Source organism: Lissotriton helveticus, chromosome 3_1 (assembly GCF_964261635.1).
Source record: "Lissotriton helveticus chromosome 3_1, aLisHel1.1, whole genome shotgun sequence".
Lineage (NCBI taxonomy): Eukaryota > Metazoa > Chordata > Amphibia > Caudata > Salamandridae > Lissotriton > Lissotriton helveticus.
Window position 1 is genome coordinate 1774511971 of NC_136061.1, and position 72089 is coordinate 1774584059.

Genomic DNA, 72089 nt, shown 5'->3' on the forward strand with positions numbered 1-72089 from the left:
TGCACTCTATGCCAATGCACTCTACTCTGTGCCAATGCACTCTACTTTGCATCACTGCACTCTATGCCACTGCACTCTACTATGCACCACTCTAATCCATGCCACAGCATTTTACGATGCTGCATTGTATGCCACTGAATTCTATGCCGCTGCACTCCACATGGATGTATGACATTACAACGCATGCTTTTACCACGCATGCTTTTACATCGCAAGTTTTACAACGCAAGCCTTTACAATGCATAGCGCTTTGGGGTGCTGGATAGTGAATAGTTTAATTTACTATTCGAACTCCAGTCCCCGTGGATAGTAGGGAAGGTGTTGGATAGTAAATTAAATCTATTCCCTATCCTAGAGCGCCCCCCAGCGCAATGCGTTGTAATGGTTTGCGTTGTAAAAGTTGCGATGTAAAAGCATTGCGTGGTAAAAGTTGCGTTGTAAAGGATGTTTCCCACTCCACATAGCTACACCATACTCTACAACACTCTATGCCAATGCACTCTACATCAGTTAATTCTACTCTTCTCTACTATGCTACACTCTAGAGAAAGAGTAGATTTTTTATTTGTTTCAGTTACTTAAATCCTTTGCAAAAAAGATAAAAGGAGTGGTCAAACATAAACAATAGTAAAAAGGTGTCCCATTTCCGCATGTAAGATCTAGTACACTATCTTAACCAGTACTCCAATAACAAAGGGGTCAATTTTCAGGTACGAGGTCCAAGAATCCCTAAAGTGATTAGGTGCATAAACAAGTTACACAGTTCCATCACATTAATTAACTAAGTACGGTTCTTTTATGCTTGGCTCAATAATAAGATGTCACATTTCCGCTTATAAGATCAAGGGCCAGATGTAGGTAATGTGATTTTACCGATTCTTAAATACCGAATTTTACCGATTCGGTATTTAAAAATCGGTAAATGATATGTAGGTAAAAAATCGGTATATTTTACCGATTCGGTAAAAGTCGGTATTGGACGATCGGAAAATACCGATCGGTATTTACCGATCGGTATTTACCGATCGGTATTTACCGATCGGCATTACCAATGCATTCCTATGGGCCTTTTGGCCCATAGGAATGCATTGGAAATACCGATCGGTAAATACCGATCGGTATTTACAAAAACGTGCAGAAATCAAAAGTGAAACTTAACACAACAGCCAATCAGGTGCAACCACCCTCCCCCTTCCTACCAGGAAGTGCCTGCCCAGCCAGCTGCAACTCATTAGAAAGTTCTGGAGGCAGGCAGAGCTGAGCAAACAGACAGAGCAGCAGGGAGAGAGTTTTTGGAGTGAAACACAGAAAGAATGGCAAGCAGCACAGAGAGCCAGAAGGCTGAGAGAAAAAGAAAAATAAAGTTTAGCAACATGGAGTTGCAGGTACTAATTGAGGAGGTGGTGAGAGTGCACACCCAACTTTTTGGAAAGCTGTCCCTTACACTAGCAGAGTCAGCAAAACGAAAGCTCTGGCTGCACATTGTAGAAAGGGTGAATGCAGTTGGAGTCACCACCAGGAGCATGGAAGAACTGAAGAAAAGGTTCTATGACCTCAGGAGCCACACTAAGAAAAAGATGGCTGAGCTGCACAAACAGGCTGGACTCACCGGGGGAGGCAGGAATCCAGCACCCCCCCTGACTGACCTGGAGGAGTTGGTGGCGTCTACCATCGAGCCTGAGAGTGTGGTGGGACTGGGAGAAGTGGACAGCTCTGCCAGAGCCAAAGCAAAAGGTAAGAAGCATGCGCAGCACAACACCCCATACCGAGCAGCATCCCTTAACCCTTTGTGCGCAGGCCAACCCCAGTCCAGTACTGCTAGCACTATACAGGAGCAATGCATTATGGGAAATGTAGTCAGCAAATATTAGACCATGTATAACTTAACAGACATCAGCAAGGCAGTGAAAGTAATGCAGATTAATGAAAGTTAAATGTGTAAAGATTTATTTTAAGTCACTGTGACACAGTAGCACTCATTTGACATACGCTTATTTACACCTAGGGGCACCATCAGCCAGTCAAGGCACACCGACAACAGGGACAGCAGCAGCGAGGGAGGAGAGTGAGGAGGCAGGGCCAAGCCATGTCCATGCATCGCAGGATGAGGAGGATACAACTGCCATCACACAGGAAGAGGAGACAGTCCTGACCCCCGAGTGTCCACACTCCCCACACCTTTCCCAATCCCCAGCATTGCAATTCTCTCCTGAAACATCACCATCAATGCTACAGGCTGCACCTAAAACCCCACCAGCCAGGAGGCGACTCGTGGCCCCACTGACAATTATGGACACAACAGAAGCTGAGGATGAGGACACTGCACCTAGGGCTCAAGCTGCACTGCAGCCCAACACAGATCCTGACACCATGCGCAGACGTCGCCGCATGCCCAGCACTGCAGGTGGCTCTGGAGATGGCACTGTCTTCCGTGGGCTGGAGGGAAGCATGGTGCGCATCCAGCGCATGCAGGGCAAATCGCTACAGGCCTGCCACCGCCAAATCCGTGCCCTACATCAAACAATAGGAGAAATGGGTAAGAGCCTTATTGACATCGCACAGACCAACAGGGACATTGTCAAATCCAATGATAACCTAGCTGCAGGAATTACTTCTGCAATCACGCAGCTGTGCACTGAAATGAACAACATAGAGCACACAAGGCGCAGGGACGCCCGAGCAACCAATAGGGCCATTAATCGCCTCGCCACTGCCACAGCCCAGCTATGCCGCAGAGGCAATAATATGCAGGAAAGCCTGACCCAGAACACGGCCGAGGTCACCAGGGGCATGGCCAGAATAACCAGTGCCCTAGAGGCAATGATGATCTCACAAACAGCTCAAAATCCTGCCCTGGATGTGCCTGAATGAGAGGACACCAGTAGCCGCAGCAGCTTGGGAAGTGCTGTCTTGCCACCTCGTAGGAGCCGCAGGCGCCCAGCTGAGCCTGCAGGCCAGGAGGAAGGTAGTGAGGAAAATCCCAGTGGCTCTGGGAAGCGGGCGCGAAAGTGACTTTGCCAGGACATGTTGTCCCCACATTTGTTTTACTTCATTAGTTGCACTTGAGTGCTTTAAGTTTGTGGAAACATATAAATACTTTAGTTCCATACACAACCTGTCTGTGTCTCATTACTTACTCAGAAATAGTTGCTTGTTATTTCCTCACGCCTGTATCTCCCATCACTTGGTGTTGTGACTCCAGCAAGTTGTCTCTCAGGCACTGCATTGTCGTCATCATGATCCTCATAGTCAGACAATTCAACCTCTGTGCCCTTCCTCACAGCCAAGTTGTGCAACATGGCACAGGCAGCTATGATCTTGCAGCAGGTGGTGGGGGTATACTGCCTTGCGCCTCCACTCTTGTGAAGGCATCTAAATCGGCTTTTCCATATGCCAAAGGTCCGTTCTACCACATTGCGTGTACTTTTGTGGGCCCGGTTATACCTCCTTTGGCTGGGTGTGGAGGGGTTGAGGTAGGGAGTCAGGATAAATGAACGTAGGGCATATGCACTGTCTCCTAAAAGGGAAATGGGAATACATTACTCACATGCATACTTGTAATTCTCACTGCAATAGGTGTGGAAGGGGTCGCAGACTCTGTCTTACCTAGGAGGTATCCTTCGCCAAATTCCCCTGCTGACAGACGTGCATAGATGCCGCTGTTCTGAAATATATAGGAGTCATGGGTACTTCCAGGGAATTTTGCGACAAGGTCTGTGATGACATACTTTGCGTTGCAAATCACCTGGACGTTGATGGTGTGGCTTGACTTCCTATTGCGGTACATGTATTCTGTGGCAGCAGGGGGACAAATGGGGATGTGCGTGCCATCAATGCATCCGATGATATGGGGAAATCTTGCCATCTGGTAAAACTCAGATTTTGTTTGCACAAGTTCAGCATGGGTGGATGGAAAAGAAATGTAATGATCCATCCTATGCAACATGGCGTCAAGGAATCTGTGAAAAAACCTTGAGAGGCTGCTCTGGGTCACCCCTCCCGCCACAGCAACCACGCTCTGGTAGCTCCCTGACGCCATCAGGTGGAGGCTGCACAGCACCTGTACATGTGTTGGGATTGCATGTGCCCTTGGGGTGGGGTGCTCCAACAGTGGTTTGAGGTTCCTGATGAGCTCCATGATGGTGTCTGGAGCCAACCTGTACCTTTGAAGTATCTCCTCCTCTGTGAGCATGAACAGGGTCACCCTCTGCCTGTAGACCTGCTCCTGTCTCAGCCATTCCCTCTCTCCTTCCTCCCGTAGCCGTAGCCGTCTTGCTATTACGTAAAATGCCGCCATTGTGCAAACTGAATTGCATTTTGGGTCCTTTTTTATAGGCTGCACCTGGTTACCACCTGATTCGAATCCATGGTAAATACCGACTCTTAAATACCGATTTTGAGGCAAAATCGGTATTTCAGAGCCTCCCTACATCTCAAAGTTAAATTTTACCTATTCTAATTTACCGATTCGTTAAATTTACCGATCGGTAACTATACCGATCGGTAACTTTACCGATCGGTAAGTTTACCGATCGATAACTAGACCAATCGGTAAATTTACCGATCGGTAATATTACCGATCGGTACTTTTTCATAATCGGTATTTTACCGATCGGTAATTTTACCGATTCGGTAAATTTACCGATTCACCCTCTTTCCTATCACCTACATACCGAATACTCAATACCGGTCGGTAACGGCCGAAAATCGGTATTTTCGGCCGTTACCGACCGGTATTTGGCTACCTACATCTGGCCCCTAGTGTATTATCTTAACCAGCACAACCAATAACATAGTGTAGGAAGCTGGCTCTGTATACACTATACCAACATGAGGTATTGTGTTCACAGAGTCCAGTGGAACCCCAAAGGTAGGCAGAGGTAAAAGTAGATAGCACCTTACTCTCTATTTGTGGTAGTGTAGGCGAGCAGTAAGGCTTCATCAGAGGATAGTGTTAAGCATTTATTGTACGCACTCAATCAGCAAATGATGTCACACACTCAAAGACTGAACTCAGACCAATTTTGTTTGTATAAAAATATGAATAAGTTATTTTATTTCTGGAACCAAGCAAGCCTGGTAGAGGTAAGTGTAATAAATGCTTTGCAAAATCTTATACAGTGTTTTACAATTGAATGCAATTGGTTGAAATACAGGTAAGTTAAATTGTCGAAATTACTTTTCAGATTACTTTTTAAGTTACTTTTTCTACTCAGTGTGATATGCAGAGATATCACGTTGGGACTTTTCCTAGAGAAAAGGTAAGTAAAATCAGTTTTGTACAGTTGTAGCTTTTCAGGTTTTCATACAAATCAACTGCACACTTAGAACAATTTTGAAGGCAAACAGTCAATGTATTCCTATGGAGAGAAATGAAGTTATCGGTTAACAGGTAAGTACACGGTCTTCGGGATTGAGTTTCTGGGGTTAGAACAAGGGTTCCCCCAGGGTTGAGGATGCACTCTCAAAGCACCCTCAGCGGAACTAGGGCGGCCGGGTGCAGAGTGCTGAGGCCCAATGTTATCCAATGGAGGATAGGGGGCCTCCGGTTGGTGGCTGCCCACGGGCAGCCACACGGTTGTGGGAGCAAAGCTCACGACAGAGGAGAAACTGAGTTAGCACCCAAAGTACACCCACAGCAGCACAGGGGCAGCTGGGTGCAGGGTGCTGTTTTGGCGTTGGGTGCCCTGTTTATTTCAATGGGGATTCTCCGGTTTCAACAAAGACTGCAGGCTCGGGGACAAGGTGACCACCAGTTGTAGAGGTAAGTTGGGATGCCTGGGGATGCTGGGACACCATCAGTTGGGCCACCCAAGGCTGTGGGACTTCGGGTGCAGGGGTGTCTTTAGGCATCGGGCTTTCTAACCAGCTCCGGTCGCGGTTGGGAGGATCCTCCAGGAAGAGACTGCAGGCTTCGTGGAGAGGGTCGAGGCAGGTCAGAGATCACCAGATCTCAGGTCAGGATCGCCGTGGAGATGTCCTCGTGGTGTTGGTCCACTCGAACTCGGACCGTGGGCGTCGGGTGCAGACTCACAGATTTGGCCAGAGCCAGAGTCTGTGGGTGAACAAATACGGTGTTCACGGGAGACAAAGTCTTTGGGGTGGAAGGCAGTGCAGGTCCTTCAGGTTCTTGAGGCTGCTGGCTGCAGGAAAAAACGGGATTTCACTTCTGCAGTTTAGAGATGGGGACAGGCCGGTAGGGCTGGGGCCAAGTCAGTGAGAGGCCTCCTCTTCTTAGCTTTAGCATGTCTTTTTTGGTCCTTCTTCTTTTCTTCTTAGTCAGTTCTTGTCTGAGGAGGCGAGGTTCAGGGGACCCCTAAATACTAGATTTAGGGGTGTTACAGGTAGGTAAAGGTTGGGACCAATGGGTCTGTACCTTGGGATGGATACATCCCCTATTATGCCACCCTCCAGTGGGAGGGGGGCATATGCCTCACTCTGGTTGGCTGGGTCCCTCCATCTGCAAATGGTGGGGACTGAGAGTTGTGCTTCACCTCGCCTCCCCCACCTGAGGGGTGGGTTTGGCAAAGGTGGGCACACCTCTCTTCCTCACTTTTTTCCCACGCAGATTCTCCCACAAAAAGTGGGGGTCAGAACCGGTGGGGGCCAGTTGCTGGAAGCAGCAAAGGGCCTGGGGAAGTTCACAAAGGCAGCACACTTTTGAAGCTTCCCCTTCGTAGACCCTGCCCATCCTAGGGGAGGAGGCTTGGCACATCGTCCCAGGATGTGCATTGATTCAGACCCCCTAGAGCAGCAGGCTCTTGACCTAGGGGTCCAGAAACATGTCTGGTGGTGGCAGCTGGTGAGCTCCTCTCAGCCTGGACACTAGTGTTAGGTCATTTTTCAGGTGGCATCTCTAAGATGCCATCTGTGTGCATTTCTCATTAAATCCCACTCTGGCATCAGTGTGGCTTTAATGTGCTGGGAAGTTTGATACAAACTTCTCAGTTTTCAGTAAAGCCATTATGGTGCTGTGGTGTTCGTAAAGACAAGCACCCAGTACCATATACTCTTAATGGCATTACTGCACTTACAGTGTCTAAGAATTGGCTTAGAAACTGTATGGGTAGAGGGCTCATGCACCTGTACCCTCACCACTGGTATAGTGCACCCAGCTAGAGGGGTGACTGACCTATGCCAGGGCAGTGGGTTGTAGGCATGGCACACCTGGATGTGTGCCATGTTGACTCTTCAATTTGTTCTGCACCAAAACATGCAGCCTGCAGAGGCAGTGTGTGTGTGTAAAGGTACAGGGCCTCTAAGGGTGGCACAATAAGTGCTGCAGCCCTTAGAGGCTTTCCCTGGCCACAGTGCCCTTGGTATGTGTTGTACCATTTACAAGGGACTGACCTGTGCCAATTGGGTTTTGTTTTCAATGCAGTTTAGGGAACGAACATAGACCCTCGGTACCTGTTTGGCAGGAGCCCAGGGCACACTCAGTCAAAGCACATCAGCAGTTCAGCGAAAAATGGGGGCAACCATGCAAAAAGAGGGCACTTTCTTACACATAGGGATCAGTTTTCAAGTGCAAGGAGCTCTAAAGAAGCTAAGTCATGAACAAGTTACACAGTTCCATCAAATTAATGAACTAAAGTGGATTCTTATATGCTTGGCTCGAGAATGAGGATCTGTCCCTTATTTCAAAGCATTAATTGGAAGTCATAACAGTTCTGTGGATGGGGCTAGTTATGGCGTATACGTTCAGTGCTGCACCTCAAATTCAATAAATACACTTAATTTCTAAAAAAATACTGGTCATTCTAATGAAAAATGTATAGTCAGGGACAAGTTAATCATTTTTTTGACTATCTTTTGTTTAGTGCTGTTGACCACACATCTGGGGATATCTGCTTACAGAGTTTAGTCATTCAGATCCTTAATTGCTTGATGCATAAATTTCAAATAACCAGCTGACAATTGCAGGAATTTCCCAGACTGGCATGCAGTGACTGCATCTTTACAAGATCTCAGGTTTAGTTGCAGGAGGACTGGTGGAAGCCAATATCCTCTAAGTGACATTAAGGGGGCACAGATACAAATAATATGTATTACAGACTTCGACTGCACTTCACAAAGGTGACATGACTGCTCCGTCGTACCTTTGATTTGCCCAAAGTGATATTCTTTAAATGGAGTCACCCCACACCTTAGGCATAATAAGCCCTACTTCATTTACATTTCCCACTGCAAGTTCAGAAACTCACAAACTCCCGACTCATTATATCGGGAGGGTTCAATGCTGGCCTCTTCATTGCAAAGACAGCCTCAATGGCCTTTGATCTAGAAATTAATCTGGCTTGCTTAAATAAAACTCTAATCAACGCTACTGCACTATGACACTGCATTGTACGCCACTGAATTCTATGCTGCTGCACTCTATACCACTATACTCTGCAAACCTCTACACCAGTCCACTCTAGTCTATACCACTCCACTGTACAGCAATGTACGAGACTCCCTCCGTGCCACACCAATACACAACGCTCTATGTCACTCCACTCTACGACACTCTACTCCACTTTTCACCATTCCACTCTACAACACTCCACACCAATCTCCTCTACGGCACTAATGCATAGCCATGCTGGTGTACAACATGGCTACACATCTTGCTGCGTAGCCGTTACCTATTGGCTTTGCCAGTCCTTGTTGAGACCTCAGTCTCCCCAAGGCCGGAATAGAATGTGTGGTGAGTACAAGACTGGGGCTGATTAGCATAGATTCATGACTGGAGGCTGGTTGGCAGATATGTAAATCAGGAGAGTTTCGAACATGTCAGCTCTGTAAGTATGCAGGGACGGAGGTCCATGGTTATAGAAGGCAGGGCCGAGGCAGCGTTATGGGCATTGGAGGCAGCTCACCGGCACTAATGACCGTGCGAGGGCGTTAGATTGAAATGAAGACCATAAAGATGCACTGCTGCTCGGGGAGGGGACACCCAAACAGTAAAGCATCATTTTAAACGGGGCCCTGAGCATTCTTGCATCAGATGGGTGGGTGCGGCAGTGTGGACCTCAGATCCATCAGCATGGGCGATGCTGGGGCAGAATCAGCCGTAGGTCAGGTGAGCTTCTAAAAGACCTTTATGTTGGGGCAGTGTCGGTCACATACTGGGTCATCTAAACACGGACAGATTTGGGTCCCTGCCTGAAACACAGAGATTTAGGGCCAGATGTAGGAAGCATAATTCCGGTCGGTAACGGCCGAAATTACCGAATTTCGGCCGTTACCGACCGGAATTAGGCTTTTCATATGTAGGTGGCTTCATTTAAGAATTCGGTAAATTACCGATTCTTAAAAATACCGAATCGGTAAATTACAGAATCTGAAATTTAGGGAGCACTCAAATGAGTGCTTTTCCCATCTTAGGATTCATTATTTACCACCAACTAGAAGTTGGTGGTAAATAATGAAAACCTTAGAAAAAGCTTTTTTTTTTGCTTTTTCAACAGTGACGTGTTGCAGACATACATGCCCTTAGGGCATGTATGTCTGCAACATGTGCACCCATACACATTTGAGGGGTGCAACAGGGTGTCAAAGTGACACCCTGCCACCCTTCAATGTTTCCCCCATTTACCGAATCGGTATTTACCGATTCGGTATTTGACATTCATTCCTATGGGCCACCAGGCCCATAGGAATGAATGGCAATTACCGAATCGGTAAATACCGATACGGTAATTATTTAAGAAAAATTACCTACATCCCATTTACCTGTTCTTAAATACCGAATCGGTATGATTCGGTATTTAAGAATCGGTAATCTGGGATTACCTACATCGGGCCCTTAGTTCCAACAGACCCTTTACTCTTTTACTACATCGGATTCAGATCTGAAGTCAAATATAACAGAGGGATTCCTCTTTAACGTGGCATTAATCTAGTAAACAAATGAAGAGCAAAAACGAGGAATCCAAGATCTATATTAATGAATTGATCAATTATTACAGGCACGCAGGAAATCACTTTGAAAACGGCTCCTAAATTAGCTCCTATTCGCAGACCATTAGGTCAGATGTAATATCAAAGAATACAATGCAAAACAGACCCCTTCCCCAGGTTACAGAAAGAGTACACCCCAAGGCACACACAGTGTGAGGCAGACGCGGCAGACCCCACCATCTAGCATGTTGGGGTACAGGGAAGCATCAATGTCTTTTCTGACCCCCTTACCCTCCGCCACCTTTGAGCTCCATAACAAAAGTCAGACTACTTGGCTCCATTACCTACCATGGGTCCTGTCTGTAAGAGGTCTTAGTGGGTATGGTCCAGGTGGTTTTGGTGGGCTACCTCTTACCTTTCATAGTAGACTGTATTTGTTCAACCATAGAGGTGAAGTCCAAGCATTGTCCCTGTCATAAGATGTGTTATTAAGAGAACTTGCACATCAAATTAATCTGTCTTGGGCACCATTTTGTCCTGTCACGATGAAGAGGCCCGCTGACCCTAAAATGGTAGCCAGGGCCAACAAATGGCAGTGGGAGGAAACCTTGGAGTGGAAAGGCTTGTATGTCAAAACATGGAGGTCAACAATATCAACCTACACGTACATCAACTCCACAAATGACCAACAACATATCATCAATGTAAACATACATAGGGAGGACTGATTTGCTGTTCCTAACTCCACATCTAAATGATATGCCCATAATCAATTTTGCAGAGTCGATGTAAGTACGGATTGATTTTAAAAACTCAGAGATTTTGATAGAGCGTCAGGGAAAGGCCAACCATACTCATCCCAAACCTGCTCCTGCAGCTATGATCTCCAAATAAACTATTTCTAGACCTTTCCCTTTTCTATCCCTCCACTATCCTTTTCAATCCAGCTAACAAATTCACATGTTCAGCGCTCAATTTAATTTCATATTTCCCTAAACTAATTCACCACTAATCCATTTTGGATTCAGGAGTAGTGTGTTACTCGCAGAAAAACACTTTGAAGCCTCGTCAGGGGTAGTAAGTGCTATATAATTGCAATTACAATTTCAATTACAATTTTAAAATTCACTCTCCCAGCATGTAAAAACCCAGACATATGGAAGACAGAGTTACCAGCTGTGCCCTAACAGTTAGTTTTATGCATGTCTTTTGCAAAGACTGGCCCCCTGTTTTGCAAATATCTGCACATGCAAAACTGGCCTCACAGTAGTGAGCAAACAGCCAGCTCCTCTTAAGATAGTGAAGATGTTAGTCCACATTTTGCCCAAACACCAAAATGAAAACTGGGTCTCCAATATTATGTGGCAGTCATGCAGCGGTGAGTAAGGAATTCCAGTTTTGTGCCTAGGATAACTAAGGGGTCAGGATCCTGTCTACCCACTCTCACACACTCCTCATGAATAATGTGAGATCCACAAGAGAGGCCAATCATAGAAGCAGACACGTCAGAAGAATTTGTGGAGCCTGTGGTGAAATCTACCCATGAGGCCCCATCCTACTTCTCCACTAACCTCAACCAGCTGAGACTTCTCTCTGCCAACCCCATACCCATGGCGTCTGAACAGACAGGACGTTTACCACAGCCTATACCTATTTAATATTCAATAATGCGTTTTTATACCATGTTCTCAATTATTTCACCTGGTTATAGAGTAAACACTGTTGTCACCACATACCTTTCAGTTATAGATGTGTTTGCATTGCAGCCAGTCAGGCCTTGCTTGACAATTCATTTAGAGCACACGTAGACCATGACACATGTTAGTATTTTATCCCATGCTTTATATTTGGGGGGAAAGTTTAAGGTTTTGGGGGAGTCAGGTTTATGCCAGCCGTGGTGGGTGACAGCCATAATAGTGGGTGCTGAGCCTCGGCACTGCTTTCAGCCTCTGGTGGTGTTGGACTTGGCCCTTTTTCCTAAAATGTTACGCTTTTCACCCCCCTGTTTTAGGATGTCACCCCATGGTAGAAAACTGTATAGGCATGTGTGGTGTGAGACGCCATGTTTAATGTGACGCAATGGTGTGTGCACTTGTTAACCACCCATTGTAAAAATGTACCCTGGTAACATGCTGCATTTAAAATGGATGCCATGGTTGTGTGTGGTGCCACCTGCTGCAGTAGGTTAGCAGTCTAGATGTTCTGTACCCAGCCATCCCAGCCTTTGGAGGGAAAGCCTGGCACCCAGGGTGCTCTACTCCTCCCCCTGAGCCAGTTAGAGCCAGTTCCCCAGAGGCTTCTAGAAGCTTCTGGCACTGCCTGGAGGGTGGGTTGAGGGGCGTATAAGTAAGGGGGCTGTGTCACCATGTGCTCAGACAGAGCAGGGACATGAATGTGAGGGGACCTGCTGCCAGGGGGTACCGCCACTTGGGCCTGTGTGCTGGACCCTGCACCCAACTAACACCCCTCTGCTGTCCCCAGGGCTGGTGGAAGCCCCACTGCAGGAGTACAGGCTGCTGTACAGGAGGAGTGCCACGCTACAGTGGAGGATGGTGAAAGCCTACCGCCCTGTCCTGATGAGTACCCACTGACAGCTGACCTTGCCCAGTAGTGCCTACTGCTCTGCTACCTGGCCCCTGAAGAAGGAGCGCCATCCTAGGTCCCTGAGGCTGGTGGGACCTTGCGCCACCCGAGCGCTACACCTAAAAGCGCCTGGAGAAGAAGAGCGCTTACCTGACTGCCAAGGCGCACCTTGGACAGCAGCCCAAAGGAGGTGAGGAGTGAAATTATCAGAGGGCCAGTGAAGAAGAGTGCTATCTCCTGTCTCAAGCTTGCCTGCTGTCTAGCGCTTGGAGGGTGCAGCGCTATATTCCCAGCGCCCGAGGTGAGGAGCTGATTCCTGCAGAGCAATACTTGGTGGGCGCTGCACTTGGAGGGACTGTGTCCTGTCTGCGAACTGTCACTTGGGGAAGGCGGCGCTGTGTACTGTGTGACCAGGAGGAACTGTTCACCTGACAGCGCCGTGGGAGCCCACCCCACGTGATTGCCTGCGTGCAACTACAGCAGGTGCCTACCCTCGTGTGCACCACCTCTGAACGCTTTGGGAAGCCTGCCGGTGCATACCCCGCAATTTACTATTTGGCGCGGGTGCCCACCCCGCGTTATCACCACCACCGTGCGTGTTATTCTACAAAAACCCAGCAGGAGCCTACTCCGCGGGTTTATCGTCACACCAACGGGAGCCTACCCCGCGCTTTAATATGGCCGGTAATCACCGCCGCCGGCCCGGGCAGCGTGTTGTGGAAGAGCCCTGACGGCCGCCGCGCTCACCACGGTGACCCGGAAGCCCAAGCTTGGTGTGGGTGGGGCTAGTGGAGCAAGCAGGAGGAGCCCTGGGAGAGCGGGAGCCTACCCCGCCTCCCCCGGTGAGGAGGTGCCGCAAGTGAAGCCGCCCATAAGTCGACGGAGACTTCGCTCCATGGTGGGGGCTCTCCGTGAGCGGAGGAGAGCCCCAGGAAGGTGCTGCCGCTAGCGGGGCTCCCGTGTGGAAAAGGGAAGCCCCGCGCCTGCCGCCAGCTGACAGCGGAAAGGAGAGCGGCGGGCAGGGGTTGCGAGGCACATTGTCGGTGCCTTCCCTGCCCGCGAGGACGTCGGGAACCACCCTGCCTGCGTTTTCCTGTGCCTGCAGCCCTGAGAGCCCGGTGAGTGAGGCATTGGGGATCTGGTGGCAGGGAGGGGGCAGCGGGTCACATTGTCGGTACCCGTCCCGGTGGAACCTCCACAGAGGATCGGGGTGAACGCAGGGGTCTTCCCAGCTGCCCCGCTCAGCAGTGGGCAACTGCAACGTGCGGCCACCGGTACTTGAAGTCCACATGGGGGACCCAGTGTGAACTGGGACACAGGGTCCCGGGTGCTACCCAGCGGCGCCGCCGTAGCGGGCCGCTGCAACGAGAGCACCTCGTCCTATAGAGACCCAACGAGGGGGCTCCCTAGGCGAAGTGGCGCCTACAGGATAACCCACATGCTGGCGTGACCGCTAACTTGGGCATGTCCCCCTGGCTCAGGGTTAGGTCTAGGGGTTTATGCCTACTCTAATGCGTACAATGGTGGTTCTGTACAGGATGTGCTTTTATGCCTAATGTCCTACAGCGATGTTTTCATCCCAAGCCTGCGCCACTGTGTTCATGCTCAAGCAGGTCCTAGTGTTTTCATGTTACCTTTTATGCCTAATGTGCTAGGCTCAGGGTTACCGCCTTATACCCCAATATGTTATATGCGTGGGGTAGGCCCATGGTAATGTTGCTCCTTTGCTAACCTGCCGTTTTGCCTGGATGTTATGCTTATGCTAATGCTCTACCCACTGTTAAGAGGGTTCGTTCCTAATGTTTTTGTTGTATGCTGGATGCCTTGCATGATTGGAGGGCCTGGTGGTCCCAGCGAGGAGCGGCCCAAGGTACTGGTGTGGGTATAAGGTAAATTGTACTTACCTGCATAAGGTTATGCCCAATGTGTTTGACACCTCATGTTTAGGCCCCATGTTTATTGCAATGTGATATATCTAGCGACAGACTGTTGAATTTACCTTTTTCATTTGTCCTTTACCCTTCCCTTCCTCCGAACTGTACCAGTAATGGTTCTGGCAGTGGCCCGATTGGTGCGGCCCTGTAAATAGTCCCCATATAAGTCCTTACCTAGTGCCGGCTGGCGCAGGTTGTTTGAACTGTGATTACGTTCCAAGGTGTTTATTTCATAATATTAAGGAGTTTTATAAAGTGCCTGGTTACGCAAAAACGGCATGTCCCCGCGCTAGTGTAAGTGGAGGAGGCACAGCCAGAAAGCATAGGCCTAAATCAATACATCGTTATTAATATGAGAACTGATAGGTTTTGAGATCCTTCCTAAACTTCATCTCGGATGCTTCCATCCGGAAGCTAAGCGGGAGTTTATTCCAGCTCTGGGCACCCAAGAGCCGGATAGACCCACCCCCAATCTTGGCCTTCTCAACCTTTGGGACTAACAGCAGGCCAGTCCCACTTGATCTAAGAAGCAGTGCGTGCATATAGCAGGTAGGGAGGCTCCTCAGATACAAAGGACCCGTGCCCTGGATGATGCGATGGCATGTGCAGAGTGCCTTAAACATCACTCTCTTCCTAACTGGAAGCCAGTGTAGGGTGTTCAAGGCTCTTTTAGAGGCAGTCCTCCGGGGTTGCATAAGGACCAGCCATGCGGCTGCATTCTGCAAAACCTTAAGTCTGTTGAAACATTTAGCAGTGACACCCAGATAGAGTGTATTGCCATAATCTAGATGAGATGTAACAAGGGCATGCACCAGAGTCTTCTTGGCCTCTATAGGGAGGAGAGCCAAGGTTTTCCGTAAACCCTTAAGAACTCCAAAACATGTCCCCACTATACATCTAGTATGATGTTCATACGAAAGATTGGAATCCAGACATACTCCCAGGTTCTTCACCTGGGTGCAAGGCCCACGAGTGGGGCCCAGGCTCGAAGGCCACCACGCCGATGACCACACTGACGGAACACCTCCTACCACAAGCACCTCGGTTTTATTTCCCTTAAGTTTCAGGCAGTTATTAGCCATCCAGGAGGCAAGCTCCCGCATCATGCCCTGAAATTGGAGGCAGCCGAGTCAGGTGCCTGCGATAGGGAGATCACCAGTTGAGTGTCGTCGGCATATGACACGACCCTGATTCCAAAACCCTCCGCTATCTCCGCCAGAGGGGACACGTAGAGATTAAATAGGGTAGGACTCAGGGCCAATCCCGGTGGCACACCCTGTTCCAATTTGATGGCCTTGGAATAGTAGGCACCTTGTCTAACCTGAAAACTACGCTCTACCATAAAGAATTGCAGCCATTTTAGAGCCGGGCCTGACACACCTCCCTTATTCAGACACTGCAGCAAGGTGTAATGAGCCACAGTATCAAAGGCGATGCTCAGGTCTACGAGAACCAGGGCCATTGTTTGCCCAGCATCTGCTCCCTGTCTAATGGCCTCCGTGGCCAGGAGTAAAGCGGACTCTGTAGAATACAGAGCCCGGAAGCCGAATTGAGAGGGATGCAGGAGACTGGCTTCATTCACATGAACCATTAGCTGTTAGTTTACTACCTTCTCTGCCACTTTAGCCAAATACGGCAGCAGCGAGATAGGTCTTAAGTTTTCAAGTTTCTCAGGGCTGATATTCGGTTTCTTCTGTAGTGGATGAACAATTGCATTTTTCAAACTACCAGGCACCGTGTACGTTCTAAATGGTACCTCCAGGAGATGTCTTATATATGGCTCAAGGGTGGGAATACTCTCACCAAGCAGTTTAGGTGAAGCAGGATCTCTGGGCGAGCCAGACTTAATGCTCAGACAGATTCTGCTGATTAGGTCAAGGGGGGGATGGTGAAACTATCCAGCCTCATACATTCCCCAGCTCCTCCGATCTGCTCCACAAATTCTGTACCCATCGTTACAATCCCAGGAAAGGAGGAATAGTGTTGGACCCGGCCTCGTGGCGTGGTCCCCCTCCTCCCGCATGGCGGGCCCTGGACGACATGGACCCCTGTCCTCCCCCCCTGAAGCTACCCTCTCCAGCCTTCAAAGAGAGCTGCCACTCCTGGCAACCCCGGCTTTCCCCCTCAGGAACACGGCGACTCCTACTCGCCCAACTCTGCTGGTCCGGCCCTACCCCGGGCCGCCATCTCAGGCCCCGACTCCATCTTGGGCCCTCCACGTCCGGACCACGTGGCCTCGGCCCGACCTCGGCCCGACCTTGGCCGCGGCCCCAGCGAAGCCCTGACATCGAGGCACCAAGATCCGACCAGGTGGTAAAGTGGCCACTTGACGGATCAAGGAGGAGGGGAGTTTCGATGGCCCTCCAGCCGTCCCCGGACGCCTGGTTTCGATCGCCCTCCGGCCTCCCTGGGTGCTGGCTCCACCCCCCTGCTGGGTGTCTGGACACTCTCATCCCGGCCCCTACGACCCCCAGGCGCGAGGGTCCGGACATCAAAGGACTCCAGACCTATATCTGGGGCAGCTCTGGAATGGGTCGGGAGTTGTATCCTGGAGTCGAGAGCCCTGCTGATCGAATCGCGGCTGACCCTGAGAAGACCTCGTTACTCTGAACCCTGAAACCATCTGCGGAGCCCTGCTGGCGCTGCCGCGGCCCGACCTCGCTGAAACCATCTTCAGAGCCCTGCTGGCGCTGCCGCGGCCCGACCTCGCTGAAACCATCTTCGGAGCCCTGCTGGCGCTGCCGCGGCCCGACCTCGCTGAAACCATCTTCGGAGCCCTGCAGGCGCTGCCGCGGCCCGACCTCGCTGAAACCATCTTCGAAGCCCTGCTGACGACGTCGCGGCTCAACCGTGCGGAACCCCCCAGCTCGAGGATTGAGAGCTGCGCGTAGGGTATTCCGGTGCCCGGCTGGTACTAAGACTGCCCTGCTACCCTATTCCCCCATTTACTGAGACATTAAGGATCCCTCGATCCGTTGGTATATATATTGCTGAGAGAACCTGCCTTGATTGCTGATAAAGTCTTTAAGTATCCATCCTCTGGTGTGGTGTCCATTTGTAGTGGTGGGATTGCTCGGCTGTACGATTCTAGGAGAGGAGCCTCACCCAGGAGGCCTCTCGACGGCGCTCGGCCAACTCCAGAAGGAGATGTGGGTCTCGGGGTGGTCAGTCAGACATCTTCTGCCTCCCCTGGGATCGCCTTTCTAACATTGGTGGCAAGCGGTGCAATCCGAGCCGACGCAAATCGTAACTCACCCACTACTGACAGAAACACACCACAACCATGAGTATCGAAGAAACCAGACCGACCGCAGAGTTCCAGAAGGAACGGTTGGAAGAATATACCCACAAAGAATTGAAACAATTCTGCAAGGACCTGGGCATCGCTACCACTGGACTAAGCACCAAGGACGATTTCAAGCAGGCCCTACAAACCTGGGTGGAGGCAGGAGCGACACCACCCCAGACCGGAGATGACACGGTCTCAGACATACACCCGGAAAACCTCGCAACCTCAGCGGAGGAAAGACATACCAACGTAAACACGGGCCTCTCCCATGAAGACGCCCGAGAGCGGGAAAGGAGCCGACTCCACGAATTGGAGCTCGCCCAACTCCGTCTAGACGGAGAACTACAGCTGGCCGAGAAAAAAATAGCCCTTGAGCAACTACGGCTGCAAGGAGACCTGGAAGAGAAACGGAGGCAGAGGGATTTAGAGGAGAAGAAGCTCACGTTCGAGCACAAGCAGGGCTTAAAAGAGTTTGAGATCAAGGCCAAAAATGGTGAGACCAGCACCTCCGAGAACCGGAGCCCCCATCCTCCTGCGGACACGAAGGTCCACATCCCCAAGGATGTCGTCAAGGAATACTATAAAAACGACGACATCCAACAATGGTTTAAGGCCTACGAAGTAGCTATGGCCTCTCATCGAGTACCCCAAAAAGACTGGGGTGCCGACTTATGGGGGAAGTTCGTCAGCGAAGGGAGAGACGCCCTGCTAGAGCTCCCAGATGCCGAGATGACCTCTTTCGAACATATGAAAGCCGCCCTCCTTACTCGCTATGGGCTCACCCCCGAGATGTACCGGCAGCGATTCCGAGACTGTAAAAAAATCCCCGGTACTACATGGGTGGAGTACGTGAACTTCTATAGTAGAGCCCTAGAGGGGTGGATCAAAGGCAGCCAGGTCACCACCTACGAGCAGCTGTTCAACCTCATTGTATGGGAGCACCTCGCCAACAACTGTTTTGTCGAACTCAAACAGCATCTCCTTGACAGCAAGCTGACCGAGCCCTGTAAGCTCGCCGTCGAGGCCGATCGATGGGTGAGCACCCTGGTCCCCCGGAACTCGATGGGCGACTACGGCCGAGCTCCCCAGGGGTCCCACCGCCCACGAGGCGGCAGAGGGGGCCAGAACAGGAACCGAGACTTCCCAATGGTGCCACCCCGGAGTCCGCCCCGGGGGCCGCCCCCGACCCACACTTTGCCATCCCTGGCCAGAAGAGGGGCCCCCCAGCACGGCCGGGGCCCCGCGTGAAACGTTACCTGCCACAGATGCCAGCGGCCCGGTCACTATGCCAGTGACCCCCACTGCCCGATGAACCAACGACCCAGCACCACCGGTCCTCCAAACCGCCAGATCGCTGCCGCCGCCCTGGGAGAAGAGAGGGGAGAAGAAGAGAACTATGATGGAGACCAGGCCGAGTGGGAGCCCGCCGCCATGTCCCTGGTATGTCTAGGCGCAAGAGACATGGTCCCCCGGGCCCCGATTCCCGGCAACACTCAGAAATACCGCCAATGGGTCACCATTAATGGGCGCCGGGCCGAAGCCCTCCGCGACAACGGAGCCAGCGTGACGGCCGTCCATTGCCACTTGGTGACCCCGGCCCAGATCCTGCCCAATGTGCTGTGCCCAGTACGGTCGGCGGACAATTCAGAGAGCCTGTGCCAGATGGCCCGAATCCCCTTCGAATGGGGGGGAGTGTCGGGCATGCTGAAAGTGACCGTCCGGGACAATGCCCCCATAGACTGCCTCCTCGGGAACGACCTAGAAAGTTCCCTCTGGGCCGACGTCGAGCGGAGAGAGCATCTGGGGATGCTAGGCCTCCCCGAGTGGGTCTGTGCGACCACCCGATCCATGACCGCCCGGGCCACCATCCCGACTGAATCCACCCCGACCGAAGAACCGGAGTGGCCCGCGCCACCACCGCCCGCCGACCCCGAAGACGCCGACCCCGAGCCCGGTCCACTGAGGCCTAATGGTGAAGCAATTGCCGAGCTCGGCGACCTCCCGGAACTAGCCCAATGGCACCAAGAAGGTGGCCCCACACGCGAACAGTTCCGTCAAGAACAGAAAGCGTGTCCCTCCCTCGAGGGGACCCGACAGCAAGCCGCCGCTCAAGCTGCCGGAGACCCATCGGGTCCCACTGGGTCTATTGGGACAACGATCTCCTCTACAGCGAACAGAAGATTGCCGAACTGGGGGCCAGCCGGCTGCTGGTAGTCCCCCTCCGGTTCAGAGACTTCCTCCTGAACCTGGCACACGATGTGCCCCTTGCCGGGCACCTGGGGCAGGACAAAACCTACAGCCGCCTGGTGACCCATTTCTACTGGCCAAAAATGAAGAATGACGTGAACAATCACTGCCGGACTTGCCCAACCTGCCAAGCCAACGGGAAGAGCGGAGGGAAGCACAAGGCCCCCCTTCAAACCTTTCCAGTCGTCAACACCCCATTCGAGCAGGTGGGGATCGACATTGTGGGGCCTCTGGAGCCCCGAACATCTCAAGGGCACCGTTTTATTCTCGTCCTGGTGGACCATGCCACCCGCTATCCTGAAGCCATCCCTCTCCGGACCATGACGGCCCCCTGTGGTGGGCCGGGCGCTGATGGGGATCTTCTCCCGGGTGGGCTTCCCCCGAGAGGTCGTCAGTGACCGGGGTACGAACTTCATTTCCAGATACATGAAGTCCCTGTGGCAACAGTGCGGGGTCACGTACAAGTTTACGACCCCCTACCACCCCCAAGGGAATGGACTGGTGGAACGTTTCAACCGAACCCTCAAGGGGATGATCATGGGCCTGGAAGAGCCATTGCGACGCCAGTGGGACGTGTTGCTGCCCTGCCTTCTCTTCGCCTATCGGGAGGTCCCTCAGAAGTCTCTGGGGTTCAGCCCCTTCAAACTATTGTACGGGCACCCCGTCCGGGGTCCCCTCAGCCTGGTCAAAGAAGGCTGGGAGGCCGCAGTCAAAGATGCTCCCCCGACGTCTACCGGTACCTCCTGACCCTCAGAAACCAGACTCGGCGGTTCCGGGAACTTGCCAAAGACAACCTCGAGGCCAGCCAAGAGGAGATGAAACGCTGGTATGACCAAAGCGCCTCGTCCCTTGAGTTCGAGCCGGGCCAACAGGTCTGGGTCATGTTCCCGGTCGAACCATGTGCACTCCAGGACAAGTGGACTGGGCCCTTCAAAGTGGTGGAGCGCAAGAGCCCTGTCACCTACCTGGTGGACATGGAGTCCCCCAGAAACCCCTCTCCGGGTCCTCCGCACAAACAGGCTCAAGCCTCACTTTGTCCGAACAGAACTTAGCCTGCTGATGGCTACTGATGGCGGGGCCGAAGAAGACTCCGAGCCCCTCCCGGACCTCCTGAGCACCTCCAAGAAAGACGGCTCTGTAGAGGGGGTCACCCTCTCCTCCGCCCTGACCCCAGAACAGTGCCAGGACTGCCGAAAGCTGTTGGGTCAATTCACAGACTTGTTCTCTCTCACCCCCGGAGTCACCCAGTGGTGCGTCCACGATGTCGACACCGGGGACAGCCCACCTGTGCGACACCGGGCTTACCGAGTTCCCGACCGAGTTCGGACCTGCATTCAATCGGAGGTCTCCAAGATGCTGGCCCTGGGGGTAATCGAACCCTCTGACAGTCCCTGGGCCAGTCCCGTCGTCCTGGTCCCAAAAGCCACCGCCCCTGGCGCCACTCCTGAACTGAGATTTTGTGTAGACTACCGGGGGCTGAACGCCGTCACCCGGACCGATGCCCACCCCATTCCCCGGGCCGATGAACTGATCGACCGCCTGGGGGCGGCCCGCTAACTGAGTACATTCGACCTAACCTCCGGCTACTGGCAGATCGGACTCACCCCGGGCGCCCAGGAGCGCTCCGCCTTCTCAACCCCCGATGGCCATTACCACTTCAGAGTGATGCCCTTCGGGATGAAAAACGCCCCCGCAACCTTCCAGAGGCTAGTGAATAAGGTGCTGGCAAGGCTAGAAGAGTTCAGCGCCTCATATCTGGACGATATTGCGGTGTACAGCCTCCACTGGGCCGAGCACCTCAAGCACCTTTGGGAGGTCCTGACGGCCCTCCGACGGGCCGGACTGACCATCAAAGCAAGCAAATGCCAGATAGGCCAAGGTTCCGTGACCTATCTGGGACACCAAGTGGGGAGCGGCCATGTGGCTCCCCTTCAACCCAAGATCGACGCCATCATGGCATGGGAGCCCCCGGTCACCCAGACAGGCGTCAGAGCCTTCCTGGGGCTCACTGGGTATTACCGGCGCTTCATGAAGAATTATGGGAGCATTGTGGGCCCCCTCACCGAACTCACTTCCAAGAAGCAACCACAGAAGGTGCTCTGGACCCCCGAGTGTCAGGCCGCCTTCGAGACTCTGAAGACAGCGATGTGTACCGCCCCCGTGCTCCAAGCCCCCGACTACAGCCGGGAATTCGTAGTCCAAACAGACGCCTCAGAGCACAGGGTCGGGCGGTCCTTTCCCAAATCAACCCCAAAGGAGTTGATCAACTGGTGGCCTTCATCAGCCGACGTCTGCTGGCCCGAGAGCAACGCTGGAGCACCCTTGAACGAGCGGCCTTCGCCGTGGTGTGGGCCCTCAAGAAACTCCGACCCTATCTCTTTGGCACCCACTTCAGGGTGCAAACTGACCACCGGCCCTTGCGGTGGCTGATGCAGATGCGGGGAGAGAATCCAAAATTGCTGAGATGGTCCATCTCTCTACAAGGGATGGATTTCACTGTGGAACATCGCCCCGGCAACGACCACGCCAATGCAGACGGCCTGTCCCGCTTCTTCCGCCTCGGCGAGGAGAACCCCCAAGAGGATGGGTGACTCTCCCTGCCTTCAGCTGGGGGGGACGTGTGTTGGACCCGGCCTCGTGGCGTGGTCCCCCTCCTCCCGCATGGCGGGCCCTGGACGACATCGACCCCTGTCCTCCCCCCTGAAGCTACCCTCTCCAGCCTTCAACGAGAGCCGCCACTCCTGGCGACCCCCGGCTCTCCCCCTCAGAAACACGGCGACTCCTACTCGCCCCACTCTGCTGGTCCGGCCCTACCCCGGGCCGCCATCTCAGGCCCCGACTCCATCTTGGGCCCTCCACGTCCGGACCACGTGGCCTCGGCCCGACCTCGGCCCCAGCGAAGCCCCGACATCGAGGCACCAAGATCCGACCAGGTGGTAAAGCGGCCACTTGACGGATCAAGGAGGAGGGGAGTTTCGATGGCCCTCCAGCCATCCCCGGACACCTGGTTTCGATCACCCTCCGGCCTCCCTGGGCGCTGGCTCCACCCCCCTGCTGGGTGTCTGGACACTCTTATCCCGGCCCCTCCGACCCCCAGGCGCGAGGGTCCGGACATCAAAGGACTCCAGACCTATATCTGGGGCAGCTCTGGAATGGGTCGGGAGTTGTATCCTGGAGTCGAGAGCCCTGCTGATCGAATCGCGGCTGACCCTGAGAAGACCTCGTTACTCTGAACCCTGAAACCATCTGCGGAGCCCTGCTGGCGCTGCCGCGGCCCGACCTCGCTGAAACCATCTTCGGAGCACTGCTGGCGCTGCCGCGGCCCGACCTCGCTGAAACCATCTTCGGAGCCCTGCTGGCGCTGTCGCGGCTCGACCTCGCTGAAACCATCTTCGGAGCCCTGCTGGCGCTGCCGCGGCCCGACCTCGCTGAAACCATCTTCGGAGCCCTGCTGGCGCTGCCGCGGCCCGACCTCGCTGAAACCATCTTCGAAGCCCTGCTGACGATGTCGCGGTTCGACCTTGCGGAACCCCCCAGCTCGAGGATTGAGAGCTGCGCGTAGGGTATTCCGGTGCCCGGCTGGTACTAAGACTGCCCCGCTACCCTATTCTCCCAATTACCGAGACATTAAGGATCCCTCGATCCATTGGTATATATATTGCTGAGAGAACCTGCCTTGATTGCTGATAAAGTCTTTAAGTATCCATCCTCTGTTGTGGTGTCCATTTGTAGTGCTGGGATTGCTCGGCTGTATGATTCTAGGAGAGGAGCCTCACCCAGGAGGCCTCTCGACGGCGCTCGGCCAACTCCAGAAGGAGAGGTGGGTCTCGGGGTGGTCAGTCAGACATCTTCTGCCTCCTCTGGGATCGCCTTTCTAACAAATAGATTTTCTCCACTTTCTCTGAAAAAAAGTCTGCGATACGGTTGCATGACTTAACCGAGCCCTCCATTGGAGCAGCAAACGCTGCAAGGGAGGAGATCTCTTTGTAGATCTTAAATAGTTCTTTTGTGGAATTTCCTGCTGTCCCAATTCTGTCCACATAGTGCGTGGCCTTGGCCCGTTTGATGAGGCCATGATACTTCCAAGGTGTTTATTTCATAATACACTTACTGTTTTCACCTAATCTTGTGCGTCTCTTTTTGGAGTGTGACTTGTGTGTCGTCTGTGTGTACTGCGTGGATGCTTCACACATGTCCTTTGGAGTTGGGCCTGCCTGCTCTGCACCATGCTACCCCATTTCTAACATTGGTGGCAGCAGTGGGATAAGACTTGTGTTTGCGCAGTACCGCAACGGCAACAGGTTGCACTGCAAACTGAGCATTGAAAAGTAATCACAGTTTTTTCTGTGGGGATTATTGTGTTTTTCTGATTATTGTATTTCCTCCTAAAAGTGTTTTTGAAGTGTGTCCCCGTGTTGCACTGTGGGTGGTGTGTCCCGGGTGTACCTTGCCAGGATGGGGTTGGTCTACGATGAGGACTACCTCATGGACTACACCGAGCAGGAAGTGATGTACTTCTACAGAGAGAGGGGGATACCAATAGAAGGTGACTTCTGCAGGAAATTGTTCCTCTTCGAAGCTTTCAAGAGGGGGGAACCCTTAGAGCCCTGTGGGGACCTTTCTGATTACCCCTCTGCGTATTTCAAGGGTGGATTTGGTGGAGACCAGAGGGAGGGCTCCCAGTCCATAACCCTGGAGGGTGGTGACTCTGAGGAGGAGGAGGAAGAAATTGATAGGGCGGAGACACCAGTAGCTAATGAGGACACCATAGACAGGGAGTCCCATTATGGGTCCAGTCCCGGGGTACTGCCCCATCCCTTTCCCTGTCCCCACAGGAGTGGGTAGATAGGAGGGAAGAAAGGGAACATCAGCTGGTGCTAGAGAAGCTCAGGTTGGAGCATGCCAAGGAGTTAGCGCAGCTGAGGGTGGAAGAGAAAAGGCTAGAGACGGAGAAGGTCCTAGCACAGGAGAGGATGGTGGAGGCAGAGAGGTCCTTTGCCACGGAGAGACTAGCTCAGGAGGGTAGGTTGTTCCCTGAGAGTGGTTTGTGTGGTCTGGATTTACCAGTGAGGGTGGGATCCAGTGGTGACAGCGAGAGTGGTTCCAGTACAGGGACTCCCACTCCCAGAGCCCGGGAGACGGTGCCTGATTCCCCGGAAGAGGGGGACGGGTTGGAGTTTAGGGGCAGAGGAAATCTGTCCCACCAGTCCTGGGGGGAGTTTGCGGAGGTGTGTTGGACTGCATTGGAGGATTGGGTGGTGAGTAGCGCAGTGGAGGATTGGGAAGGGCTGTGCCATGTAGTTATCAAGGAGCACATACTGAGGAGTTGTTTCCCAAGGTTGCGTCACCACCTGTTGCAGTGTGGGTTCTCAGACCCCAGGGAACTTGCACGGGAGGCAAACCTTTGGGTAAGTACCAGAGAGTCTGAGAGGGCATTGGGGAGTGATCCTGAAGGGAGTGGTGCAGGGATCTTCTGACCCAGCGAGGCGGGAGGGGTGCGGAATAGCCCAGCTAGGTCCCAGGGAAGTGAGAGGGTTGTAGGGCCTCACATCCTATCTACAGGAAGGAGTGAGACGGGGAGGTGTCCCGAGGTGCCCCAACCGCAGTCTCAGGGCCTGGAGAGGTTCAGAAGGGAACCCCAGGTTGGGAGCCTAGGCTGTCCTGATGTGCCGTCCAGTGAAAGGGATCCCCTCATGTCAGGAGAACCTGGAGCATCTGTAATTGGAGCTCCAGAGGTTCGGGGGTCTGCTCAGTCGCAGGGTTTAGATCCTGGGCTGGGATGCCAGGTTCAGGGGTTGCCTGACCTGGCAGGTGGGACGTCTGTAAACAGTGTCCCCCCGGGATTGACTTCCAGGGGTACTATTCCAGGTAGGAGGGTGCAGAACTCTGGGAGGGGGTGCAGAGGGAGGGAGGACTCACCCCTGTCACCAGTTCAATCTAAGGGTTTAGACTCTAGGTTGGGGAATCAGTTGCAGGGTCAAGTCCTGGACTGGGGAGAGAGTGGTGTTCTGAGGGTGTCCTGCATAGGAGGAGAGGGCAGAACCCCAGAAGGAGAGGTAGGGGGAGCAGAGCCTCGCCCCTGGTGGTTGGTCAGCCTGAGGGTGTGGACCCCAGGTGGGAGGACCAGAGGCATTTTGGAAGGAGGAGAGTGGTAAAAGGGTACTACGGGCCCGGGGCTAAAGCCCCCCAATCTGTGAGAGAACAAGGGCCAGAGACAACTGGATGGCCTAGTGGCCGGTCATGGCCACATCCCACTAGACAGCTTCAGTGGGGTGGTTTGGTTGGTGAAGGGAGGGTTGAGAGAGGGAACCATCGGGTTCCAGAATGGCGAAGAACCTGCAGAAGCCCCTGCAGTTGCGGGCCTGCATCCACCTTTTCTCGCCCCAAGCCGGGAAGCCCATCAAGGCATTGATCGGTATACCCTGGCTTTTGGCTGGGGGGGGGAGTCGTGTTGGAAATGGCCCTTTTTCCCCCCAATTTTTCGCTTTTCACCCCCCTGTTTTAGGATGTCCCCCCATGGTAGAAAACTGTATAGGCCATGTGTGGTGTGAGACGCCATGTTTAATTTGACGCAATGGTGTGTGCACTGGTTAAACCCCCCCCGCCCCCCGTTGGAAAAATGTACCCTGGTAACATGCTGCATTTAAAATGGATGCAATGGTTGTGTGTGGTGCCACCTGACTGCAGTAGGTTAGCAGTCTAGATGTTCGGTACGCAGCCATCCCAGCTTTTGGAGAGAAAGCCTGGCACCCAGGGTGCTCTACTCCTCCCCCTGAGCCAGATAGGCCAGTTCCCCAGAGGCTTCTAGAAGCTTCTGGCACTGCTTGGAGGGTGGGGTGAGGGGTGCATAAGTAAGGGGGCTGTGCCACCATGTGCTCAGACAGAGCAGGGACATGAACTTGAGGGGACCTGCTGCCAGGGGGTACCGCCACTTGCGCCTGTGTGCTGGACCCTGCACCGAACTAAAACCCCTCTGCTGTCCCCAAGGCTACTGGAAGCCCCACTGCAGGAGTACAGGCTGCTGTACAGGAGGAGTGCCACGCTACAGTGGAGGATGGTGAAAGCCTACCGCCCTGTCCTGATGAGTACCCACTGACTGCTGACCTTGCCCAGTAGTGCCTGCTGCTCTGCTACCTGGCCCCTGAAGAAGGAGCGCCATCCTAGGTTGCTGAGCCCGGTGGGACCTTGCACCACGCGAGCGCTACACCTAAAAGCACCTGGAGAAGAATAGCGCTTACCTGACTGCCAAGGCGCACCTCGGACTGCAGCCAGAAGGAGGTGAGGAGCCAGTGAAGAAGAGCGCTATCTCCTGTCTCAAGCTTGCCTGCTGTCTAGCGCTTGGAGGGAGCAGCGCTATATTCACAGCGCCCGAGGTGAGGAGCTGATTCCTGCAGAGCTATACTTGGTGGGCGCCGCAAACTGGCACTTGGGGAAGGTGGCGCTGTGTACTGTGTGACCAGGAGGAACTGTTTAGCTGGCATCGCCGTGGGTGCCACCCACGTGATTGCCTGCTTGTGACTACAACAGGTGCCTACCCCACGTGTGCGCTGCCTCTGAACGTTTTGGGAAGACTGCGGGTGCCTACCCAGCAATTTACTATTTGGCGCGGGTGCCCACCCCATGTTATCACCGCCACCGCGCATGGGTGCCGCGTGTTATTCTACAAAGCCCAGCAGGAGCCTACCCCGCGGGTTTATCGTTACGCCAACGGGAGCCTACCCCCGTTTTAATTTGACCGGTAATCACCACCGCTGGCCCGGGCAGAGTGTTGTGGGAGAGCCCTGATGGCCGCTGCGCTGCGCTGCCCGCGGCGACCCGGAAGCCCAAGCCAGGTTGTGGGCGGGGCTAGTGGAGCCAGCCGGAGGAGCCCTTGGAGAGCGGGAGCCTACCCCACCTCCCCCGGTGCAGAGGTGCCGCAAGTGAAGCCGCCCGGAAGTCGACGAAGACTTCGCTCCGTGGTGGGGGCTCTCCGTGAGCGGAGGAGAGCCCCAGGAAGGTGCTGCCGCTAGCGGGCTCCCGAGTGGAAAAGAGAAGCCCCGCGCCTCCCGCCAGCTGGCAGCGGAAAGGAGAGCAGCGGGCAGGGGTTGCGAGGCACATTGTCGGTGCCTTCCCTGCCCCCGAGGAGGTCGAGAACCACCCTGCCTGCGTGGTCCTGTGCCTGCAGCCCCGAGAGCCCGGTGAGTGAGGTATTGGGTATCCGGTGGCAGAGGGGGCAGCGGGGCACATTGTCGGTACCCGTCCTGGTGGGACCTCCACAGAGGATCGGGGTGAATTGAGGGTCTTCCCAGCTGCCCCGTTCAGCAGTGGGCAACTTCAACGTGCGGCCACCGGTACTTGGAAGTCCACGTGGGGGCCCCAGTGTGACCTGGGACACCGGGTCCCAGGAGCTACCCAGCAGCGCCGCCTTAGCGGGCCGCCGCAACGAGAGCACCTCTTCCTATAGAGACCCAACGAAGGGGCTCCCTAGGCGAAGTGGCGCCGACAGGATACCCCACATGCTGGCGTGACCGCTAACTTGGGCAGTTTTCCTCGATGTCTACCTGGCTGGTAATGTTTATGCCCAGACTGTTGGACTGCCAATAGGTTGGCCTAGGGTATTGTCCCCCTGGCTCAGGGTTAGGTCTAGGGGTCTATGCCTACTCTAATGCGTACAATAGTGGTTCTGTACAGGATGTGCTTTTATGCCTAATGTCCTACAGCGATGTATTCATCCCAGGCCTGCGCCACTGTGTTCATGCTCAAGCAGGTCCCGGGCCTAGTGTTTTCATGTTATCTTTTATGCCTTAATGTGCTAGGCTCAGGGTTACCGCCGTATACCCCAATATGTTATATACCTGGGGTAGGCCCATGGTAATGTTGCTCCTATGCTAACTTGCCGTTTTGCTTAGATGTTATGCTTATGCTAATGCTATACCCACTGTTAAGGGGGTTCATGCCTAATGTTTTTGTTGTATGCTGGATGCCTTGCACGATTGGAGGGCCTGGTGGTCCCAGCGAGGAGCGGCCCAAGGTACTGGTGTGGAGATAAGGTAAATTGTACTTACCTGCTTACGGTTATGCCCAATGTGTTTGACACCTCATGTTTAGGCCCTATGTTTTATTGCAATGTGATATATCTAGCGACAGACTGTTGAATTTACCTTTTTCATTTGTCCTTTACCCTTCCCTTCCTCCGAACTGTACCAGTAATGGTTCTGGCAGCGGTCGGATTGGCGCTGCCCTGTAAATAGTCCCCGTATAAGTCCTTACCTAGTGCCGGCTGGCGCAGGTTATTTGAACTGTGATTACGTTCCAAGGTGTTTATTTCATAATACACTTACTGTTTTCACCTAATCTTGTGTTGCGTCTCTTTTTGGAGTGTGCCTTGTGTTTCGTCCGTGTGTACTGCGTGGGTGCTTCACACATGTCCTTTGGAGTTGGGCTTGCTCGCTCTGCACCATGCTACCCCATTACTAACAGGTGGATTTTCCAGAAGTTATTAAACAAAGACAGAAAGCCCAGAGACAGTGACGAGCAAGTGGTTTTTATTCACAGGAGCTATTTCAAGGTGCAGCAGGACCTCAAAAGATGGACGTGTTGGGGGAAGGGAAAGTCGTACGCAGCTGTAAACAGAAGCACAGGCCGCGGAAGTGTATGCTTCTCACAGCGGAAGTGGACTTTACCACTATGAACGCTGCCAGCTTTTAACAACTTTAAGTACAACATTCACTTTATTACGGTATTTTAAAAAGAATGAGTGCTCCAGCCGCCTCTATGCCTGCCAGTATCACCAGTGCAACCCTTAGGGACTCAAACTCATTAACCACACGTGCCAGTACCGTGAGTCTAAACCATGGTATCTCAGGCATTACCAATGTCAGTACTGCAAGGGCAGGCCCTAGTAATCCAGTCACCACCGGTACCACGGCTCAAGCCTAAATATTATGTCAGTACTAATACCACCACGTAGGCCTCAGTAAGTCATTCACCATCAGGGTCAGTCCTAAGTGCTGCCACAGTGCAAGCCTCAGTAGCGGAGTCCATAAGTGCTGGTTTGCTAATGTAACCTTTTTAATGTAGCCAAAAAGTGCCAGTTCCATCCCCGTAAGATGTAGCGTGGCCATTCATTGTATATCTGCTGCCATTGCTGGCCGTAGTAACTCGCCACCCAAAGTGCCCAGGTAATTCAATGCCTATAAGTGCCAGCGCCACACCGGAAGCCTCAGGAGCTCAGTCGCCATCAGTGTCAGCCCACCAGGGCACGACTAAGTAGTTTAGTCACTGTGAGTGCCAGTTCCAGTAATAGCCTCAGTAACTCAGTCACATTACTGCAAATAATATTAGTAACTCAGTCAATATCATTGTCATTATCTGAATGCAAGCTTTAGGGTATTATTGGCTCCAGTCCAAACTTTAGTAATGCAGCCACCATCAGTGGCAGCATTACATTGCAAGTCTTAGTATTATACAAAAACAAAGTACACAGCAGCAAACCAAGGTTTAGCACATCAACTTCCTCTGTTTCATAAGTTTGTGTGGTGCAACCACTCTCACCATCCGCTACCAAGGATGTCTATAAAACAGAAATTTTGCAAGAAATTTGAGAGGTGCACTCAAAATTGTCAAGAAAGTTCATACATTTTATAAGTCTTCTGGTCTTTCTTTGTTGAATTCTTTTATTCTCTCTTTTTAGGATACAACGGCACAGCCAACACGTTTCATTCCCTTTAGTGCCTTGGGAATTTCATCAGGGCTACAAGTGGGAACATCCCAATCCGATGATCCAAAGTAGAACTGCACATAGACCATAGGTGCAGGACCAAAGTATGATCAATAATCTAAGCCTGAGATTCCTGTATATTCTCGAATTCTTTGGACAGAAAACCGCATGCGCTTCCTCCGTGGACGACAAGCAGCTGTAGTTGGAGGGAGATCGAAATTCTATCCTTATCCCCAGTAACAAGGCATCCGTACCGCCAGCAATTCTCAAAAGTTAAAAGAAGGCTTGTCTGTAGATCGCGTTTATACAGGTTACCATATAAGTATGACTCGTCCGATGCAGGACCTATGATAGGGTCTCCGGCGCCCTCTGCTCCTCCGAGTTCGCGTTCAAAATCCGAAATACTTATATGGCAACCTGTATAAACGCGATCTACAGACAAGCCTTCTTTTAACTTGGTCCTGCACCTATGGTCTATGTGCAGTTCTACTTTGGATCATCGGATTGGGATGTTCCCACTTGTAGCCCTGATGAAATTCCCAAGGCACTAAAGGGAATGAAACGCGTTGGCTGTACCGTTGTATCCTAAAAAGAGAGAATAAAAGAATTCAACAAAGAAAGAACAGAAGACTTATAAAATGTATGAACTTTCTTGACTATTTTGAGTGCACCTCTCAAATTTCTTGCAAAATTGCAAGTTCTAGTAACGCACACTGAATCTGCGCCATTTTTACCAGTGTTAGCTCCTACAATCACGTTATCTGTACAGCTAATGGATTAACTGTGTGTTTCTGAACCAGACTGAAGGTTTAACCATCAATGCTCAGTCAGAGCTAGACTCACTACCTTGGTCACTATTAGTGCTTGCACAACAAATGCAAGTCTTAGAACTCCACCCCTAGAAGTGGCCCTGCTACAGATCAAGCCTTAGTAACTCTGTTCCCACCAGCATTAACATTATCACTGAAAACCATGGTAGCTCAGTCACTCTCAGTGCCAATACCTCCAATACATGCCTAGTTAACATGGGAGTCAGCAGGGGTGGCTCTTCCTTAAAGGCGGGGGAGCACCGCCCCCTGCTAAAAGAGGAAAAATAAAATGATAATAAAAGCATTTTCTTATAATTTTATTTTTGCCTGTCTAACAGCTCACGGCGCGAGTCTTAAGCAGGGCAGGGTGGGCCCAGCAATCCTGTTCCACAGGCAGGGGGAGGTGTGGTTGGCACTTTTAAGTGTGCATGTCAGTGTGGCCGGGTGTTTTAGGCGGGCCAAACAGACATGCGCACTTAAGTTTCTCCAACCCGGCTGTGTTGCACTGCCTGAGCTGCAAACGAAACCGCTCAGTTCAATCCCCTATCCCCAGCATGAGAGAAGCGCTAGGATTTTGCAACTAGTAGCCTGGGTGGTGGGAGTCCAGGATCAGAGGAGAGTAGCAAGGCGGCGGCTATTGCAGTGGCTGGTAGAGTAATTTTAATTATTTTTAATCGTTCGTTTAGTTTTGGTTATATTCCCCCCTTGCCCCATCACTAAGATATCATAGCAGCTGCTACTGTAGGTCAGTATCACCAGTGGCAACCTCGGTAAATAAGGAGCTTCTTTAGAATTTGTTGGGCTGTATTAGATTCTATAAACAAACAATTGGAGGAGTACCGCCACAGGACCTAACAAGGTCTCAAAAAAGTGGGGAGAGAGAAGAGATAATCAAGAAGGAAATTGTCCTTTTTTAAGACCCCTCACTCACCAACCTAGTTGGTGACATGCTTCATCATCTTCATACCCCGATGATGAAGCATGTCACCAACTAGGTTGGTGAGTGAGGGGTCTTCTTAAAAAAGGACAATTTCCTTTTAGATCATCTCTTCTCTCTCCCCACTTTTTTGAGACCTAGTTAGGTCCTGTGGCAGTACTCCTCCAATTGTTTGTTTATTTGACCATTAAGGGGAGCAGGAATATTCCCCTCCAGATTGTGGAAATCCCTTTCTCTCTCCTGTTGTTTTACACAACTGTATTTTATTCTGTCAGGTCAGCGGAGTTATGTTCTCCACTATCCTGATATACTCAAGTCCGCCGTATAAGAGATGTACACCTATCTGGCGGCCATTTCTGTGCCGTCACAGCAGCTCCTCTGAAGGCACTGCAGTTTTACTGTGTGAGCTCCATCTTCAGTGCACCCACACTGTAAAGTTTAAGTTTTTCAGAAAATAAAGTAACTATTCTCAACACCCTGGGAGTTTTCTCCCAGTTTGTGGGGGGTTGAGTGGGGGGAGGGGGGCTCACTGATTTGCTCTCCTGTTTGAGATCGCCAGGATTTCCCCGACAGTCCTAAACAGGAAAAGTTTGTCGAAACATCTTCCCTAGATAGGACAGCTGGTCTAAGGTACTTATAATAACAGCTCGCAGTCCATAGTGGGGCCATCAGTCTTAAGTTTCCACTGCTGGGACCGGTGGAGGCTCTGCCAGCAGAAAGATGACAGTTCACCGACTCTAAATAGAGCAGGTAAATCGAGAATTAAGCAGGCATATTACTCCGCCTCTTTGCGGCGGAGAACCCTGTCTGCCAATCTCTAAATAAACCCCTATGTTAGTTACCATCAGTGCTCAATGTCACCCGTGCACATTTTGCTAACCCATTCACCATCACTACCAACGCCGCTAGTATATGCCTTAGTAATTGTAATTGTAATTGCATTTACATAGCACTGTCTACACCATACGAGGCATCAAAGGGCTTTTCATCTATTAGCACGCAAATCCGGAACCCAAAAGTATTCGAGGTTAATTAGTATAGAGAAATATGAAATTAATTTGAGTGTTGGACATGAGAGTCTGTCAGTTGGATTGAAAAGGATAGTGCAGGGATAGAATAGGGAAGGGTATAACATGTGTTTATTTGGAGATCATAGCAGTATGAGGAGGTTTGGGATGAGTAATGGAGAGATCGAAGAGTCTCTAGAATTGGATTAAGTAGAAAGATGAGGTATCGGATGAGTATAGGAGGGATACTTGAGGGAAGGGTTTAGAAAGGCTAGTTTGGGAGATCTGAATACTAAAAGAGGTTTCAGATGATGTAATGAGGGGTAGAGGAAGGACGAGTCTAAAAAGGGTTTTTATGGAGATCATAGTAGTAGAATGGGATTAGGCATGAGTGAGAGAGTAGAGGTAGAGGATATATTGAGAGAGGTATAGGGTGAGAAATATTGTAGCGCATAGGAGAGAGTAGTGGAATGAGGTTTGGGATAAGTCAGAGAGTGGAGATAGAAGATATATTGAGAGAGGTATTGGGTGAAATATAGGGTAGTGCATTGAAGATGCTGAATTAGGAGTAAAGTAATAAATATAAAGATACAGGAGTACATGGAAGATAAATATGTATACGAAAGTTAATATATATAGATTTAAGTCATATTTAATAAACTTAGACTTTCATGTGGAATATAGCATGTTACTACGCATACTGTAGCATCGCGTTCCCTTACAATGTGGTTGTTACAACGACCCCGTTGTTAGAACGCGATACCTTTACATCGCAAGTCATTAGATCGACTTGCTGTAGGGGGCTCGCTGGATTTAGGAATAGTATAATTTACTATTCCAACTCCAGCGTGTGCAACAGTAGGGAAGGTGTTAGAATAGTAAATGATACTATTCCTTAGTTTAGAGCGCCCCCTACAGCAAGTCGATCTAATGACTTGCGATGTAAAGGTATCGCGTACAAACAACACGTTGTAAAAGCACTGCGATGTAATGGCAGCGTTGTAAAAGCTTTTTCCCTTCATGTGTTGCTGTGCTCTAAGCTAATTTATTAGTTTTAAAAAAATATGATTTATTCTTTTTTCTTTTAATAATTCAATAGTGAAGCAAATGTGGATAGTTATGATAACAATGCACTTATGTATGAAGTGACCTATATACATGTTAAGAATAATATAAGCATAAGCAATATGTACATTTGTTAAGCAGACCTAATGAATATCCAATTATTATACACATTTGAGGGGCACTAGAGTGCGCACTGCAAGATAGCTGCACTGCATCCATCTTGCAACTGCATCTCTGACGGCCATTCTATAATCCGTCCAGAATCCTGCGTTTCGGCGTGGCAGACAGCCACATCCAGCGTGATACTGTGCCAGTAATGTGCCCTAGATCAGATCGACGTGGCTTGCGGCCCTGTGTATAAAGTGGTGAGCCGATATTTTGATATCAAGTGGAGCAGCTGCAAAAACAACATGGTGGCCGCGGCTTGCGGTTGCGCTCGCTCCTGCTGGCCGTTGCGGTCCCTGTGTGGCTAGCTGGAGCCGCGTGGGTCCCGGAGTTGCTGACTATCCGAAGGTTGAATGCGGGGACGGCGGAGCAGCAGCAATCCTTTTGTGCCTACAGGAATTCCTGGTTGTTGTTTAGCGCTTTCGTGCCTCTACGCCATAACCTACTCCTCGCGGAACCCGCTTCGCGGGTCCCGCATCGTTGTGAACTTCAACCCCAGGACTCTGATCTTAAAGAGTGGGGTAATCTCCGAGGCTGCTGTGGGTGCGTATTGTGGAGCAGGGTTGCGAGCGGCGAGGCCGGGACTCCGGTTCCCAGGAGCCTTTGCTGGTCCAAACACCTGTCACCTGGCCCGCTCTCCCTGCTCGCTCCGCCCCACCAAACAGACCTAAGAAACCTTGCATCCAGTTGGCGTGTGGACTCAGTAGAAAATCCTTTTGTGCCTACAGGAATTCCTGGTTGTTGTTTAGCGCTTTTGTGCCTCTACGCCATAACCTACTCCTCACGGAACCCGCTTAGCGGGTCCCGCATCGTTGTGAACTTCAACCCCAGGACTCTGATCTTAAAGAGTGGGGTAATCTCCGAGGCTGCTGTGGGTGCGTATTGTGGAGCAGGGCTGCGAGCGGCAAGGCCGGGACTCCGGGTCCCAGGAGCCTTTGCTGGTCCAAACACCTGTCACCTGGCCCGCTCTCCCTGCTCGCTCCGCCCCACCAATCATCCTCTCTATAACTATAGTCCTATACTACCGCCGTGCGGGAGCGCGCCGGGAGAAGCCCGGGCAAAGGGCGGGCCCTCTTAGGCCCTCAGAGGCCGAAGTAGGCTGGGCGGGCCCACTCATTTTCATTTTTTATTTGACTATACTGTCCCTCTATTCGTGTTTTTATCAGTTATTGTTTCTTGTTGAGTATCTTCGGCTACACACAGTTTATCTTGTTTTATTTAAAAAAAAAAAATTCATTTAATTTGCATTAAGGACTGCATCTGTTATCTCCCTTTTTTTTTTTTACATATATTCATGACAGCTAAAAAGCTTCGTTCAGGGAGACTTTTGGTAGGAAAGTCTTGTGCAAAAACCAAATCTAACCCACTTAGAAATAAGGAGGTCCAAAACCTGCAACTCAAGGGTCAGTGTCAATTATTCCAATTATGGGAGAAGCCCAAAGATAAGAATATGCCTACGGATATGGGTGTAGTTGGTTCTCTTGTGGGGTCTCCCAAGCTGTTATTGGAGGGCCCACATATGGAAAATATACCAGCCATGAGCTCACTGATTTGTGAGGAAAATAATTCGACACAATCCACTGCTTCCCTTTCTACTAAATTGCCCGCCCCTAGAGCTGAGTGTATGTTGCAGCATAATACTCTTACAATGTCCGGGGTCAACCTGATTCAAGATCTTGCAGTTGGTTCCAACCAAAGGGAAGTAGGAAATGAGGACTCTCAAATGTTAGATATTGATCTAGATCTCTGTGGGCGCTACTTAGTAGATGGATCTCTGAAGTTATTTGAGGCCACTAAAACTCCACTTGGCTCCATTCCCCCGGGTCTCCGACTCTATAGTAGCACCCCTTCTATTAAATCCCAAGACATTATCCCCCGTCTAACATCTCAAATAGCCCCGAGCTGAATATATCAGGCATTCACCCAACCGTCTTTCCCCGCCCAGAGAGTCTTGATAAACCTATCTCTGAGTCCCTGATTGCTTTGGAACATCTGCTGTCCTCTATATTACTGCTATTGGGTAAATTTGTGGGTAGTAATGATTGTGTTCTGGAAACAGTTACCCAGATATTGAAGGTCCTTTTAAATAATTCTTGGGATAAGATACCCAGTATAGATCCTCGAGGTGGTTTGCAAGGGCCTAAATCCGGTGGTGATGTTTCTCAAGGATCTGGGCCCTTAGACTCCCCTCTTAATTCTGCCCAGAACATCCCGCCTGTTTCCGTCGGAAACGAGCTTATACCAACTGAGCTCTTGTCAGTCCCTAAATCTTCTGCATACAATTGTATTACGGACTTGGCTCTTGAAATTGCAGAAGATACTGGCGAAGGAGTTGACTTAAATTCTGTTAAAGAGTTTTTTCCTATCTTTGCCCAAGAGACTAAGGAGAAGGGGGAAAAAGAAAAAATGGAAAAGCCAAAAAAGTGTAGAGGAAAAAAGAGGAACCCTATTCGCAGAATTTAAAAAAAGAGGCAGAGACAAATAATTTTTGATGATGTTTTAGACCAGCATGGCAAGAGTGATGATAATATGTCCTTGCCGGCTATTATTGGGATTGAAGATGGAAGCCCGAAGCAGGGCACCAATATGCAAAGAGATGAGGCTTCAGTTCCCCTTGTTGAGTACAACGATATCTTTTCCAGTTGTACTAATCCCAATCTAGGTAGCCCCACTATCGGATCGGGGAGGTTAACGAACCCTTTTCCGATAGTGAAGATGATAAAATCTGCTCCTGGATTGGTATCAGCCCTCAATCCTACTGCTCCCCCCTTTTTTGCCTCGATAGAAGATGCAGTTTGCTCCAATAAATCCTCTGGAACCCCAATAGAGGATAGTATAGATACGCTGACGTTGGATTTCCTCCCTCTCTTTGATACTGAATTAATAATGAATAGATCTTGTCTTCTTAGGTGTTTCAAGGAGATGGATAGTTTGAAGTTAATCCAAACTAGAGATATTGATCTGGTCTCAATTTTGAATGTTGAGGCAGGTTCTTGCACTAGGGTAAGGTTCTATTCCAAACTTATTGTGAACCACATTTTGAAGCAGGCCGAGAGTCTTCAGAGTCGTGGGATCGACGTAATGCCTTTTTACTCCATCTGTAGAGTTGATTCCTTTGATAAAAGGCCCTCTGGCTCGAGACAAGCCGGTCCTTCTTTCCCTTGTGAGGATTTAAAGATCTGCCTTTCTAAATCTAAACGTCTAGTAACACATGTAATTCCTCCCTCTTTATCCCTAAATGGAAATAGAGTAGAAGACGGTCAGCAATGGAACTGGTTACCTGGCATTTTATCAGGTAAATCTACGGACAATCCCAAATTATTTTCTCATCTTTAGCAATAGCTTAAAAATTATCTCTTGGAATTCCGCTGGAATCAAGAACAGCCCTGAAAAGATGCAGTATCTTTATTCCTTGAAGGCTAATGTGATTTGTATTCAAGAGACGTGGTGTGCGGACAAAATGATTGTGGGAAGGGATTACATTGTCCTAGAAGGAGGGGCTGTCGCCTCTAAGAGGGGACACGCTAAAGGGGGTATCGCATGCCTGTTATCTAACCGGATAAAGTGGAAATATTCACACCACTTAGATCCCAGTAACCTCTTTCAGGCTGTGACACTATTTAGTTTTGACAATGTGGAAAAGAAACACCCCCTGGTTTTAATAAATGCATATATCCCCCCGATGACTGTTTCAATGGAGTGTTAAAACAAGTTTTTGATTTTATTAAACAAATTAAGGATACAGTTCCCTCCCCCCATGTAATTTTACTAGGCGATCTTAACTGTAAAGTCTCTAATTTAAGCTTGGATCTATTTAGAAACAAGCTTAAAGAGGAATATTTTCAGATCCCACAAGCTCTTTTTCCAATTAAAATTAGAACAAATAAGAGAGGGAAATTGCTCCTAAAAGAATTGTCCGAAACCGAGGGTATTATAGCTAATGGAAGGCTTCCCTCCGACACACCTGCACTTTTTACGCATAAATCAAATCACAGTGAGTCGATATTGGACTATATAATCGTGGAATATTGCTTTTTCTATCTACTAAAAGATCTAGTGGTCTCACAGACTTCATTTAGTGACCATAAGGTAATTACTTTAACTCTTTCTATAACTCTGCCTCTTGCTGACCCTTGGACTCTTAATGGTGATCTGGTTAATTTTGGTGCTAAATCTGGAAGATGTTTTTGGAACTCAAAAGCCATGAAGGGCCTGAAACATATTCTAGATAAAACACTCAAAGATCTCCATGATTGGCTAGGGGCCGAATTAATGTCTTTTGAGGTTTTTATGAAGGAGGTTACTCTGGCTGCAAGGAAACCTAATTCAATTACAAAAAAGTCCATACTCCCCAGTTCGGTCATTTCCTTAAATAAGGAAATAAATAAATTGGTGAAGGCACAATACTTGTCCAGATCCCCCGAAAGATACCGTAAAATAGCCCTCTTAAAAAGAAGGAGACGAAGGGCCAAGATTAAAATAAAAAAAGAAAAAGAGGACTCTCTCTGGATCAACCTGCGTGAGGCCGCAGTAAACGGGCACGCTAGATTGTTCTGGTCTATAATCGGGGAGGGTTGTGGAACAAGAGTTAGTCCCCGCCCTATCCACATATCTGAGCAAATCTGGGTTAATTATATTGTTAATCTATATGCCAGTAATGGGTCTGCGGCCGAGAATGGGAGTTTTTGCAATGATAGTGAACTTCTAATAGATTTCCCGTCCGAAAAAACCATTGAATCGGCCATAAAAGAACTCCGCCTTTCAGGTGCAATGGGGCCTGATGAGCTCCCTATATCTGTCCTGAAGCAGGACCCAGTTTCCTGGAGCAAAATTTTGTTCTTCTTATTCAGATTTTGCTTCCTGAATAAATCTGTCCCCTCGTCCTGGAAAGGGAGCATTTTGGTGCCATTGTTCAAGAGGGGAGATAGGAACGAACCTAAGAATTATCGGCAAATCGCCCTTCTCGACGCAATCGGTAAAGTCTTCTCCAAATGCCTCCTATATACTATAAATGACTGGGTGGAGAGGAATCACATTTTACCTCTAGAACAGACAGGTTTTCGCAATGGTCATGGCACATTGGACAACCTCACCGCACTTCAGATAATTTCTGAGAAATATGTAAGGGTTCGAGGAGGTAGAGTATATGCGGCATTTATAGATTTCTCCACAGCGTTCGACAAAGTGGATCGGCCGTTGCTGTGGAGAAAACTAGCTGCTTTAGGTATGCCCCCTCTCCTGTTAGATTTGGTTAAGGCCCTTCATTCAGATACTTGGTGCCAAGTCCTTCAAGGAGGGGAAAGGGGGTTATCACAAATCATTCCTACTATCAACAGATTAAAGCAGGGTTGTCTTTTGGCGCCTCTGCTCTTTTCCCTATACATCTCTGATCTTCCTATGTCTTTATCTGCTTGTGAAGGTATTGCTCCGTCATTAGGGGGAACCCCAATTTCCTGTTTGTTATATGCGGGCGATATCCTTATATTGGACCTTACGCCCAAAGGGTTAAATAATCGTCTGCACGCCCTACACCTTTTTGCAGAACTTCATTATTTAAAGATAAATACGGCCAAAAGTCAAATTATGAGTATTTCAGGGAGGAAAAAAAGAAAATATGAGAACTTTGGTTGGTCCGTAGGAGGTCATAAACTGGAGGTGGTTAAGTCTTATGTCTTCCTGGGGAAAATAATATCTGATAACCTAAGCGACAAGCCCCACATCGATAATAACGCCCGGAAGGCCCTGTCTCAGGGTAAAAGTTTGAGTGCATTGTACTCTTCCACTGGGAGAAGACATTTTCCTCACATGCTAGAGGTTTTTAGGGCAAAAATCCCGTCATCCCTTCTGTACGGAACTGAAATAATTGATATAGGGCATTGGGGTTTTTTACATGTTGCAGAAGGAAAAATCCTACGGTTTTTAGCCTCTATTAACACTGCCTTCTCAGTGGCATCCCTGAGACTTGAGTTTGGCATCCGTAGTAGCTGGGTGCAGGGTTTGGCAGGGCTAGTGCGTTGGGTAGCCAGTCTGGCCAGAGGGGATGTGGGTACCTTGAGACATTTAATGAAGTCGGAATTGTTGGGCACTTTAAGGGAGTTCTCCTCTATAGTAAAGAATTTCAGGAAAGCTGTTGTACTTCTGCAATTGGAGGAGAGCACTCTTTTCACTCTGTCTGCCGTACAGTTAAAATCACTTTTGAAACAGGCCTCGTGGGATCTCAGCTTTAGGCTGGACAGGGAATCTATTCTTGCAAAAAAGAAAGTATCCCCCCTCACTGATACGTGCGTATTAAAACGCATGCAACCCTACGTCGCCTGGAACCTATCCCATGGCATACGGCGTTTCTGGCTTCTCTTGAGACAGGATCTACTCCCTCTTAATAAGCTTATGGCTAAGTGGTATGGTTGCTCTGCAATTTGCAATTTTTGTAACTTGTCTACCCAGGACTTCATACATGTTCTTTTTATATGTCCTGCACTTCGTTTATTTCGTCGCAAGTGATTAAGACAAATTTGTTTGAAATTGAATATCCTTACAGCCAATTCTTTCTTATGTGCTTTATATAATCCTCCAAATGAAATGTTCTGCTTTAGCATTTTTAATTTCTTTAAATGTTTCTTATATATCTACTAGAGGGTTTTATTTAACTGTGTTGTGCTGATTATTTAGTGTTTTGGTAAAAACTTGTTAATGTCTGTTGCATTTGTACGAGCATTTTGTATCATGTATTTCTTTTTTTTATTTATGTGGACCTCTTCGGAGTTCCAAAACATAATAAACAAACTTGACTTGAGCAGCAGCGATTGATCGGCTGACTGAGCGAAGTTGCCTGCTGCCGGAGGCCTTCCAGGCCGTACTGCTGCCACCTGATTGGGGCGGTGCTGTGCCTGCTGGGGCGCCGCTGAACTAACATGCTGGGCTGCGATGAGCTGAACTGTCATGGCTGAGGCGGACTGGCTCAAGCCGCACTATATTCGCAGTGAGTTGCTCTTTGGCAGGGGGGGCTGGTGTGCTGGGCTCGTGTGCTACGCTGCACTCACCTTGGCGTTGTTGCCTGGGATGGTGGGCCTCCCTGACAGCCTGATTCACTTTGGTGGCCTGGCGCTGTGGTTGTGCTGAACCCCCACGGTAATTTGACTGCAAGACTTGTGGCGCAGCGGCTCTGAGGCCCCGGCTGCAATTGACTGCGCAGTGGCTCCCTGGATAAAATCTCACCCAGGATTGGCGCAGGGGGAATGCGGTGGTTCACCATTTGCCAGCTATTTGGACATTTGTTGCTGCTGATGCCGGAGAGGCTAGACACTTGCATCTGAGCCCGTAGCGGAGCCCATATCTGGACCTGACACATACGAGCAGGCTGGTCTGGAGGCTGTGTGCCCTGACACTGTGCCAAATATTGCAGTGACCTGCTGTTGTGGAGGCCTGTGATGATATGGAGGTACATCTGTGGTCCCAAGCTGTGGTGTCAACTGTATCCATATCCTATATGCACCAGTGCAAATTAAGAGGCGTGTTCCACTAAGAAGTGTCTTACGCTTGGCTGAGTGGATGTGAGTGATGACTGCTATCTCCACAGGTGAGCTGGTCACAATGGGCAAAACCAATAAGACACAATCCCGCCTCACATTTGAAATGCTCAAGCCAGGCAGATCGCAGCATTAACAAACCTCGGACTCTAAGGCGGGAGCTCCATCGGACACTGCCCGACTCTGGAAACTACGTTCCTGGTGATGCAGCACAGCCTGATAGCCTGCAGTTGATTGATGGAAAGATTGACGCACTAAACCTACGCATGGAGCATATGGCTGCGAAGCTCCACAAACAGGACACCAGGCTGGGCGAAGTTGAGCAAGGTGCATACTGTCTTCGATAAAACCCTGAATATGGAAAAAGTGCTGCCAGTGAGCCAGGCAAAGAATGAGTACTTGAAGACGAGATCCAGGAGAAACGACCTGAGGATCACGGGTCTGCCGGAGTCGACTAACACTGGGAAAATGGAGATCTACGTGGAGGGGATGCTCAAAGATATCTTTGGTGTGGACAATCTGTCTTCTATGTTGATAGTGGAGCGCACCTACCGCTCTCTGGAGGCTCGTCCGATCCCCAGAGCCCTGCCGTGACCCATCATTACGCGGTTGTTAAACTATAGAGATCGGGACACGATCCTACGCTTGGCCCGATGAAAAGGTTCCATCACCTATCAGAGAAATGTGTTGGCTTTTTTCTCAGATTTCACCATGGCGGTCCAGCCGGCTAGAAGGGAGTTTGTACCAGTCAAAAAGCTGCTGCAGGCAGAGGAAATCCCATATGCTATGCTTTACCCTGCACACATGAGGATTGGCCCGAATGGTGCCTCCAAGATCTTCAACAACCCAAGAGCCGCCATGGAATGTGCTAAATCATTGTAAAAGCATCGCCGTGAAACTGCTAGTGATCCAGATGAAGAGGAACAGTGAGTCTCCGTCTGTGTATGCAAACTGTTAGTGTATGGCTGGGGCCTGAATATCACCACCTGACCTCTTTGGTGATTTTTGTGGGGTGGGATGTTCGCTGGATCTGATCAATACTATGCGAAATATCCTGCTCCAAGGCAGCCTCACCTTGGTCCTTAGACTTGTTGTTCATGGGAGTGCTGCAAGAGGTCGAGTTGACCGTGGCCTAAGGGGCTTTGAACTCTGACTGGCCTGTCACATCGACACTATGGACAAGTTCGGCCACCTACCCCTCCATTAGGAGGCTGTATGCACTCTTGTGCTCTCTAATGGGTGTACCCCGACTAATTCTTTGGGTCATGTTTGCATGGGGGGGCTTATTTGTATTTCATTGGGATGTCTTTAGCAGGTTGGATGTGCTGAAGTGGGTGGGGGTATTGGGGGGAAGGAGGGCGATTTGGCAGACATGGTGTGATGTAGATGCAGTTTATTTGTCAACACTACGGTCCCATCTAGGAAATATACAATGTGGGATCTTGCAAGTATGATGGTTCAATACAGGTCCGGGTGATACTGTTAAGTTAATAACTTGGAATGTACGCGGGCTTAACACTCCCAAAAAGATCCGTAATGTACTAGCTTTTTTAAATAGGCAGGATGTGCAGGTCGCGTTTCTTCAGGAGACGCATCTCACTAAACATACGGAGAAAAATGTGGGGCTCGCTGGGCTGTGGTGCATGTGGCAGCATTGTATTCCTCCTATTCTAGAGGAGTGTTGATGCTGGTCAAGAAAGGTACCCCATTCACATTACTTAAGTCTGAGACAGATGAGCAGGGAAAGGTGCTTCTGGGTAAATTGGGTGGCACGACTATTCTATTTGTAAACACGTATGGGCCCAACATTGACGATCCGGCTTTTTGAATGATGTTTGGAGGCGTATCTCCTCCTTCCCTCCCTCTGTTGTAATATGGGGCGGTGATTTAAATGTGAGTCTGGATCCTCGGTTAGACTGCTCTGTGGACGCGGAGGGGTGGGGAAAACAGGCTGAACAGGTGCTATCTGAACTGATGGAGGCTGAGGGACTCATGGATTTGTTTTTTTTAATGTCTTTATTGGATTAACAGTATGTAAAACATTACAGTCAGCGATCCCCCCTCCCGCCAATCTGACTTTGATCATATATCTAGTATGGACAACAATGTGACTATCCCCCTCAGGTGTATACACAGCCATTTAGCCAACAACCCATAGTTGGGCAGGCGGCAATTGTAAAATATCCATTAATGTGTGCGCCGATGAATTACATCACTCCCCTCTCACAGTAAGTAGGCATGTCCCCTGATGCGGAAGTAATCTCAGCCCTGGGTACCTTAATATCGTTCCCCTCCATGCTGTGGCAATCTAGTGCTCCTGGACTTCTTCGGCGGTGTGAGTGTCTCTTTTGCTGTTCAAGTATGTCTGGTATAGCCCCCCAAAAATGTTCGGTCGACTAGTGGGGGGCAGCAACTCGCTGTAATTTTCAGACTGTGTGCAGCAATACAACATATCATGCACCCAGCGCTTAGGTTGCGGGATGGGGCCTCTTATCCAACAGCAGGCCACCACCCTTCGGGCCATGAGCAGTCCCATGTCCACCATTCGCCGTGCAGCCCAGGGAAGTTTCTTAGTGTATCCTAGGAGAGCCAGCGTGGGATCAGGTGTGAGGTCTATTTCTGCTATATTGCCAATGTCAGTGAAGACCTTGTCCCAGAAATCCCACACACATAATGTTTGTTGCTTTTAAAAAAAATACCATTTCTACTTGTAAATTGCTGTGAATACGACCGCAATTTAATTTTAATCTTACCGTGCACCTTCTGCTGGTCCCCGGTCCGCCACGGCTTGTGCCGGTTGTTGGGGAGGGACACTCAGCAGCGGTAACACAGCATCGTCATCAGAGCTGCCCCCGCCCCTTCCTCCTATATATCTTCCCTCCATAGCGCGGACGTGCGCAGCTAGAGCGACACCCCTGTTGATAAGGTGGTTGACGCGCGTTGTTCGAACTGGGTTGCAACTGTGTGGGAGAGGCATCGCTAACACTTCTAGACCGACAGTGATTTAAAAACTGTTTTATTTTTAATCTATGGGGCATTGTACTTTACTTGCACCTCGGACGATCGTGTGACATAATGTTTGTTGCTTTTAAAAAAAATACCATTTCTACTTGTAAATTGCTGTGACTACGACCGCAATTTAATTTTAATCTTACCGTGCACTTTCTGCTGGTCCCCGGTCCGCCACGGCTTGTGCCGGTTGTTGCGGAGGGACACTCAGCAGCGGTAACACAGCATCGTCATCAGAGCTGCCCCTGCCCCTTCCTCCTATATATCTTCCCTCCATAGCGCGGACGCGCGCAGTGGCGCGTCGGCGGCGCGCTAAAGGCAAGCCCGTCTGCTCCCGTCCGCACCAGGACACCGCCCGCCGCACGGACCCCTGCCTATTTCCCGGCTGTCTAGTGGTAAGCGTTCTTTACGAGGCATCATGCTTTATTATTCCCAGGAGGAATTACTTGATCTCAATCCTAGCTATCGGCCAAATGTATCTAAAACGTATGCTACGCAGAGCACACTGAAGGAAAGCACGTGTAAAACCACTATCTCTTCTGTGCCCCTACTTAGTCATGATCGCTCTGTCTTCACCATCGCGAATGCAAACAAAGGCTGTACCCAGATATCAGCTTTGTATCTTAATACAAGATCCATCCCCAAGCATGCCTTAGAGGTTTGGAGCCTCCGAGACACAGAGCGACCTGACATCTGTTTCTTCACTGAAACTTGGCTACATAGCCAAGCTTCGCCTGATGTGGCTACCGCTTTTCCCCAGGAATATCATCTTATCAGGCAGGATAGAGAGGGTAGGAGAGGCGGCGGTGTTGTGGTGACAGCCAGATCTCCCATCTCCATTACCTTGCTTGAATCCTTTGTTAATCCCACGCTTGAAATATTAATAGTTAACATCTTGTATAATAAAACGTCACTGGGGAGGGCTGCCTTAGTTTATAGACCTCCAAGGGATAAAACCAAATTTATCAATGTTCTTCTTGACACTATAGTCTCTCATGTACTGGCCACAGATAATTTCATCTTGGTAGGCGATTTTAATTACCATGCTGAACTCCCCCATGATGAAGATAGTTGTAATCTACTTTCAACTCTAGAAACGCTATCTCTATCTCAAAAAGTCATTGGACCCACGCACCAAGCAGGGCACACTCTCGATTTGCCCTTCACCAATCTCCCTAGCCTTAGCTGCGAGTCCCCATTACCTATGACGTGGACTGACCACCATCTTGTAAAGTTCAGCTTTTGGAAACCTACAGATTCAAGGCCCTTTTATCGTTCTGATGCTAAATTAATACGGCCTTGGCGTAAGCTGACCTTAGAAGCATTTTCATCTGCTTTTACACCTCCCAACCCACATGTGACTAACATCAACTCAACCGCAGTCCAGCTAGAAGCTTCAATTAGGGCTACTTTAGACACTATTATACCCGAGACTACAGTCAAGGTGAAATCAATAGCATCACCGTGGTTTACAGATGAACTCAAAGCGGATAAATCCGCCAGCAGATCGGCAGAAATGCTGTGGAGAAAGACCAGAACCTTTGCAAATCGGCTGAACTATAAACGGGTTCATGCCAACTACCTGAAAAAATAAAAGCAGCTAAATCCGCTTATCTCACCCTTAGGATTAATAAAGCCGCCCACTCGAGTAAGGAACTATTTAAAATAGTGAATGAGTTCACCGCCCCGCAGGTGGAGCAGTCGGCTTTTTTGCCCACTGCTCAGTGGGTTGATTCACTAGCTGTCTATTTTGACAATAAAATTAAGACTAGTTATTCCACATTTGCTGCCTCCACACCAGATATCCACCTAATGGGAGAAGCCCTTCCCTGTTACCCCCTTACCCCTAGCCACATTCAGTCCCCTTCCATTTTTGAATTCGAACCTACCACTACCGCGGAAGTGTTAGAAACCCTCTTGAAGGTGAAATCTGGCTCTCCAACAGATTCCTTGGTCCCGCGTAAGCGTAATAAGATCTTTCTGTCACTTATTAGCTACCTTACCAACATTTTTAATGCCTCATTTGATCTGGCTTCATTCCCTAGTTGCTGGAAGGTTGCCCAGATCAAGCCCATTAAAAAAAACTAATAGTGACCCTATCATCCTGTCTAACTATAGGCCGATTTCGCTTCTGCCGTACTTCGGTAAGGTGCTGGAACACCTAGTCAATAAGCGAATCTCAACTTTCATAGAGGAACAGGGTCTTCTCGATCCTTCGCAGTCGGGGTTCCGGGCTGCCCACGGGACCGAGACGGCAGTAATGGAGGTAGTGGACAACATCCGCCTCACTCTCGACAGAGGAGAGTCTGCCGTTCTTATCCTGTTGGATTTATCGGCTGCCTTTGACACCGTCTCCCACAGTATTCTTTACCACCGACTGTGGGAGATTGGTGTCAGAGGCAAAGCCCGTGCCTGGTTTGAGAGTTATCTGACAGGCCGGCTCACCTATGTAAAGGTAGACACTCTGGAATCAAATAAGATCCCCCTCTCCGTAGGAGTTCCCCAGGGATCAATTTTAAGTCCCTTGCTTTTTAATCTTTATCTTACCCCACTGGCTAACATAATAAAATCTTTTGGCTTTTCTACAGTGTCATATGCAGATGACACTCAGGTGTTGATTACCTGCAGTTTGGACTTTCTTGATACTCGGTCCAGATTCCAGAAATGTATGATCGCGATAAAGGACTGGATGAGTACCAACAAACTCCAACTGAATTGTAGCAAGCCTTAAATAATGCTGTTTGGTAAGGCCAAGCAGATATGGACACAAGACTGGTGGCCGCAAAATATGGGACCTTGTCCAGAGCCCAAAGAAGTGGTACGTGACCTGGGAATCATGATTGAATCCACTCTTTCTATGAAGTCCCACGTCAATCTGGTGTCTCGTACCTGTTATGGTATTTTGCGCAGGTTGCGTAAAATATTTATATGGCTCCCCCTTGAATCTAGGAAACCCTTGATCCAGGGGCTCATTATCAGTCGTTTAGACTATGGTAATGCCTTGTTTGCCTCTATAAATGAGGGTCTGTTGGCCAAGTTACAAACGGTGCAGAACACCGCAGCTCATCTGGTGCTTGGCCTATCCCCCAGGACACCATCTTTGCCCAGTCTCAGGGAATTACACTGGCTCCCTGTGCGCCAAAGAAGTAATTTCAAGATACTGAGTATCGTCCATAAACTTCTTACAGGAATCGGTCCATCCTACCTAGCAAAGAAACTCATCTGGTATAATCCTTCCAGAGTTTTGAGATCCAGTTCCAAACGTCTCCTGATCCAGCCTAGGGCCAGGACCACTAGAAACGGCTGCCGGGCTTTCTCTTACATTGCCCCCCTGCTCTGGAACAAATTGCCCCTCCATCTGTCATCCTTATCCAACCACCTGGCTTTTCGGAGAGGTTTAAAGACATGGCTTTTTCCTAATTAACCAGCGTCACTCTTTTAATACATGGTTGTTGTCTCTTTCTGCCTAGCGCCTTGAGACCTTTTTGGTGAATCGTGCGCTATATAAGAACCTATGACTATGACTATGACTATTGCCATGCCAGGTGTAGGAAATCTGCGTCTGGGGCCCGACATCTTTTGCAGTCCGCAGTATCCCGAAGACCATACCTGTGCAGTCTAGCCGGTGTGTAATACACCCTGTTGAGAAACTTGAAGTGTACCAACCTATGTCTGCCATTGAGGGAAAGCTTCCAAGTGTTAGTACAGCAGTATCGCCACATGTCGTCGTCAATACCTATCTGCACATCAGCTTGCCACGCCAGCCGTGCTTTTGTGTACGTGTGCTCTCTATACGCTTGGGACAATTTATATAGGTTAGACAGTCGTTTTTGGGGGGAATTGGCCTTTATAACATATGTGAGTTCCGGAACTTCAGGCGGTTCCGCCATATCCTCACCCAGCAAGTTAGAAAGAGTGCAGCGCACCCTGTGAAACTGGAAACGTGTCAAGAGTGGTGGAGCCTCACTGTTGGTCGTTGCTTGCTCCCATGTTTTGGCTACACCAACATGAAATAGATCCCCTGCTACTTTAACGTTCAATTCTTGCAATGCAAGGATCACCCCTTTCTCTCTGATAGGAGGCAGCCATCTAGCCCAATCTACCGGCATAATAGGGGAGTATAACAGAGCACCGCCCTGTACCTGTAATAGGCTGTGCCATGCGTGATTTGGTGCCGCGATTAAGTCAAGTACACCGGTCCTTTGATCCACCGGTTGGAAAATCGTGGACGGGAGCGAAAGAGGGCTGGCAAAGAGTGTCTCCATGCGAACATATGAAATACAGCAATCCCCGTGGAGCCAGGAATGCAGATGCGCGGCCTGGGCCACTCTATAATAAAGTTCCAGGTCAGGGGCGCCGAGCCCACCCATGTTGTAGGGCAACGTGAGCAGTGTCCACTTGGCCCGAGGTTGTCTCCCTGCCCAAGCTAGTTTAACCATGAGTTGTTGTAGTCGTTGGAAGAAGGATTTAGGGAGCACTATCGGGATTGTCATAAATAGGAACAGTAATCTAGGCAGCACGACCATTTTCATTATGGATATCCATCCCAGAAGGGAGAGCGGGAGCCTGCACCAGGCTTCGACGTCATCCTCCAGCCTGCTAATGGCTGTGCCGTAGTTTACTCTAAATAGGACCTCCACATCCGTGTGAAGGTGTACACCCAGGTACCTGACCGTGTCTGTAGTCCACTGCAGTGGATACTCCATTTCAATGTTCTGTGTAATAGGGGTTAGGGAGAAGGCCAGTGACTTTGACCAACTGACCTTCAGGCCTGATAGGGCACCGAAGCGGACCACCTCTCTCAGCACCGAAGTGAGATTGTTGTCTGGGTCGCGGACGTACAGCAGGGTGTCGTCTGCGTACATTGACACCACAATCCTGTACGTGGGGAAGCCTATGCCTTCATTGCCATGGTATTCCCGAAGAGCACAGGCCAGCGGTTCTGCAACCAGGGCGTACAGAAGGGGCGAAAGTGAGCACCCTTGTCTGGTGCCCCTACTGATGGGGAAGGAGTCAGTGACCAAATTGCCCAGCCGGAGCCTGGCCCTCGGACGGTTATACAGGGCTCCTACCATCTGAAAGAATGGCAGTCCTAGGCCCATCCGTTGCAATACTAAGCGCATAAGGGCCATTCTACTGAATCGAAGGCCTTTTCTATGTCAAGGAAGGATGTATGATGTTACAACGCAGGCTATTACAACGCCTGCCTTTACAACGCAGTTTTTACATCGCATACCATTACAATGCACAGCGCTTTTGGGTGTTGGATAGTGAATAGTTTAATTTACAATTGGTCCTTGAAGGTCTTGTAAAACCCCACTGAGAGGCCATCTGCGCCCGGTGCGCTGCCAGATCTCATACTTGACAAAGCCTCTGTTATTTCGTTATTTTCTATGGGGAGCATCAGGAATTCCCTATGCGTATTCGTCAATGTGGGTATATCGATGTGGTCGAGGTAATCAGTAATATCATCCTCAAGGTCTCCACTTTTGGACGTGTATAGCTCAGCATAGTAGGCCTTGAAGGCATTTGCTATGTCAGCTTCTTCCGTAAGCACCTCCCCATCTCTGGACTTTACCTCAGAGATGTTGTGTTGCCCCCTCTTCCCGCCCAAGATCCTGGCCAGTACTGCACTAGGTCTTTCACCCTCCCCATATTTCCTAGCTGTTGCTTACTTCCCCATATGCTTCACTTCCCTGTCTGCTTTGTCGTGATATTCGGCGAGTAGTGTCTTTATCTCCTCACCAATTGTGCTTTCCGATTGCCTACTCTGTCTCTCCTCTAGGACAGCTAGCTGTCGCTCAAGGTCCGCCAGTCTCTGCCTGATGGATTTAAGTACTCCAGAGTGTTTAGTCATTGCTATACCCCTGATATATACAGTGAATGCTTCCCAGACCACCTGAAAACTGTCCACGGAGCCTACGTTAGTTTCAAAGAACACATCAATGGCTTCCGCGAGGTCTCCTCTGAACGCCGGGTCTAGAAGGGAATAAGGTGGGAATCTCCACGTAAAGGGCGGTATGGTCTTACCCAGAATGTCCAGCTCCAAGAGCACCGGCGAGTGGTCAGACAAGGTTCTAGGAAGTACCTTGCAGTCCTTAATCTGTCTCAGCTTAGAAGTGGATGTCAGCCAGTAATCTATCCTGGTGTGGATGTCGTGGTAAGCAGAGTAGTGCGTGTATCCCTCCCGCTCCGGATTTCGAAATCACCATACATCTTCCAGACCCATACTTGTTTATACACTTCTCAGCACCAAGGCAGCCGCAAAAGGTCTGCGGGGAGGGCCAGCTGACCTGTCCAATGCAGGATCCAGAGTCAGGTTTAGGTCCCCACCCCATAGAAGGCTGTCAATGTCATATTGCCTAGCCATGGCAGCCAGGGTCTTAAAAAATTCGGGAGAGTTGGGGCCATACGCATTAATGATCACAAGTTCTAACCCAGGGCCAATACACTTGGAAATGACAAATCTGCCCTCAGCGTCTGTCCGTAGCGTTTGTAAGGAGAGTTTCGATTTTGGGTTCACCCAGTTGAGCACTCCCCTGGCGTGCGACGTGAAACCTGCCGCCGCTATATTGCCCTCCAGTCCCATGATGCGTAGCATATTACTGGTCATGGGGAGATTGGTCTCCTGCAGTATGGCTATGTCTATGTGTTGGCGCTGTAAGTAGCTAATGACCTTCCTAACTTTCCGGTGGTCATTCAGGCCACGCACATTCCATGTGAGGGCCCTGAGCTTGGGAGCGTATGTAATAGTGCCATCGGTAGCCGTGTCACCCATTGAGATAAATCGTGTAGGCCCTAAGAGTGAATGTCGTGTTTGCGTCCAAGATCTGCAGTATGTCGGAAGTCAGATATAACACCCCCATCATCTACTGAACTTTCCCAACCCCAAAACCCTTCATCCCCCCTCCCACAGCAGACCAACCCCAACAAGGCCTTGCATGAGTTTACCCCTCCTCCCACCCCAACTTTATTCCAAAATGTTGAGCCCCTCATCGGGCACTCAAGGTGCAGTTTGCGTGGGGGCCAAGGTTGCCAGGCAGCAAACAAGTGAGCTGGTTACGGTACTTGCCTACACTCCACCCCAGTTCCCGCTGCACCATATCGTTACATCAGCTAATATGAATGTTCTAGCGTTAATTCTCAGGAGTACTATACTGGCCAAAAGAATATATCCTAAGCAACATCTCTGGCCTCTCCTCGTCTACAATCTCAGTCTTGGCCAGCAGTCTATTAACAACCCCACTGGGCAAGCGTAGTACATGACACATGCATCAGTATTATCTCACCCACAAACAGTTCCATCAGGTCATCGGTCCTCCGTCGGGAAGACTCTGCCGGCTCCCGACCCAGTAGCGAAGAGGGTGTCGATCACAATATCACACCAGGACGTGGCTCAGTCCATATGGCCGATGTATACCTGTACTGACTCAGGTCTCCACTTGCCGGCAAGAGGGCCATTTCAATCCTGTTCTTCCAGCTGGCTCCGATTTTCTTCGCCTTCTGTCTGACTGTTAGTATCTCTGCGATGTTCCCTGGACCACCCTTTCAGAGCCTGCTGCAGGGCTTTAGGGTCTATGAAGATATGGGAATGCCCCTGCCGGTTGACTCTCAATTTTGCAGGGTACAGCATGGCATAATCTAGTCCAAGTTCCCGGAGCTGACTCTTGAATGGGGCAAAGTGCCTGCGGGCCTCCTGTACTTTGGTCGTGAAATCTGGAGATAGGGAGATTTCAGAGCCCTCGAACTACAACTTCTTCTTATCTCTGGCCAGTCGGAGGGCCACATCCCTGTCTCTATAATTTAGGAGCTTGGCGATGATGGTTGGCGGCGGGGTTCCCGGGCGAGGGCGAGGGCCGAGCGAACGGTGTGCGCGCTCCACTATGAACATTTGCAAAAATAAGTTCTCACCCAGCAACGTGATAAGGAGCTTCTCAACGAACTTTTCCATGGTGCCAGTCTGTGTCGTCTCCGGAAACCCCGTGATGCGTATGTTTGAGCGTCTCGAGCGGGCCTCCAAATCTTCGGTCTTCTCTTGGAGCGATTGCATAAGTTTCCCTATTTTCTTTTGATCAGTGTCCAATTCTGTTTTAGCCTCCTCAACCTCTGTGAGGCGTCTTTCAGACATGTCCAAGCGCTCCGCATGCTTGTCGACGTGTTCCGCCATGCGGTCCATTTGATGTAAATGTAAATGTAAATGTATTGCAATTTATATAGCGCACGTATCACCCGTAGGTATCAAGGCGCTTGCCTTGGGAACCCGTCCTGGTATTCCCCTGTGAGATAGCCCCAGCAGGGTATCCACAAGGTGAAAGCCAGGCATCCCGCCGCGAGGGGCCATAGTGGAGATTAAGCAAGCTATTGCCCAGAGTCGCAGAGTGTGAACCCGTGAGTCGAGTAGGCACCGGAACGAGAATTATCAAGTCCATGGAATTTTTTAGCCCAAGACCCGGCGAGGCAGGGAAATGAACCCTGGTCCAGGACCGATCTCAGCTTCCGGGTCTGCCGCCTCTAACCCCTGAGCCACACTTCTCCACATAAGTGAGGGCGTCTATTTTAGTGCCAATCGAGGACATGCTGTCTTGTAGGCCTTTTTCCATGGCTAAGAGCATGGTTTTGATGTCAGAATAATCGGTGTTCCCTGCTCCATTCGCAGAGTCAACATTGTCTGCTTCCTGGGTATCCGGGGGTTTGTTGCTCTGAGTCTTGTCCCCCTTCCCCATGACAATGTCTAGTCGTGTAGCCCTCCCGGGGATTGGTGCCTATCTAGGCTGGCTTTCAATGGGGGACGCCGCTGTATAATCCTCCGAGCCACACGGTGCTAGCACGTTGCTGGTGTGCTCTTAAATTGAGCTTTATTTCGATATAAGTTTTTCATAGCATAAAAGCATACATTTAAAGATAAAATAAAAAACACAATACATTACAATACACATACAACTATAAGTCACAAGAAACCAGTACCATTTCAATTTGGATGAGGAAACAACAGGGGATATTAGTCATGTTCATACAAAAAGAATACAATAAATACTTTAAAATTTTAAAATTATAGGGATCTCCAGGCCCTATGAGCTAAAACAATTTATAGAATATGTACACTCATTGTATTTTTACATCGAATTTCTAAATTTCAACAATAATTTCAAAAATGTAATTAGAGTATAAATTAATTTCGGGGTTTACATCCGTTGTAATTTAAAATACGCCTCTCTACAAGAACGGAGACCCCACTCCTTAAGAATAGGTTTGAGCAAAATTTTTCTGGGAACATAGTAAAATTTACAGAATAAAGTGCAGTGCAAATTTGATTGGGGGGCAAGGTCATCACAGGGACAAGGCGAGGCTTCTCTCGACCAATCATTACAGGATGGAAATGTGATCAGACGAAAGAAGGAACCCATTCTAAATCTAGATAAAAGCATTCTAGCATAGCAATTGGTATCACTAAGAAGATATAATTGTGGACCCCGTTCAGGAGTTATATTTTGGTAGGCTAGCACAGAGTTTTTTAATTTCTCAGTGTTCCATCTTTTGATCTCTAGATGATCCATAACCATTTTACGTAACCCTTTCCTTGAAATTGATTCCATGGTAAGGGGGTTTTTAAAAAACTCCGGGTGACCAATATCACTCATCATTTTTTCTACTGCAGCCAACCATTTAAACCGCTTTACACCATCCAGTAGTAGACAGTCAGATATGGTGTTGCGATTAAACGTTGTTTCAGGGGTCAACCAGAGCTTATGCCATAGGAGGATGGGTACCGTCGTTATAAGATCCGATATATATGATAGGCCAAGTTCTATGTGGATAAAATAATTAGGAGTCGATTTTGGGACCCCTAAGAGGTACCGGAGGAAACGATTCTCAGTTTGTTGTATACAAAGTGCAGAATCGATCTCCCACACCCCTGAGCCATAAATGGCCGTAGTCACACATCTGGCTCTATAAATGACGATCAGCACTTTAACAGGTCTGCCACCAATTTTAATTGCAAAGTTCTGCAATGCTCCGATGGCCTTGGAAAAGGCTAGGTTTCTAGCTAAGATAGCATTTTTCCAAGTGGCTTTCCTATAAAAAAAAATCCCTAAGTACGGAAATTGATCAGCTATCTCTATTTTTTTGTTCTCTATAAAAATAGGACAGGGTGTTTTTTTAATTCCCTGGCAGCAGGACATAGAGAAAGTCTTTGTGATGTTAACCTTCAGTCCCTTTTCCCTCATAAAGGCAGTGAACTTAGAGACTGCCTTTTGAAGGCCCAGGCTGGTCCGAGATAAGATTGCGGCGTCATCCGCATATAAGAGAATAGGAACAGGGCGGCCCTGTACGACGGGGTAGTCATAGAAAAAGTTGTTCAGGTGGTCACCAATTTTGTTTATATAGAGGGAGAAAAGCAGGGGTGACAAAATGCACCCCTGTCTTACTCCCCTCCTAATCGAAAATCTTGATGAGCACTCTCCCCGCTGTCCAAAGCGAACCCTCGCTCCAGCGTCTTTATAAAGTTCTCTAATAAAGTTTAAAATTGAGGGGTCCAGACCAAGACTTTCTAGGGAAGTCCACAGTTGTTTGTGTTCACCACAATCAAAAGCTGAACTTAAATCTATGAAAGTAATAAAAAGGTTCCCTTTTTTTGCTACAGTGTATTTTGAAATTAAAAGGTGTAAATTGAGACTCTGCTCAACCGTCCCCATACCTTGTCGAAAACCATACTGGAAAATCGAAAGAATATTAGCTTCCTCAATCCAATTTTGCATTCGTTTTAGTATAATACGCCCCGTTACCTTCATTAAGGCGTCAATCAGAGAGATTGGACGGTAGCAGGACGGGTCGTGCCTGTCCCCTTTCTTAAAAATGGGGACCACTATAGCTTCTGACCATGTATGTATTAAACCATGGGAATTAGCACAATTCATCACTAGAGCTAACATTGGTGCCCAGAAATCTAGTTTGGCTTTAAAAACGTCTATTGGTATTAAGTCCGGGCCCGGTGCCTTTCCAGACGGGCTTTCTCTGATAGCTAAACTCACCTCTTCACATGAAAAAACAATATCCAACGGGAAATTTTTAGTGGAGGATCCGGGATTGACAAATGGTACAATACTACCCTCAGAAGGAATACCGTCTGGCTCTGGGCAATCATACAGTTTTTTAAAATGAGCAACCCAAGTGTCCCCATTAATAGCAATGTCTAGCTTTTCCGGTTGATTGCCTCGTAGAAAGGAGGCATTTACTGCCTTCCAGAAGGCCGAGGCGTCTTTGTTTTTTGAAGCGGAGGTTAAGGCTTCCCAGGCCTTTTGTTTCAAGGCTTTCTGTCTATTCTTCCTTGCCCCGCGATATTGGGATCTCGCCTGTCTAATATCCTCTAAAGATCGCGGAGTTGTATGTAAAGCCCTTTTCAGGGTCTTAAGAGCAGAGGTGCAATAGTTATCAAACCAACCTCTATTTTTATTGGGACCAACTTTGGGTTGGCGAGACAATAAAGATTTTAATGTCTCCTGAATTTTAGTGAAGGAGCCTAGTATTTTTAGAGGGTCTTCTAGAGGGGATAGACAGATGTCAATCTCCGATCGTCTTTTGGATATAAAATTTTTAAAAAATGTTTCAGGGACCAATTTGTCCCATTTGATGGTATAGCCATTTGTTCTTCCCATGGAGATATGTGGTTGCTAATTAATAGTCTTTGGGATAGTTTGTGACCTCTCTATCTGCTTTCTTAAACTAAACGTTATGGCAAAATGGTCTCCGTAAACACCATCCAAGGTGTTCCACAAGGAAAGTAGGGAGGCATGTGATTTTGAAAAAAGGGTAAAGTCAATCACAGTATTTGAGCCTCTTCCATGGAAGGTAGTTTGGAAGGGTATGGGCGGTGAGCATAGTTCATTTACATATTCCAAATTAAAATAAAAAAGAAAACTGTTTAAACTATCCCCTATTTTTGAATGGGTAAAATGATTCAAGGTATCATCCATTGAAAATCTAAGCCACGGAGTTCCTTTGGCCCATATTGGCAGGTGTTACAATTAAAATCACCTAACCAGGCAAACATACACTCGTTAGAAGTTGATTCTTTTAATGTGACAACCGCATGGGATAAATCACTTAATGTTTGGTTTAGGACGTCTGAGGCTAGGTTATTATAAAAATTTACTACGATAAGATTGAGGAAATTTCCCCAAGCAATAACAACTATCTGGTAGCAGTCTTTGGGAATGTGTGTCAGCACTGTTAGTCCACTGTTAACACTAATGAATGTAGCTAGACCACCCTTATTTCTGCCGTGGTAAGTCACCAGGGCCGGAGCATGGAAGGTCTGGTACCCTAGTAGGTGCACCGGGTCTGCAGCCCAGGTTTCTTGAAAACATAAAATTGAGTGGCTATTCACCAGGTCTAACCATGATTGCAAAGCAGTTTTTGACGCAAGACCAGCTACGTTCCAGCTGAGTATGGGATGGAAAGTGTAAGTGGGTGTGGTTATGGGGGTAGTATGCCAAACCACTGTTTTTTCCTGGTCCATAGGAGCACATTTTTCAGACAAGGATACAATATTAACAGGATCTACATTTTCACCAGCCCCCTCCATAACAATTTCCGGATGGTTTATGAGGGGATTTAAGCACATTCCAATATCTGAATTGGTACGAATAGACAACACAGAAGTGGCATCGCACAACAAGCCCCCCGCCCCTGCCCGCTCATCATATACTTCTGTAGGGGAAGAAAAGGTCTCTATGTCATGCAAGTTCAATTGACAAGCGGTATCATTGCAAGTCCCATTCCGCTCAATTAGAGGTAGACAACATTCCTTCCCCAAATCAATTTCTAAGTCAGCCATACTAGTTGTGAATGCAGAGGTGACAGAAAAAGGAACGGTTTCTTTTGCTTCATCTAATGTATCAAAAACACTCATGCAATGTTGGGTGACCTCTATATCAGAAAGTGGCAGGTCGAGTCATTCGTTTGAATCAAGCCCAGAAAGAGGTTCGTATAAGTTTTGTAGCGGGATATTCCAATATTCATTGGGATTAATAGAATAGCAAAAATTATTAGATGGAGGAAAATAACTGAGAGGACGTTGACGTGGAGGGAAAGGGGAACAAGTATTTGTGTAATTAGCAGAAAAAGAAGAGTGTGAAGCACGGTGGGCTAAATTTAAAGAATTAACATTTTGACAGGTTGATGGATGATTAGGGGGTATTAACAGAGCTTCAGGATAAAAATAACTCAAGTTACGGGTTGAAACTCCTCCCTCGCTTCTTCCTGGAAACCAATCGCTAATGTGCGTAACCACTCTATGGTCCCTAAAATTTACTACCACGACATCCCCCTCAATATCTTTGGGTCTAGGACCCACCCATTTACAACGTCTGACGGAGATTATATCTCCGTTTAGATGTGAAGGGAGGGGTCTGTTGTTTCGCAACCAAAAAATAACTTTATTTTTGAGATTAGCGTTGTATTCAGTATTTCCGGTAGGAATAATTGGGACACCAGTTAGAATGATCACATAGTTAACTGACTCTGGGGGTAGTTCCACTATGTTCCCACGATTTGAATTTACTCTCTGGGTTTTTGTTATCCCTGGCTTCGTAGTTAGAAAGTTGGTGGGTGCAGGCGGTTTTTTAGGAGCTGGCATATGCTTCTCTTTATGTATGTCATCTACAACCATCGTTTTGATAGAGTTTAGGGGAGCAATTTCACCATTAAGTATTGGGTTTTGTTTCTCTTTTCGTGGACCACTTATATTCGATATTTTAGAGGGTGACTGAATATTTATTAGAGATGGTTCCTTAGGTTTGACAGGGTTGGAGTTTGCACTAAGGCGAGAAGCTGCCAGAATGCAATCCATTTTTTCCCCTAGGCTTCTGACTCTCTCTATTAGTGGGAGCAAAAGAGATTTTAGGAGACGTTCAAACATTTCCATTGTCTCTTTGGTCAACGGAGTTTGTTCTCCCAAAATAGGTGTTGTTTGGGTCCCTATTAATACATCCCTCTCTGGTTGACCAGGTGATTTATCCATGGGGTCAGCCAGAGAAGGGATGGCACATAAAGTCTTTTCCCCTTTATTAAACCCGCCTTTTCTCCTTCTTTTCTTTGGTGGAGAGCGATATGCCCTCGGGGGTTTCTTGGAGTTGTCTTTAGTCACACTGACAGCGACTGATGGAAATGTCTCTGTAGGAGCTTCAGTGTTAGTTGGTTGATTAGAAGAAATTGACTGAGGTTGGGAGACAAGGTCCAAGACCACGGGAGAGTTCAAATCTATTAAACAGTTGGAATTTGCGGAAGGGCCATTTAGAGTGCTATCATTAGTGATGTCCATTTGAACAGGAGATGTAATATGATCTTGAAAAATAAGTGGAATGTTGTCAGTGCTAAATAACTCAGCATCTGCTCCCAAGATACTTGTGTTATCAGGTTGTAAAGATGTAAGTACCTTCTGGGGCGAAAGCAAAGTTTTCTTTTTTAAGTAAATCAATGGAGAACCGGCGCTCCGCACGTTTCTCCGCTAGCATAAGTTCTTTGTCTATTTCTTTGGTAGCCCTTGCAAAGTATTTGTCTAAGGGGCCAAGTATAGAAACCCACACAGTAGATGTTAGGGAGTTAGATATATCTGTAGACATCCTAGTTACTCGGGGAGAGCAATGAGTGGCTCAGTGTTCAGTAATCTAAAATATAAGAAACGTGTCCAAAATCAACAACAAAGTGCTACAGACGTGTAACTACGGTGCGCTATGTGTGTAATACCACCAATATCACACCACCCTGACTTACTAGAAGCTGCAATCAACAAAAGTAGTTCCAACAAACAAAAGATAAACGTTAAGGGATGGGCCCAGCCCAGCCTCCTGCAGCCCCTGACGGCCACAGACGGCCTGCCCTCTGCCCGGGCTCAGCCCGGCTAGTCCCGCGTGCGTCCCGCGATGCGGGTAATGCCACGTTGTTTTAAAGCGCCTCCGGGCGCCTTTAGAGGCGTGGAGTTAGTGACAGCACCTGGGAAATGTAGTCCTGTGCCTCTCCCTCTCGGCTGCTATGCCCGATGACCAATGGCGCCAGCAGCGGGGAGAAGCGGCAACAGGATAGGAGCGGCGAGCAGAAGCAAACGTGGGTCCACACCAAGGTACGCCAGGGATTCAAACAGCAGCCCGCTCTGTCGGTAATGCCATGTTGTTTTAAAGCGCCTCCGGGCGCGTTTAGAGGCGTGGAGTTAGTGACAGCACCTGGGAAATGTAGTCCTGTGCCTCTCCCTCTCGGCTGCTACGCCCGATGACCAATGGCGCCAGCAGCGGGGAGAAGCGGCAACAGGACAGGAGCGGCGAGCAGAAGCAAACGTGGGTCCACACCAAGGTACGCCAGGGATTCAAACAGCAGCCCGCTCTGTCGGTAATGCCACGTTGTTTTAAAGTGCCTCCGGGCGCGTTTAGAGGCGTGGAGTTAGTGACAGCACCTGGGAAATGTAGTCCTGTGCCTCTCCCTCTCGGCTGCTACGCCCGATGACCAATGGCGGCAGCAGCGGGGAGAAGCGGCAACAGGACAGGAGCGGCGAGTAGAAGCAAACGTGGGTCCACACCAAGGTACGCCAGGGATTCAAACAGCAGCCCCAGGTAGTCGATGCTACTTCGTGAAGCTGCTGGCAGCAAGGCTGGCCCTGGGCGCACAGGTCGCAATGGCGTCTCCGTCGTCGCAGTAGTCCCGTGGCGTGCTTTCTTACTGGGCTGACTCTGGAGGCAACTGAGCAAGAACGGCCCCTGAGGCTCCCCGGTTGACGGCCATGGACAGATGGCCTTTATGGAGCAGTGTTGTTCGCCAGTCTTGATCCTCTGTCTTGCTGTGGTCCGTCCATTGCGCCAAAGGGGGCCCCAGGTAGCTGCAACTCACTGTGTGCAGTGATGGTTGAGGCCTGCATCCGCAGTATGGCTAACTGCCCCAGGGGGGGGTCATGGTGGACCAGGCTCTGGTGCAGTGCAGGTGTCAGCGTCTCTTCGCCGCAAGCCTCTCTCCCCCGGGTCTTCCTGGCTGGGCCACGCCGCGTGAGGCCAAGCTCCAAGGGCCGATGTGGCCTCCCCCCTGCTATGGCGTTGGTGTCTGAGTGAAGGATCTCAGTGGGTGTACAGCACTACTGGCGCGATGTTGTGTAGGGGGGGGCTCCAGATGGAATATGCCTCCCCCTCCGCAGTCTGGGACACTCTTTTCCGAGCGCCTAGAACGCAGCGCTCACCGGGCCAAGTCGCTTCTCAAGCCCGCACGCAGCAACACGTCTCTCGGCTCTGGGTTCACACGAGATCGCGGTCCCGCGGCCTGGTCCGCGTCCAGGATCGTCTCCGCCGCCGGCAAGTGCCACAGATCCCCAGAGCTCCAAACTGGAACCCGCTGTACGCCGGAGTAGTGTGGGTACCTGCTTGCACACTTAGAGCTGTGTGTATACAAGCCGATGTAGGATTATTGCTGGATATTGTCGGGCAGCGGCGCGGAGCTCAGGGATCACGCGTCCGCCATCGTTGCCGGCAAGCTCCGCCCCCCCGGGACTCATGGATTTGTGGAGGTCCTGAAATCCGGCTGGGAGAGAAGGTACATTTGTGTCTACGGTGCATGGTTTCTGGTCCTGGCTGGACAACTGGTCGGTCTCCAAGGTGGAGTGCCCCTGGACTGTCTCTATCAACAACCTGGAAAAAACGCTTTCTGATCATTCTCCCGTACTCCTAGAACTGAGTGTCCCTGCATGTGTTAGGCCGGCGTTTCAGTGGGGGCTACAATAGCCCTCCCTACTAGATCCGGTGTTCCAGTCCATGATCGGTGCTGCCATAACTAACTTTTTCACAGAGAATGTGGGCTCGGTTGACAGTCCGGGCACACTCTGGGAGACCTTTAAAGTCACCATTAGGGGGAAATGTATTGGAGCTCAGGCAGTGTATTGAAGGATCTCCAGAATAGGATACGTGGTCTAGCTGATAAGCTTAGTGCATTGGAGCATGAATATGAACTTTGTCCCTTGCTCGCAATTCTGGCCCAAATTAGGGAATTGGTATCTGAACACATTCAGGTAGCGGTTCAGGAGATACTACATAGATCTAGGAGATCAAAGCGGCTATTATGGACAGGGTGGTAGGCCCAGGTGATCTTTAGCAAATAAACTGTCTCTGCCTAAGGGACAGGAGCATATCGTTGAAATGGTGGATGAGAATTCCATTGCTTGTCATTCCACTCCAGAGATCAGCAAGGCGTTTCTTGACTTTTTCACCAATCTATACAAGACCAGACCATCGGCTAGCGATGACGAGGTCTCCAGGTGTTTGGATGATATTGCTCTAGGTTGGCTCTCTCATGGCCAGCATAAATATCTGACTCAGCCCTTCGATGTGGAGGATGTTAAGGAAGCTATAATGGCGCTGCCGACCTGTAAGGTGTCGGGTCTAGCTGGACTACTCAGTGAATTTCACAAGGCATATATTGAGGTTCTGGCCCCGCTATTCCTGGAGGTTTTTGCAGAGGCCCACGAGACTGGTACTCTACCCCTTAGGGAAGCTCTGATTGTTACACTTCTAAAGTCGGATAAAGCTGCAAATAAGTGTGAGTCGTATAGACCACTGTCCCTAATAAATATTGCAACAAAAATTTGGGCCAAAATCCTTGCTAATAGACTACAACCCCGATTCCAAAGTTGATCTTCCCAGACCAGTCGGCATTTGTCCCCAAGCGATCGTCCATACATAATATTCGGACTATTTTTGCAGTGCTACACCAATTGGATCCTGAGCTCCCAACTGTGGTGGTGCTTCTGGATGCGGCAAAAGCCTTTGATTGGTTACAATGGGGGTACATGTTCATCATCTTGCAAAGAATGGGAAAGCCGCCGTTTTTCTTGAAGTGGATGCGTCTCTTGTACGCAGGCCCGGTCGCCAGGTTGCAAGTTAATGGGTGGGTTTCAGGTACATTTTCAATATGCACGGGCACCAGGCAGGGCTGCCCCCTCTCCCTGATGCTCTTTTCTTTGTCACTCGAGCCGCTGGCGTGTAAGATCCGACAAAAGCATGCTGATGCTTCTCTGGGATTCTGGCAGCATCCGCTGGCTATCTCGCTTTATGCGGACGATATTATGTTATATGATCGTGAGCCGGCCATGCATCTATGCAAATATGTTTCTGTTTGAGAGACACTCGGATCTAGGAATAAATTGGGAAAGTCCACTGTCTTCCCATTGACGGATTGCACTCAGGAGACAATACTAGAGTATTCGTTCTCCTGGTCAACGGACACTGTGAAGTACTTGGGGATCTGGGTGCACAGGGACCCTGAGACTGTGCTAAGTATGAACTATGGGCATGTCATTACCAAAATTACTGAACAGGTTTCCCACTGGACGCGCCTACCACTGTCATTGGAAGATAGAATTGCTGTTGTGAAGATGACTAGTCTTCCCAAACTCCTCTATTTGTTTGTGAATATTCCAATAAAGTTGAATGTAGCACTTTTTAAAACATTACAGTCTTGCCTGCTGTCATTAGTGTGGGCTGACAAGCAGTCTTGATGTAGCTGGAACACTTTGGCGCTGCCGTTTGAGCGTGGGATATTTGAAGATATTATTTACGTATGTATTGCTTGTGTGCACAGGCGCATTTTGCACACTATTGGTATTTCCCACCGAGATATCTACCACATTTAGCTGTGGAGGCGGATACTGCATTTCCAACACAGTTAGCCGCTATGATCCTGCATGGCAGCGAGGGTGGCACCAGGAAGGAGATTAACCCTGTCAGTTGTACTGTCTGGGCGTGGAGCACCCTTGTTACACGTGCAGGGAAGGACTATATATATGTACCAGATATGCCGATTGCTGCACACCCAGGCATTTTGGTGGCGCAGGAACGTGAGGCCTTGAATGTCCTGCAAAATCCAGGGTTTTCTAAATTTGGGGACCTGTATATGAATGGGTAATTTTTATCCTGGGTTGATTTTCAGGCTGGTCATACGTACAAAGCAATGCACAGTTTCACGTACACTAGGCTGCGCTTGGCCGTGCGTACTTTATAATCTGAGTTCCCTCTGGAGCCCAGGGTGCTGAAAGCGCTACAGGTGGTTTCAGGGCCATTTCTAGATGTTTTGCCGCCCTAGGCGAGAATTGAAAAATGCCGCCCCCTCCCTTTTACTACCATCACTCTCTCTCCCTGTCATCCAGGCTAGAGAGGCACACCCTTTACTGCCGAACCCTTCTATGTTACTCTCATTTACTATCAGGAAACATGATCACAACAGTCCTGCAAACGACCTCAACGAAAGGACCAGGCCAGACCGTTAGGTAGCCAGACACTCACAGAACTTTGTACACGGATGCCCCATAGAGCCTTGTGTTTAAATACCACCGAGGCGTCAAGTGCACCTCGTTTTCAAAACCATAAACAACAAAAATAGTAACTTGCATTGCTCACTCACTCAGTACCTGTCATCTGTACCTATCAGTGAACTCAAACATCGGGGCTCACTTGGTCAGTACCTGTCCTCAGTACCCATCAGTGAACACAGTTTTCCATGCTCACTCAGCCAGTGCCTGTCCTCAGTACCCATCGATAAACACAGTTTTCAAAGTCACAGTCAGTACCTGTCCTCAATACCCCTTAGTAAACACAGTTTAGTTTTCAATGCTCACTCTGCCAGTACCTGTCCTCAATGCCCCTCAGTGAACAGTTTTCAATGCTTACTGTCAGTACCTGTCTTCAGTACCCCTCAGTGAACACAGTCGTCAATTCTCCCTCTGTAGGTACCTGTCTTAAGTACCCCTTGTGAACACAGTCTTCAGGGCTCACTCGATCAGTACCTGCTCTCAGTACTCCACACTGAACACAGTCTTCAGGGTCACTTGGTCAGTACCTGTCCTCTGTACATCTCACTCAACACAGTCTTCAATGTTCAATTGGTCCGTATCAGTCCTGAGAGACCCTCAGTGAGTACCAATTCTCAGTGCCAGTCCTTAATACCCTTCCCTGTTGTGCCAATCCTCAATGCTCCTCGCTCAATGCCAGTCTCAGTTCTCCTCAGTACCAGTCCTCAATGACCATCACAAATAATAGTCCTCGGACCCCCTACCCCCTCTCCTTGTTAATAGTAGTCTTCAGTACTTCTTGTTCAGGGTCAGTCATCTTTAAGCACTAGTCCTCAGTATTGCTCGCTCAGTAACAGTCCTCAGTTGCCGTGCGTGAGTACCAATCCTCAGTGCCCTTCGCTCAGTGCCAGTCCGCATAAACCCTCTCCAGTGACAGTCCTCAGTGCCCCTCTGTTAGTAGCAGTCCTCAGTGCCAGTCCTCGGTACACCTCGCTCAGTATCAGTCCTCAATGCCCCTCTGTGAGTACCTATCCTCAAGACAGTCTGTGAGTACCAATCCTCTGTGCCAGTTCTCAGTGCCCTTCACTATCATTCAATCAGTACCAGTCCTCAGTGCCTCTTCGTGGGTAGCACCCCTCAGCACCTCTCACTCAGTGACAGTCCTCAGTAGTGTCCTTGCTCTCGCGTCACTGGTGCCCCTTCCCTCTTGCATGGATCATTGAACTCTCTGTCCTCGTGCCCTTCTCATCCCACATGCCGATGCCGGCACTCCCACTTCACCCGGCAGCTCTCGCTTCTCCCACAGCGCCTCCTGCTTACCCTTGATCGCTCCCTGCTTCCTCCTTCTACCTTTCACTTCTTTTCCTGTGCTCCATTCTTATCCCTGCAACCTCGGTGTTCGGCGCCTCTCTTCCAGGAGGCCTCCTTCCTGATCCCCTCTCTCCTCTACAGGGCTCTCTGCAGAGGCGCAACTAGAGCCAAATTTCAAGGGGTAGGCTAATAAAAATGTGGGGGGGGGGGGAGGGGCTAACTCTTCTAGCAATATGCAGAGTGAAGATGCAGGGGCTCTAAGAAGGGGTGAAAGAACAACAAAGCCTCATTAACAAGTAAATGGTCTTTTAAACGAATGCCAGCCCACAGCAGCTCAAAAACTGTGCGTGTGTGTGTGCCCGGGAAGCTGTCTCAGCCGGGCTGCCACACACGATGGGGGGGGGGCTGAAGCTCTTTAAGCTCAATGGGCGTTGCACGCCTGGATCTCTGCACCAGTCAATGCCCCTTGTGCATGGCTTCTTCTGACCCTCACATGTCACCCAGTGTGCCTCTCCTCCCACAGGTCTCTCTTCACCCCTCGCGTCTCCTTCTGCACATTTCCCTCATCTCTTCTCACGCTTCAGATTGCAGTTGTTCCTTTGCACCTCTCCTCTCTCTCTCCCTTTGGTCCTCCTCTGCACCTCTCCTCTCTGAACTCCCCAGTCTTATCACCTACTCTCCGGGGTCCTCTCGCCTCATTAAACTCCAGAGTGAATTGTTACAGGACCGGGATGAGCAGTCTGGTGGAGATCAACAATAAGCATGGGCGGATTTTGCGATTCTGGCGTACGCGAACGTGCGTATTTACGGATTCACAATCCGCAAAATCCGCAAACTCTCGCGAATTTGCGGATTTTTGTGGTTTTTTGTGTTCGCAAGGGTTTCTGCCAGTTCGCGAGGTTTGTGTACCAGTTCGCAATTGTCGGCTCGCAACAGCCGCGACTATGTTGTTTCTACGTCTGGTTCATCATCACAGGTTCACAGCACCCTCTGTTTCACCACTGCCACCCTCTGGTACACCCATGCCACCCTCTGGTACATTCTCACTGCCACCCTCTGGTTGGTTTATCACTGTAGATTATGGTGGTGAAAAAAAGCAAGCACACCTGCCCTGCTTCAACTGCCATGAATTAATTTGGGGTTGATTAATGTGTCACTGATTTTTAAACTTCCAGTCTGGCTGGCACCTACTTCCTTCCTTATCTGTAAGTTGCTTTCTGTTGCAGTGCAATTTTTTTTCACAGGACCTTTATGGCCTACTTCTAGCTATTCCAGGAGCCTGCTGTGAGGGTCAGAGCAGGGTCATAGAATAGTTGCAAATAGGCAACTGAACTCTGGAGGGGCCCCTCAGGAAGCACTAGAGTGAATGGTTACTAATGTTAAGATTGAACTTTTGCACCTGGTGATTGCTTTCAGTTTTGCAAAAATCGTTTTCCTGCAATTTCGCGCGATTTGCCGGGCGCGAATCCGTGCGAGATCGATTTCGGAAGCCGCAAATTTGTGCGAATACACCATTTGTTTTTTTGCTGCGTGTTTGTTCGCTTGATTTTTTGTGTGTTCGCAAGCAGCTTGTAGCACAACGTTTGCGAAGTTACCTTAGCGGTCGTACATGGGCTCGGCCATCTTGTTTGCGTGACGTAATTCTGTTTCCGGCCGCTATGTGTAATCTCGCAAAGTGTGCGGCTCGCTAGTACAATTTCACGTGTGATCGCGAGGAAAATCTCGTGCGAACTTACCCACGCGGTCGTGAACGGGCGCGGCCATCTTATTTCTCATTCATTGCTATGGTTCTGGGCATGCTCTCTGTATCCTTTCTTAATCTCTGCCATCCTTTGCTTGTTTGAAGTTTTTTTTAATCTATTTTACTTATTATCTATCCCTCTATTTTTCTAGCTCTATATTTTTGTGTTTTCTGCTACTTTTTGTTAATTTTAAACTACTTTTTTAAACGCTTTTCTTTTCTTCTTCCCTGTTCTATTTCTTCTTTCTTATTTTGCTTCCTTTCTGCCCAGGCCATGGCAAAGGGAGCCGGGAAGAAGCCCGCAAAGGGGAAGGGTCCCGCACCCCGTGCCCGGCTCCCGTGCGGGCGTTTGAGGGGGGAGACAGTTACAGCTCTGGAGATTTTTAGTGCGGAGGAGGTGGCCGCACTAGTCTTTCACGTCCAGCGCCGCCTCCCCAAGACCATCATGGGAGGCGGCAGGATCGCTACCGGCTACGGGATCCGGGAGCACCGGAAGCGGTGGGAGAAGGTGTGCCGGGCCATGTTTGAACACTCTGGGGTCCGGCGCACCTATAACCAGGCCACCCACCGCTGGACGGATCTCATGGACCGGGAACGCGACTTGCTGGACGTGCTCGGCGTAGAGATCCCCGGGCTTGGTGAGTAGTAGTAGCTATTTCTATCTATTTCATCACTACTCTGTTTTATCCCGCTCTGTGTGTTATTATATTGCAAATTTTTGTTTTTTACCAAGAGCAATAATGCTGCCGATTACATTGTAGGTAAATTATATTTCAAAATCTTCTATGCATTTCAGGTGCACTGCTCTCCTTCTCAGTAGCCTTGCTACTATGCTTATTTGTTTTCTATTTTGTGTTCATTTCATTGGCCTGAGAAATTATGTATGAGTGTAGTGTAAAGAACTGCGTAATGCTAGACACTAAGGGTCAGATTTTCAATTACCGGCGCATCCCTGCAAAGTAGCAGGGATGCGCCAGTAATTGTGCGCCATGCCACCACCACCCATGGTGCGCCGTATTTACAATGTGGCGCACCATGGGCCCAAAACGTCACAGAAGCCTTACGCATCTGTGCCGTAAAGGCGGCGCATTGCTGGAGTTGCGTGCCAACGATGGCGCAGCTCCAGCAATGCTCTGGGGTGCCCTATCTCCCCAATGCTGCATCAAGCTGTACGTCAGCTTCAAGCAGGCGCAGGGTTTGAGTCACGCATCATTGTCCTAAAAGTGACTGATTGACATCTTGTAGATTTCCCTCAGCCACTTTTAGGATTCGTTCCTGCGCAGGAACGCCCTCCCTTGCGCCGGAACGCCCCCTGATGGCGCAGGGCTTTACAACGTGATGCATCTCCCATATGCGTCACTTTGTTAATATACGCCGCACCATGGCGCCTCTTTTGTTCTGCCGCTGCGTCACAAAAGTCACGCAACAATGGAGCAAAAGAGCCGCAAGGGGCTTCTAAATCAGCCCCTACAGACTCAAGTCCAGTCCTTCCTTTAGACACATGGCTATAAGAAGAAATAATGGTGATGGTCGGTGGATTGATAGTTTGAGTATTCACTGATCTGCAAGCACGATGGACTTTGTCTGTCACTTCACGCGCTGCGGACTGCTGCCTGCCAGGCCTAGGCACACCTTTTTAGTAGTTTGTTTAGTGAGTTACAGAGGAACTTTCCAAGTCAACGGTCCGCAAATCAAGCAATACTAATAACGTAGTAGACCACATGAGATCGGTCAATATATCCCGTGGAATAATTGTCTATTTGCTATTTCGCCCAAATATTTTGTTATTGTTCTTTTGAAATGTTTGATTTGGTTGACAAATATCATCCATGTTTTCTGGTCTTTCTTTCTTTCATGTTGTACATCAGCTCCCCCCAGGGGCAAGAGGACACAGGAGGAGGGTGCTGTGCAGGATGCAGGCCAGGATCGGGCAGGCGAGGGCTCCTTTGCTGGCCCCAGTAAGTTTTAATTTTAATATAGAGTACCTATTTTTTCCTAGCGTTCCTCATTCGATTTTTTCTAAATCGTCTTTGATCTTCTTGTAGACTGGATCTAAATTCTTATCCTGCCTCGACTATGACTCCCTGTGGTATTACTAGATTATTCTTATTAGTCTGTCTGTGTAGCTAACTAAGATAGCACATTTGGCAATTCCATTGGACTCCCATTCTAGTCAGCAATAGCTCTATGCACTGAGTGCAGTCCTCTGGGATTGTCCATAATGTCTTTTCAAGTCTTCTAAATGTTTATGCTTTGACAATTGCCAACAATAAAAAGGTGAATGACCACCAAGAAAGAATAAGATACTACTTTACTTTTGGTTTGGATAGTAGGACAATCCATTCTACTACTGTAGCAGGGACAAATCTGCACAAACAGAACTATGGACACTAAATAATGCATTGCTTAGCTTATCAATTATAATAGGTGCTGTTAGACTTTCCACATACCTCAGTGATAACAGACTTTTAGTTGAACACCCAATCTCCTTACTGACTAGATAGTGTGGCAGAGTCATTCAGCTCCCAAAGTCACCGATCATTGTTCCCCAATGATGATTAGATTATCCAACGCAGGACAAGAGTACGGAGTCAGAGTCAAGAAGTGTCAGAGGCATGGACTCATGCTTGCAAAAATTCCAAAACCTTTAGCTCATCCACTCTAGTCTGGAGGACCAAAAACCACAGAGTCTATTTAAGTTTAAAAGCTTTATTAAAAGTAAACACATTTATTAAAATCAACTTTGTCATAAAACTAAACGTTTAACTGAAAATGGAAAAGTGCTTAGTGCTGACGCGATTAATTGGACACATTTCTTGTGGTCGAGCCGAGCTCTCACCTGGTTTGAACTTGATCCTGCTCGTGTTCTTAGAAGTGAAGCTTCTGTCTGTTAGGAGAAAAAGTGGTGCGTGTTAAAAATAAAAAGCAATACACAAAAAGGTGTAGGGTCCAACTACTGGTCAGCCTAGACCTCAAATAGTTGCAAAACAGAACAAGATGGCTGATCAGGATTATTAATGTCAGAATTTGGAATTACACAGCCAAAGCATGCAGTGTAGCCACGGGATTAGTTAATACCCAACAAATTTAGTACATTTTCAAAAATGATTTTGTATTATGACACAAAAAACACATGACATCAAATAGACACTCCATCATAACAGTTAGTGCAAAAACATAGAAGAATATATACAGATATATACAACTATATGGCAACGAAGTAACCATACATTAAAGGAAAAAATATTATCAGAATCTTGTGGTGACACCAACAATAATCTGTACACTAGGTTAAATGACAAATAAATTGCAATTTAGACACATTCATAGCAATTCATGAAAAACATAAACCAGTCCTTTAGTAACAAAACCTGTGAAACAGGCGGAACTTAGATGGAATAGCCTGCCTGTCACATGACACCTGTGAATAATAGTTTTTAAGAAGTTGCAGACGGGGCCCACATAAGTGGTCTGAGTATATCCCTAGCTGCACCCTTTGGTTTTTAACACAGGCTGGGGGTTTTGACCCCACCCTTTGGTTTTTAACACAGGCTGGGGGTTTTGACCCCCAGCCTGTGTTAAAAACCAAAGGGTGCAGCTAGGGATATACTCAGACCACTTATGTGGGCCCCGTCTGCAACTTCTTAAAAACTATCATTCACAGGTGTCATGTGACAGGCAGGCTATTCCATCTAAGTTCCGCCTGTTTCACAGGTTTTGTTACTAAAGGACTGGTTTATGTTTTTCATGAATTGCTATGAATGTGTCTAAATTGCAATTTATTTGTCATTTAACCTAGTGTACAGATTATTGTTGGTGTCACCACAAGATTCTGATAATATTTTTTCCTTTAATGTATGGTTACTTCGTTGCCATATAGTTGTATATATCTGTATATATTCTTCTATGTTTTTGCACTAACTGTTATGATGGAGTGTCTATTTGATGTCATGTGTTTTTTGTGTCATAATACAAAATCATTTTTGAAAATGTACTAAATTTGTTGGGTATTAACTAATCCCGTGGCTACACTGCATGCTTTGGCTGTGTAATTCCAAATTCTGACATTAATAATCCTGATCAGCCATCTTGTTCTGTTTTGCAAAAATAAAAAGCAAGCATTCATCAGTTGTGCCAAAAAGTGCAGCAAGACAACAGCCTTCCCTGGAAAAAGGGACATTTTTACTTTAGAGTAGACAGTCACAAATTATTACATTGTATTCTGTTTTTTTCACATTTCTTTATTCCTCCTAGACCAAATATTATATAGTAGTGAGTGGTGTATTCTAACATTCTTAAATGTACTTTGTAGGTGGAACATCTGGTGGCGGGGCCAGCGCGGAGGTGGTGGTATTGGACGAGGGGAACAACTCTGGGAAGGAGGCGGTGCAAGTGCCGGACGTGCCTGTGAGGGTTCACACGGTGGTGGCGGGCAGAGGTAAGCTATATATTCCTTACTTATTGAGATTGAAGACTGCATAGTGTGCTTTCTGCACAGGTGTATTATAAATCAACCAGGTAGTAGCCTCCTCTAAATGTACTTCGACTTAGCTGTGAAGTTTTTGGCGAG